The sequence below is a fragment of the Lactuca serriola genome, chromosome 8, assembly GCF_051521515.1.
Source record: "Lactuca serriola cultivar US96UC23 chromosome 8, Lser_US96UC23_V15, whole genome shotgun sequence".
Taxonomy (NCBI): domain Eukaryota; kingdom Viridiplantae; phylum Streptophyta; class Magnoliopsida; order Asterales; family Asteraceae; genus Lactuca; species Lactuca serriola.
The window spans coordinates 145,449,204-145,521,292 of record NC_136415.1 but is presented as its reverse complement, the minus strand read 5'-3'; the positions used below and the strand labels follow the sequence as shown (position 1 = coordinate 145,521,292).

General features: G+C 38.7%; 1 protein-coding gene across 1 annotated transcript; it reads left to right on the top strand.

Moving 5' to 3' along the window:
• Nucleotides 1–19,355: 19,355 nt before the first annotated feature.
• LOC145067478 (uncharacterized) lies at nt 19,356–59,563 on the top strand. Its single transcript, XM_079014614.1, has 5 exons — nt 19,356–19,480; nt 58,568–58,694; nt 58,787–59,047; nt 59,159–59,266; nt 59,369–59,563. Exons 1-5 carry the CDS (start codon nt 19,356–19,358, stop codon nt 59,561–59,563), a joined length of 816 nt encoding a protein of 271 aa, XP_078870740.1.
• The last annotated feature ends 12,526 nt before the right edge of the window (nt 59,564–72,089 follow it).

Sequence of the window (72,089 nt, the reverse complement as noted above, 5' to 3'; positions counted from 1 at the left end):
CTGTTCAACTAGTCCAGCTTCTTAGGGCAGCTGGAGATTATGCATCTGGGATGCGGGTAAGTTGACTTGACACCCTAAAACTCAAACTTTTAGTTTTTAGAATATGGGGTAACGTCTGTTGTTCTTTTTATATTGTCTTGTTAATATCTATATAAATGATTGTGCTAAATTCATTTCTTGGTATGCTCTTGTCTAAATAAATTGGGTCGTTAAACTATTAGGTTATTATATTAAAAATCTTATTGTATTATATTTCTCCTATGTTTTTTTTTACTTGGTCAACCCTTAAATACCAAATGTATATCTTTCTAGGTGTTGGTGGACCTGATTCGTCTACCAGATTGGGTATTTGAAAGTGTTGATCAGGAAATGAGAGTCATGGAACAAGATGCCACTCCACATCATCCGGGAATTTACTTATCTGATGCTTAGGTTACAAATAATCTACAATAGAAAACCTTATTTTAAATTTTAATCCCATCATCTTATTTGGACTGCGATCATGTATCAAATGAGTTTGGAGCATTAGTCTTAAAGAATTATGAAAGGCAAGATGCAACTTTACTTAGTTGGAATTTGATGTACAGAGTAGATTAGATGCAAATTTAGATATTGTAAGAAATAGAATTGTATGACATTAAATTTTATGCAATGGATTGTATTTTTTGTATATGATATTTTATTTCTATTATGAGACATTAAATGCAAATTTAATTTAAAATTTAATAAATATATAAATTATTTTTTTAGAACATTTAAAATTATGATACGCAAAAATCTATGTCATCTTCATTTATGACACGACCTTTCTTGACAGGGGCTTAAACACGCGCGTCGTAAGGTTACGACATGCAAATGCGTGTCGTCTTCCTTTATGGCAAGGCATTCCTTGATACACATTGCGTGTCATAACCGCGCCTCGTAAATGCGCGTCATAAATGCACGTCGTAAATGCACGTCGTCTCTCTTTATGACAGGGCCTTTCTTGAGGCGCATTTGCTCGTCGTCTGAGCGTTTTACGACGCGCAATGAGAGTCGTAAAAGGCTGTTTTTCTAGTAGTGTCAACACATAAACTTATCAACTTGGGGGACAAAACCCTAAAACATCCCCATACAAAACAAAAACAGAAAAGAAGGAAAGCTTGAAGCTTTATACCTCCAAATGAAACTTTTCCCACAGCTAAACTCGGATCTAAAAGCTTGAGCTCTAACTCCTTCTCTTCGAAAGCTTTCTCTTCACCTCAAATGTCCAAGAATACACCAACAAGCTCTCCAAGGCACACTCTTGCTACAAGAATGAGATTTAGGGTTTGGGAGGTTAAGTCTTTGGGAATGGTGGCCAGAAAAGAGGCCATAATGGTCTTTAAATAGGTGGCTAACAAAGGATTAGGGTTTCATTTCTGGGCTGGGTACGCCCCGCGTACCGAGCAATCCTCCAAGATCAAACACGCGCACGAGTACGCTGAGCGTACACCCCAGTACGCCCCGCGTACCCGTCTTCCATTCTTTCCTTGACAAGGACCAAAATAGACAACCGCCCAAAGATTAGGGTTCATAAAGCATATGTGATTTTTGGGATGTTACAATTATCATGCAAAATATATACATATAGTTGCCATGGGCTCCCCCATGGTCTTTATTTGGAATGTCATGGGCTCCCTCATGGTCTTTATCTGGAATGTCATGGGCTCCCTTCATGGTCTGACATCCAAGTGTCATGGGCTACCCCCGGGGCCTTCCATGCAAGTATCACAAAGACAACTAGCATACCATATAACACATAATGGGCCAGCATTGGTGCCTTCGACCCATGGATATAGTGAGAAGACTCACCTCAAACTATACGCGAATAATCCTACATTGCCACTGTTGCTGCGAACCGGGTCCCGAACTAAGTCAAACAACCGAAAACCATAATCAATAACTAAACAAGGCTAAACCCCAACACTTGGCCCAAAGATGGCCCAACTAACTAGTCCCACTAATGGACCAAACCCATTAGGCCCACCAAGGCCCAAAACCAAAAGATCCATAGACGCCCACTAAGGGCCCAATTTTCCAAATTGGGCCTAACCACCATATGGGCCTTATCCTTAAGCCCAATATTTCCTTAGTCCCAAAAAGTTGATCTCAGATGGCCCAAAAGGCCCAAAGCAACAAGGTGGCCCAAAGATATGAAGTCCAAAAACACAACAAGCCTAAGCCCAGTTGAATGCTGTACGCGGGGTGTACATTCAGCTATGCTGGGCGTACTCGGCGAAACCTGGTCACGACCAAATCAAGGTACGTTGGGTGTACGTCCAGTTACGCCGGGCGTAACCTGGCTCATTCCAAAACTCGATTCTGATTTCTGACTTAACCACTTCAGCACTTTGCACCCAAACTTCAGAGAACCTCAAAATAAAGCTCCTAATGCATAAAGTCGGCACCTTTATGCATTTGCATGACTTATTGGGACCCAACAACCTTCATAATCCATTAAGACCCATTCATACCTAACTAAAACATGCATGGACCAAAAGCAATGATCAAGATACCATTTTTACGAACCTATAAACTCAAAAAGGGCAAGATCTAGCAATCTTAGCTCCTGGAGTGACTCATACTCACAAGGAGGATTCAAAACCCATAAATAAGCACAAATCTAGCCCTAAACGCATAAAACATAACAAGAAGCCAAGGTATAAACTAGATGCCTTAAATGAGCTGGAAATGAAGCTAAGAGTCTGGATCAACGAGTTTTCCTTTTAACAACAAGCTAGCACCAAGCACCCTTTCCTTGAAAATGAGCAAAGCACACCAAAATACATACTTAGATCTCTCAAACACTCAATGAGAGGTTAGGGTTTCCGATATGAGGCTAGAAATCAATGGAGGATGAGAAATAAAAGAGCCTTGAGCTCATAAAGATGTTTAAATAGTGCCCAAACCCTAAAAATTAGGGTTTGGCACTCTGCTCATTACACTAGGCATACCCCCAGCTTACGCTAGGCGTACTCACCCAGGCACGTGCCACTTACCATGCACACATGGGATTGCTTTGCCATTCTTTTCCATTAGGGGTCATTTCTGCCAATAACTTCAAATTGCCATAACTTTCTCACCTTAGGTCCGTTTCCAACGAACCTTATATCCACGGAAAGGTGGAGAGGATCCCTACACTTCTAACAACACACCATAGCCTTAAAACTTCCCGGACAAAAACCCAAAATTCATAAAAGATCGAGTTATCAAATTAAGATTATACCCTTGGGCTCCGGAAACACCATCGGACACTTGGATCACTTAAACCATAAGACTCACATCCAAAAAGGGCTAAATCCTTCCTTCCTCAAGTCCTTAAGCCTCATGACAACTGATGATTGGGCCGCAGCCCCAAACAATGAAACAAGTCCAAAGCTGAGTGTTACAACTCAGCATCTTTATTTTTTATCTACAAAAAAAATTCCAAGAACATTTTAATAAATTACTGGAAAAATAAATTCAAATTTCAAATTTTTGTTTTTTCGATTTTACCTTTATTGGGCTCAATTCTGAAAGCTCCTGTAAATAGAATATAACTTCGTCATCCGTAACACCCACTATTTCTTTTTTAACATCCATGCAAATTCGTCTTTGGACTAACATGAGTTATTAAACATTTAAAAAAAATGATAAGTATAGTTATTCCGAATTGATATTCCGTAACAACATTCCAGAATATTTCATCGGGACCCAAAAACTGATCTGAAACACACTACAAGGTACTTATATGAGATTTATACACGTACAACAACAAAAACATAAAAGATAGGATTATATTCGATCCTACTATTTTGGAGTTGTTCCTCGCATTCTGGACCATTCCAGAATACGTAAATCATTTATAAAAAATCAAATGTAAAGTAATTTAAAGAATATAACTTACTTGGTTTGACGAATCCATGCTGAAAATTAGGTCCGAAATACGGGTAGATCGTGCTTCGGATACGCAAATTCCGGAATGCGTATTCTGGATTTTTGTGTGTGACCTATATATATATATATATATATATATATATATATATATATATATATATATATATATATGAATTATTAGGGCAACACATATTTGAACCAATAAAAACATAACAACACATCACTTTAGGGTAACTACATAAATAATTTCCACAATACATTACTTGTGAATAAAAAAATTAACACATGTTATTTGATTATTGGTTCCAACATATGTTGCCCTAGTTATTCGTTTTCCTTAGAACTCATTATATATATATATATATATATATATATATATATATATATATATATATATATATATATATATATATATGAGCTTAGGCCGGTTTTCAAGTCCAGAATGACCAAGTCTAGACCAAGTTGTTTATTATCACTGAAAAACCATTAAAAAGTGTTTAGAATACTCAATTTCCCAAAAAAAAAAAATCATTTTACAAGTATTTAACACATACCACAACGATCGGAGCTGTAATGACAAAAAAAAGGTTAGAACCAAAGTAGCCTATTATGCCAAACCATAGGACTATTATATATTTGTCATAAATAAATAAATTGTTGATATTTGCAAATCCGAACAATACTTAAACGGAAAGGGAAAATGACTTATCAAGGTAATTAACTTTTCGGTATGTTCATATCTAGGTAACTATCTTTTTTTTTTGTACACATCTAGGTAACAAACTTGTTGGAAGTGTTCTCATATGACCATTATGACCTGCTGTAGCAGGTTAAATCCTAGATGTAAACACTTTCAACAAGTTCGTTACCTAGATGTGTACAAAAAAAGTAGTTACCCAAATATGAACAAAACGAAAAGTAAGAGTAAATTACATGAATGGTCCCTGTGGTTTGGGTGAATTTGTGTTTTTGGTCCCTAACTTATGTTTTTAACTCGGATGGTCCCTAATGTTTATTTTTGTTGCACGTTTGGTCCCTGTCTTACCTAACTTATTTTTTTAAGAGTAAATTACTAAAATCGTCCCTGTGGTTTGCTTAAAATTGCACGTTTGCTCCCTAACTTTTTTTTGCACTCGGATCGTCCCTGTGGTTTGATATTATTGCGTTTTTCGTCCCTATGGTTTGGTAAAAATTGCATGTTTAGTCCCTAACTTTATGTATGTAAGGGACAAAAAATGTAACAAAATCAAACCACAGGGACGAAAAACGCAACAAAATCAAACCATAGGGACGATCCGAGTGCAAAAAAAAAGTTAGGGACCAAACGTGCAATTTTGACCAAACCACAGGGACGATTTCAGTAATTTACTCTTTTTTTAAATCGTAGGGTCTATTAATTTTTTTAAATATATAAAGAATAAATACATAAATAAGAAAATTAACTAAAAAAATTAACTAATAAGGGCACAATAGTCTTTTTAGATAAGACAGAGACAAAACACATAACAAAAATAAACAGTAGGGATCATCCGAAGAAATACAGATATGTGGGGTCTATTAATTTTTTAAAATATATAAAAAATAAATACATAAATAAGAAAACTAATTAAAAAATAAATTAATAAGGACACAATAGTCTTTTTAGGTAAGACATGGACCAAACGCGCAATAAAAATAAATAGTATGGACCATCCGAGTTAAAAAAATAAGTTAGGAACCAAAAACACAAACTCCTCCAAACCACAATGACCATTCGTGTAATTTACTCTTACTTTTTGTTTTGTTCATATTTGGGTAACTATTTTTTTTGTACATATCTAGGTAACGAATTTGTCAAAAAAGTGTTCACATCTAGGATGTAACCTGCTACAGCAGGTCATAATGGTCATATGTAAACACTTCCAAAAAGTTTGTTACCTAAATGTGTACAAAAAAAAAAAAAATAGTTACCTAGTTGTGATCATACAAAAAGTTAATTACCTTGATAAGTCATTTTCCCAAACGAAAATGTATGTATTTCAATATAGGTTAACAAAAGCTTTCATTACGACTCAAATCTTTAATAAAATACATTATGTGTTAACAAAAACTCTTATTACCACTTAATTCTTTAAGAAAATTCATTTTTATTTAGGGGTGAGCAAAATTCTCATGGGTATCGAACTGAACTAGTACCGAACTGATACCATTTATGTTAATATGAGACGATCCTCGGTATTATAAAATCATAAAATTTGGGATCCAGTACGGTGTGTGCCGGTGCTAAGTACTGAAAATTGGTACCGTACCATTAGCTTTATTTTAGTTCGGTACTCCATAACATTTTCCACCCATTTCGATACTTGGTATTCGCATATCGGTACCTGTCCGATACCATTTGCATCCCTAGTTTTATTGATCATAAAAGGCACCTTTTAAGGATGTTCATGGTGTGGTGTAAATTCCAAACCAGAAAATCGCACCATATATACAATTTGAGATTTTAAAAAACCACATATTATACAACAGTAAAAAACCAAATTATATAATGAGGTGAAGATGTTTTTTTGTGATTTAACGAAGGAAGCAGTAGCTCGAGGTCAATTCACTATCGATATACAATTATTATTTGTATTTATTGTTGTATTAGTATAGCCCAATTGTGTTTTTTTTAGTCTAGCCCATTTACTTGGCTTAGCCCAATACCTTGTATGATGTATATATTGTTTTCAGCAACGAGAATACGTTCATGGGAAAATTACCTTGTTTCATGGTATTAGACTTAAACCTACATTCTTTCTCCCCCCCTCCCCCCTCCCCCCCACATCTATCCACATCGGACAACCCTAACCCTAGCCATCGGCAGCCATACGCTACCTCCGCACTCCTTCTCTCTGTCTCTTTTTCTCTCTATCTATGGCAACAATAATTTATTTATTAGTGTGCTATTTTCTATTATTTTTTGAGTGATACAAAACATGAAAGTATGGCTATAACCTACATTTTAGTCACATATAAAGTGTGAAGAATTACTTTTAACCATGTTTAGTTTATATTTGATGTGACTATTTCTTACCATTTAGTTACATTAATTTATGTTAAAGCGTGACATATGATATCATTTTGCCATATTAATTTATGTTAAAATGTGATGTATGGTATCATTTAATCACATAAAAAGAAATTGATAAAGACAAAAATGTGACAATTGGTTGGGTATTAGTAAGACATAGTTGTTAAAATCATTGATGAATATTACTTATAGCAACATACGTTTTGTAAATGATGTGGTTAGTTGTTACTTTTTAGTGACATTCATTTACGATAAAGTGTGACATATGAAATCATTTAGTCACATGTCACACCCTCAGCCAGCGGCGGAAACGTCGAGTTGTGCGACACTAGAATGTTAGATCACATATATTGAACATACATTGAAATGTACAATATATATATATATATATATATATATATATATATATATATATATATATATATATATAAAACATAAATATCACTTCCATTATGGATAAAAATATTACATCAGAATATGTTTATGAAATACTAGAAATTCTAATGCAAAAGGTACCTTAGCAGATAGGCATAACTATACATGATAATAAGTCTTCGGCAGCTTCATTGATTAACGTTTTCTTTTGGGAGTGCAATCTTTCATCTATTGGTTTCTTAGGAATACATGTGGTTTTGAAAGGTCAACATAATGTTGGTGAGTTCACAGGTTTTTATACTTTGAAAGTACTCTTGATTCATAACTTTATTAAGTTGTAGAAGTAATTTGTTTTCTTGATTGAAAATAGTGTGCTTACTATTCATGGGTATTAGGATTTCCGTAATTCTTATTAATCCTATATATATTATTTGTGTTTGCATAACTTATGAGTATATTTAAGGAAATGAGTGCTTTTAAGAGCAGTCTATCCAAGAATGAACTCAATGTAGGTTAGTTGGATACAGTCCAATCCTCAACTATATAACCGTATACTTATAAAGTAACTAAAGTTTCGATGTTTCATTGTATAACTAACATATAATTATTTTAAATATATATCCTTAACAAAGCCAAACTGATGGAGTGGCGATATAGCCATTATTAGAGTTGAGTGACGACATAATATAATACTATTATTCGTTTGAATCGAGCGTAGTGATAGCATAATATACTACTATTATCCGCTTAGATCGAGCATAGTGACGACATAATATACCACTATTATCTATTTGAGTTGAGCGTAGTGACAACATAATATACCACTTTATCCGTTTGAATCGAGTGTCGTGACGACATAACATGCTACTATTATCTGTTTGAGTCGAGCGTAGTGACGACATAATATACCATTATTATGAGTTAAGCGTAGTGATGGCATAATATACCACTATTACCCAATTGAATCGAGCACAGTGACGACATAATATATTACTATTATCCATTTGAGTCAAGCGTAGTGTGTTACAATTGAGTCCTAGTAAGTTTCCCTTCTAACCCTTCAAACTGCAACTTTTGGCATTTTGGCCCTTACGCGGGGCGTACCTGGATGGTATGCTGAGCGTAATGGGCTTGAGGTGGAACACGACGTTTTGGGAGTACCATCGGCGGATTCTAAGTACGATGGGTGTACTTCGTATGGACATAAACCCTAATCCTTACAGTTTGGACCCTATATATTGAACTTTAAGTCCCGTTTCCCCATCCCATCTTTAGCCTTTATCACTAGAAACATTCCCCTTGCAAACCCTTTCCCCATTGTTGCATCTTGAAGCTTGAGATTGTGTTGTTGTGCATTTTGAAGGAAGAAGGAGGTGGTGGTGAAGCTTGGAAGCTAGAAGTAAGTTTGGATCTGGGAGTTTTGCTTCATCCTCAATCTTCAGAAGGTATAAAGTTCATACCTTGGTAATTAACTTGATAGATCTTATTGGTATGATAATATTATGAGTTTTGTCCCCAAAATATGACCTTCTTGTGTATGGCATGCTATAGAACATATAGGTTTTCCTTTTGGATGTTTTCTAGGTCTAGAGTAATAAAAATAGGATCTTGACTCTTGGCTCTTCCCCATGCATGAGTATGATTGTCTTAATGGCTTAAAATGTTGGGGTTTTTAGTGTTAAGAACTTAATGGCCATGCAATACCATAAAGTTGGATACTATATGGTCAAGAATGACAATTGGGACTTGGATCTGTAATTTAGACATAAAGGTTTGTGTATTAAGCACTTAATGAGTTGGGAAGCATCCAACTGCGTACGTTGGGAGTACTAGGTGGTACGTTGCGCGTATGCGTTCAAGTCCCGTATCCTAGTCAACGAGCAAGTACGCCCCGCGTACATCTGTGTATGCCCCATAAATGAGGCTGGGTTGACTCGGTTGGTTTGTTGAGTTTGACCAATTTTGACCCAAGGTTATTTTAGGTGATTTCAGTGATATTTGAGATTGGTAATTATTTGGTGCTTAGGTGACCAGTCGATCTGTCATTTGGAGCAATGTTTTGCCAGAGATCTTTTCAGACTGAGAAGTTAGTTTTCCTCACTGTACTTGTAGGTCGAAGGCACCAAGGTGGGCCCATTGGTTGATAACCTGTTCCATACTATTGTTGATATGTTGTGCATGCGGTAGACCTATAAAAATTATATGATACTGATGGGTTTTAGCCATAAGAACTTTCCTATGTGCGCATGCAAAACCCTAATGCTTGGATCTAGGCTTTCTAATAAACATGCTTTGAATCCAAGACTTCTAATTACTAATTAGGTTAAATAAGAACATTGAAACAGATCTAGAATCATACCTTTGAGTTCCTTGTTGATCTTGAGGTCTTGGAGCTTCTAGAGTCACAAATGTCACTCCTCTAATGGCTTACAAACACCAAAGCAAAGAGGATGATTTGGGAGAGAGGAGAGGGGAGGAATTTCGACCAGAGGTTCCTTACTTTAGTCAAGTGTCGAATTCCATCAGCCATAGGATCTATTTATACTTGTAGACTCCTTAAGGGTTACAACCTAAACCCTAATTGGATAATCTTCTCTCAAGGCTATCCAAATCCATTCCTAGATAAGCATATGGACGATCTTAGCTCTCCTAAAGCTCTTAGAATCCGTCCAAACCATATCCTAATGGATTTACAGTCTAAAGCTTAACTATCAAACAATTGACAGTTTATACCCCTTTATTTAATTAATCTCTTTAAGTCACCAAATTAATTCTAATTAATTCTATGACTTATATTAATCAAATAACAAATATATTATTCATTATATTATTCTCATAATATATTAATAATATTTATTCTCTCTTAATAAATCATCCTATCAAGTTGCTATGGCAACCAAAAAGGACCATGCACAACCGGATATAGTTACAGCCTTAGACACTATTCCAACAGTCTCCCACTTGGATAAGTCTAGTAACTATACAAGTACAATTCGGTTTGCAATCGTAGCTCTCAAAGACGCTGTCAACTCTGATCTAATCAATCTTGTCCTTTAGATAAGGGAACGTACAGTCCTCTGTTAGATATCATGCTGACAATCCTATGGAATGGTTAGTCAAGCATTTAGGTTTCTCGATCTCTGATTTATTTGACATAGAACTTAATCGAACACATCAATTTAGTTCTGACCGGGCCCGGCACATAAGTCAAATCAAATCATCGAGCGGCCGAGATATCGCTTTTACCTTCTTAGATAAAAGTTACAGATAAACTTCGACTTATATGCATTTACCTATTCTTTAACCAACTATACACAACAATACGTTTTATAACACCAAATTACTGATGCGTTTTCGTATAATCAATGTACAATCAATTAACAAATAATAAACCATATATCTAGGTTTTAAGACTATATGATATTATCGTCTTGCGATCACCTTTTATATCGTATTCCATAAGGTGATTCCAGCAAGCGCGGGTTTATTCCAATGCTCAAAACTAGTTCATAAGCACTCATGAACGCTGCAGCAATCCTTTGCTATGTCTAACACCATTTAGACAATCCACACACCAATTCATGACAATCTTCATTCATATCTACTCCCAACATATGAACGATTGTGGACCATTTGAACAATTCGATTATTCTTAATAAACTCAATTATTCTGGAAGTCAAAACATGCAAAGTGAAACAATAGCTAAACAATTAACATAAGATAGTAACATTACTCATAAATAAAACTCCTTTATTTAATCATCAAATGTCAATTACATTTATCTATTACACGTTTCTAATACTATCTAATCTATACTAATATCATCCTTCAGCCCAATACTCCTAGCATGCTGTAAGTGCTTAACCCTACTCAGTCCCTTCGTAAGCGGATCTGCTGGGTTATCTTCTGATGATATCCTCTTCACTACGAGTTGTCCTTCTTCTACACGATGTCTGATGAAGTGATATTTTCTGTCGATATGTCTTGATCTACCATGATCCCTCGGTTCCTTGGTCAAGGCAACCGCTCCTTCGTTATCACAGAAAATTTCCATGGGCTCCTTTATGGCAGGTACGACTCCAAGATCACCGATGAAGTTCTTTAGCCATATTGCCTCCTTCGACGCTTCGCTCGCTGCAATGTACTCTGATTCGCACGTTGAATCAGCTACGGTTTCCTGCTTGGAACTTTTCCATGTCACTGCTCCTCCATTTAGGGTAAAGACCCAGCCCGACTGCGAACGGTAGTTGTCCCTGTCGGTCTGAAAACTGGCGTCACTATACCCTCGCACCTTCAAGTCATCACTCCCTCCGAGGACTAAGAACCATTCCTTCGTCCTCCGAAGGTACTTAAGGATATTTTTCACCGCAATCCAATGGGCTTTGCCAGGATTCCCTTGATATCTGCTAACCATGCTTAAAGCGAAGGCTACATCAGGGCGAGTACAAGTCATATCGTACATGATTGAGCCAACTGCGGAAGCGTATGGTACTCGGCTCATTTCTGCTATCTCAGCTTCGGTACTCGGACTTTGAGTCTTACTCAATTTGGCATTACTTTGTATCGGTAGTTCTCCCTTCTTTGAGTTTTCCATACTAAAATGTTTTAGTACCTTCTCTAAGTAAGTATTCTGACTAAGTCCAATTAGTCTCTTACTTCTTTCTCTTACTATCCTTATTCCCAAAATGTAAGAAGCCTCTCCGAGGTCCTTCATAGCGAAGCACTTCCCGAGCCAGGATTTTACTTCCTGCAGAGTCGGGATGTCGTTTCCTATGAGTAATATGTCATCGACATATAGAACGAGGAAGCTTACTATACTCCCACTGGCTTTGACATATACACAAGATTCGTCTTCGCTTCGTACAAATCCAAACTCTTTGACTTTCTCATCGAAACAAAGATTCCATCTGCGAGATGCTTGCTTAAGTCCATAAATGGACTTCTCAAGCTTACACACTCTATTCGGATGCTTCGGATCCACAAACCCCTCTGGCTGAGCCATGTAAACATCCTCAGCCAACTTTCCGTTAAGGAAAGCGGTCTTGACATCCATTTGCCAAATCTCATAATCATGAAATGCGGCAATTGCTAACATCACTCTAATAGATTTAATCTTCGCAACTGGTGAGAAGGTCTCATCATAGTCAACTCCGGGAGTTTGAGTAAAGCCCTTCGCGACCAATCGCGCTTTATATGTGTGTACGTTCCCATCCACGTCGGTCTTCTTCTTGAAGATCCATTTGCACCCAACGGTCTTACGTCCGGGCACGTAATCAACCAAATTCCAAACTTGGTTATCATACATGGATTGGATCTCGCTATCCATTGCCTCTTTCCACTTTACAGACTCCGGGCCTGCCATGGCTTCCTTATAGCTATTAGGTTCATCAAGATTTACTAGTGTACCATCACTAATATACGTGTCCCCTTCGGTAGTAATATGAAAGCCATAAAACTGGGGATGAACTCTAATTCTATCGGAACGTCTAAGAGATAAGGATTCGTCAATTGGTTCAACCGGAGTTTCCTCCTCGGGTTGAGTGCCAGTGGTAGAGGTTCCTTCATCTATCGATTCTTGAATCTCTTCAAGTTCGATTTGCCTCACACTGTCTCCTTGGCTTATGAGTTCTCGCTCTCGGAAAACTCCTCTCCTCGCAACGAAGACAACATTGTCCTTCGGTCTATAGAAGAGATATCCAAAGGATGTCTGCGGGTAGCCGATGAAAATACATCGCTCACTTCGAGGTTCAAGCTTGTCGTGAGTATCTCGTCTTACGAAAGCCTCGCAACCCCAAACCTTGATATGTGCCAACGAGGGAGCTTTCCCTGTCCACATCTCGTGAGGTGTTTTGGCAACCTTCTTAGTAGGGACTCGGTTAAGGATATGGGCGGCAGTCTCTAAGGCATACCCCCAAAAAAGAGATTGGTAGTGAAGCACGACTCATCATAGAGCGAACCATATCCAATAAGGTTCGATTACGCCTTTCTGCCACACCATTCAACTGCGGTGTCCTAGGAGGCGTCAATTGCGAAACTATTCCACACTCCTTGAGATAATCGTGGAATTCAAGACTTAGGTACTCTCCTCCTTGATCGGATCGAAGCATCTTGATTTTCCTGCCCAATTGATTCTCCACTTCATTCTTGAACTCTTTGAACTTTTCAAAGGTGTCTGACTTTTGCTTGATTAAGTAGATATACCCATATCTACTATAGTCATCGGTAAAAGTCACATAGAAGCGGTTCCCATCCTTCGTGGTTGATCTAAACGGTCCACACACATCGGTATGTATTAGGTCCAACAGACCCTCGCCCCTTTCACAAGTGCTTGTGAAGGGCGACTTAGTCATCTTTCCAAGCAAACAAGACTCGCATGTGTCATCTTCCCTAAGGTCGAATGACTCCAACACTCCATCCTTTTGGAGTTGGGCTATGCGTTTCTTGTTGACATGTCCAAGACGACAATGCCACAAGGATGCTTTATCCATACTAGTGGAAGAATCAATATTCAAAACATCATTTCCTAAGTTATCAACAATCATAACGGTTTCATATATTCCATTACATGGTATAGCTTCAAAGTAAAAGACACCATTTAGATAAGCCAAAATAGAACCATTCTCATTATTAAAAGAAAATCTAAATCCTTGTCTATATAAACCATGAAATGAAATGATGTTTCTTGCCATTTCTGGCGAATAGCAACAATTGTTCAAATCTAAAACTAAACTATTCCTAAGCACTAAGGAATACACTCCAATCTTGGTCACAGGCGACGATCTTCTGTTCCCCATGATTAGATTGATCCTTCCTTGCTCCACATCCCTACTTCTTCTTAGTCCCTGCACATTAGAACAAATGTGATAACCACAACCGGTATCAAGAACCCAAGAAATAGCATGATTAGAATCGTTAGATTTGATTGTATATATACCTGCGAAAGATGGCTTGATCTTTCCTTCTTTGATTGCTTGCAGGTAATCCGGGCAGCTTCTCTTCCAATGTCCTATCTTGTGGCAGTGGTGGCACTCTGCCTCCTTCGGGTTAGAGCAGGGCTTGGCGGGATCAACTTTGGTCCCACTAGAAGAGGCACCATCTCGGGCTTTCACCTTGCGATAGTTCTTTGATGAAGCTTTCCTCTTCTTTCCCTTCCCTTGTCCAATAGCCAAGACAGGATCAGCGGGCGGATTGGGAGTAGGTGCAACAGACTTGTCTTTGAAGTTGCTCTCAGCAACCCTCAAGAGACCTTGGAGCTTGCTTAGGGTGACCTCCTCTTTGTTCATGTGGTAGGTCATCCTAAATTGATTGTACATCGGAGGCAAAGAGTGAAGTACCATGTCGATCGCCAAATCCTCACCGAAGTCAACATTTAACTTGCGAAGGCGGTCGACATACCTTTGCATCTTTTGCAAGTGCACGGTAAGAGATTCTCCATGACCCATCTTCGCGGAAATCATGTTAGTGAAAATCTCGTACCTCTCTTGTCTCGCGTTTTGGTGGTACCTCTCCAATAAGTCTTGATGCATTTCGTACGGGTACATGTCCTCGTAGGACTTTTGGAATTCGGAGTTCATGGTGGCGATCATGATGCAATGTACCTTCGTTGCATCTCGCTCATGAGTTTCAAAGGCGGTGATTTCGGCTGGAGTAGCGATTTCGGTGTTGATTTTCTCGAGCTTCTCATCAAGGACATACTCTTTGTCCTCATAGCGAGCAATGGTGCGAATGTATCTTATCCATTCGCTAAAGTTCGTTCCATCGAAGGTGACCTTTTGGCAAAGGCTCATCAATGTGAAAGAACTAGCAGCAACGTTGTTTGCGTTCGACATCTACAATTAGAAAAGGACAAAGATAGATTAGAATAAGAATCCCTAATTATCACCCAATAAGAAAATTAGGGCTAGGATCCAACAATGACATTTACATACTAGAAAAGGGATGCCGTAATCTAACATGCAAATAAATTGAAGGTAAGTGAATGACGATTCACTAATTCTCCATCACGAAACTTAAACTATTAGTCCTAAGTGTTTTTGAGAATTCCTAGGTTCGGATGAGATTCATTGAAACTATTAAATGGCATGTTTAAATCTCGATATGCCCCTCTTGTTTGTGACTGGGATGCCGAGGATCACAAAGCGGGTGTGAATTACCATGCAAATTCACATGGCGCCTTCATTGAAACAATCACCTATTCGATGTGCCGGTAAACCACACACGCTCCATCGAACTATGATAAACAACGAATCACCCTTTGCCACCTTTGCTTAGAACCAATTAGCGTGCCGGTAAACCACACGCGCTCCACTAACATCTTAGCAAGGTGCAAAGTGTAATTTCATGGGATTGCATCAATTCACTTTTCCTAAAGTAACTAGGATTGGGAAATTTTAAAAAAAATGTGTAGTTACTTTATATTTCTTATTATACTTTTAATGAGAGGATGAGGTTTCCCTATCCTACCCGTTCGGCTAACGACCCTCCACCAATCAAGCAAGCGGTAGGTGTGAGTGTACACCCATTAAGCGCCATTTTATAGGCTGCAACCTTATACCCACCTTATAGATCGGCTTCGTGAATGAGGCCTACTAACGGTAAGACTAGCATTTAGTTATACATATATATATATATATATTATTCTAGTAATATCATATTAGTATAGGGTTGTATTTTAAAACTTTTAAAATCTAGGGTTTGAAATTTAAGTTGTCTAAATTAAAACTTTTAATCACAAAAGTAAATTTCAAAACAAGAGGGTAGGTTTTAAACATTTAAAACATGGAGGATCAAATAACAAATAATTCCAATTAACAATTAATATCCTAATTATCTATATTTGATTTATTCAAGATTTCTTTTTAAGATAACTACCAAAATAATCAAAATAATTAATTAATTATCATATAAGGAAATTAAATATTTAATTAGTTGATAATTACCTTTAACTAGATCAAGATAATAGTTATATTTATCAGAAAAACGAATTAATATTGATCTAATTAGTTTATGGTAAGTTAAGATAAGATAAACACAAAGAAATCCCGAATCTGGCCATTCCTGACGCCTGGACTCGCCGAGTGCACAAAGGGACTCGCCGAGTCAGGCCTACTCGCCGAGTCCACTTTGAGACTCGCCGAGTCCATGACTCAGAAACCAAAAATCGAATTTTGCAGGTTTGTTTCAGTTAATCAAGCAACAATTTATAGAAAACCAAGCTAGGCTCTGATACCACTGATGGGTTTTAGCCATAAGAACTTTCCTATGTGCGCATGCAAAACCCTAATGCTTGGATCTAGGCTTTCTAATAAACATGCTTTGAATCCAAGACTTCTAATTACTAATTAGGTTAAATAAGAACATTGAAACAGATCTAGAATCATACCTTTGAGTTCCTTGTTGATCTTGAGGTCTTGGAGCTTCTAGAGTCACAAATGTCACTCCTCTAATGGCTTACAAACACCAAAGCAAAGAGGATGATTTGGGAGAGAGGAGAGGGGAGGAATTTCGACCAGAGGTTCCTTACTTTAGTCAAGTGTCGAATTCCATCAGCCATAGGATCTATTTATACTTGTAGACTCCTTAAGGGTTACAACCTAAACCCTAATTGGATAATCTTCTCTCAAGGCTATCCAAATCCATTCCTAGATAAGCATATGGACGATCTTAGCTCTCCTAAAGCTCTTAGAATCCGTCCAAACCATATCCTAATGGATTTACAGTCTAAAGCTTAACTATCAAACAATTGACAGTTTATACCCCTTTATTTAATTAATCTCTTTAAGTCACCAAATTAATTCTAATTAATTCTATGACTTATATTAATCAAATAACAAATATATTATTCATTATATTATTCTCATAATATATTAATAATATTTATTCTCTCTTAATAAATCATCCTATCAAGTTGCTATGGTGAAGGCAACCAAAAAGGACCATGCACAACCGGATATAGTTACAGCCTTAGACACTATTCCAACAGATACCTGTTAATAGGTGTTAAACTAGTAGTCCTGTAGGACTACCTATGATTATTGGTAGTATGATTATTTGTTTGCTGAGTATACTTATTGTTTATTATATGTCAACATGTTATGTGGGTTGAGACTGTTGCTTTGTGTTGTCAGTTAAAAGACGGGGGCATTCCAACCGGGAGGTTGTGGGCAAGGGTAATATAACTGGGAGGTTGTGGACCCATTATGTGGTATGTAGAGCATTCCAACCGGTAGGTTTTGGGCCAGGGGAGTCTAGTCGGGAGGTTGTGGACCCAGCATGCGAATCTATGTAATTTTATGTTATGTGATGGTACTTTTGGGGAACTCACTAAGCTTTGGCTTATAGTTTCAATTTATTGTTTCAGCTACTTCTGATGATCGCAGAAAAGCGAAGGCGTGATCGTGCACATCTTCCTGTTTTTGTGTTGTTGGGTCTTGGAAATCTCTGATTTTGAATAATACTTCTGAATCAATGGTTCTTTTGTAAACAACAATGGTTTATGGTTGTTTTTAAAAATTTCAAATTTTTATGATTTTTGGGTTGTTACAAGTTGGTATCAGAGCCTTCAATTGAGAAAATTAGATGAATATTCTTGTGAATCCAGACTTAAACTAGGGAACTGTAAAAGTTTTTAAAATGGATTTTCAAAATAGTTTTCAAAAGTAACCAAGGAAGGATGCGACATGTACTATCAGTCAGAGCAAGAAAATATACCCCAAGTTACCCACACTATCATTTAATATTATGTTTATGGTAGAAAAACATGCTAGTGTTAGGCTAGGGATCTTTTGGAATTTCATGATATATTTGCCTGATACGTGATGCCTAATAGCCTAGGATTATTTCTTGTATAGAATTGACATCATTACTGTAGTTGTTTAGTGTATGCACCATAGTTGTACATAACTAAGATTCTATAGCCCGAGAATGTTTGGTTTGACCTTATTTCCAGTTCTTGTTTAATGAATGACTTATAGTAGAATCAATTATTTGACTGTCTATAGGATCCGATGTGTGATTAGCATCTGTGAGTGATGCAGGGTTGGTGGAAGTTTCATGGATGAGTATATGTGTGAGTAGTTGGTCAGATGAGGAATATGTAGCCATTTACGAAGGAGTGAGGATAGGGTGTCGGTGTATCCTGGTAGTTTTAATTATGTTTGGCGTGTGTGATGATCCTTGAAACAAATACGGGTAAATGTGGAAGGTAGTATGGGCCCATACTAGTAAAAGCACAGGACCCGTACGCATAACAAGGAAGTCACAAACCCCAAGGGTTTAGATTTGTATCATGATTATATCTATGTGTATTGTGGCATTTCTGATATATTCTGGTTTATTTTCAGTATGGTGTTTACAAGAGGATTGGGTTCCAGGTCTGGAGCGAGTGGCCAGGACGGGTTTGATAATTGATTAGATTTGGGAGATCATCGCTACTGAGGTGGCTTCTACATTCGGAGGTCTATGGCGGAGACGTTTGGGTCTATCAACACCGCTATGATTGAGTTGTTTGATGACCACTACGTTGCTTTTTCCAAGGATACGACTGTTGTAGCCACTGCTACCATTGCTACTACGGGGATCTGAAGGGAGAGAGATTTCTAGTATCGGGACTTCGATCGATATATGAAGCCCCTGGTGTTCGATGGAGTTTGGGACCCAGTCATTGTGATGAGGTGGTTTTCCGACGTTGAGGGGTGTTTCTTTACATGCTCCTGCTTTGCTGACCAGAAGGTCAAGTGCACCCCGAACCTTCTCTGGTCAGAGGTGAAGGATTGGTGGAGATTGGTGACTAGCTCATACATTGCTAAGCAGAGGGCTGTTGTGAATTGGGAGCAGATCTTTGAGATGTCTTGCATGAGGAATGTTTCGTTGGTTGAGAGGGAGAGAATGGATTAGGAGTATCTACATCTGAGGTAGGGGACTGAGACGGTGACTGAGATCACCAAGATGTCTATCGATTGGGCTCTTTTTTGTCCTGAGTTTGCTGCTTTTGAGCAAGCTTAGATGACCCGGTACTTGAGCATGGTCAAGATGGATAACCGCCAGTTTGTGTCCACCCAAAGATATGGTACTCTCGTTGAGCTACAGGAGGTCGCAAGGAGGCAGGAGATTGAGATGGAGCTCCAGGTGAAAGAGATGAGGCAGGCTCCTGTGCAGTAACAGCTTGCGGCAAAGCGGTTCAAGCCTAGTTATTCGAGATCTGGGGGACATAGGGTCCGCACTTGTGGCAAGTGCAGTAAGGTTCATGAGAATGTTTGTCGGCCTTCTTCTTCTTTTGCATGCCACAATTGCGCCTGGGAGGGACATTTTGCGAAGGACTATCGTCAGCAGGCTTCTTCGCTGAGCAGTAGGATCTATTACCATTGTGAGCAGTAGGGCCACATGAAGGCCTAATGCCCCTTGCTTGCCACAAGACCAATTTAGGTGCCACCTACTGCTACCTTGAGGATTACAGATGGATGCCAGGGTAGGGCAGAGCCCCCGAGGTCTCGAGGTTGTGCTTTCCAGCTCACTACAGATGAGGCCAGGGTGGCGTCGGGCGTCGTTACTGGTATGTTTCTATTTATTATTCTGGCACTTATGTCGAGGTATACTTATGTTTATGTTTCTGCTAGGTACCTTCTCAATGAATTCCTTGTCTGCTCTTGTGCTTTACGACTCTGGTGCAAGTCGATCCTTTATATCTCAGACTTTTAGTAGGGATTTTGATATGACTCCTAGGGAGTTCGGGTGTCCGTTGTGGGTTTCTATCGCTAACGAACATTGGATATTTACATCGAGCGTTTATCAGGGTTGTGTTTTGGATATTTTTAGGGTGCCTTATCAGATTGATCCGATTCCTATCCCCATGGAGGATATGTGTGTGATAGTAGGGATGGATTCTTTGAGAAGATTCAGGGCTATGATCGACTGTGAGGGTTAGCGAGTGATAGTTCGAACCCTAAATGGGGGAGAACTGGTTATCTATTGAGAGGGTACCAAGATTAGATCGACTTTTTGTTCTATCTCCAAGGCCCGACAGTATTTGTAGCATGGATGTATGGATTACCTTGCTTATATGTTTGACACCCGGTTCCGGACCGAGGTTTTGATTTCGGATGTACCAGTTGTTAGAGAGCTTGCTGATGTTTTCCTGTAGGAGTTACTCGGCGTGACTCTCGAGAGGCAGGTTGAGTTCAGGATTGATTTGATTCCCGGTGTGGCTCCTATTGCCAAGGCGCTGTACCGGTTGGCACCTCCTGAGATGTAGGAGTTTTCCTCTTAGCTTCATGAGTTATTGGGCAAGCAGTTCATTAGACTAAATAGTTCACTATAGGGAGTACCGATTTTGTTCATCAAAAAGAAGGATGGTTCAGACCGGATGTGCATTGATCACAAGGAGTGGAACAAGTTGACGATGAAGAACCGTTATCCCCTTCCACAGATTGATGACCTCTTCGATCAGCTGCATGGTGCATTTTGGTTCTCCAAGATCAAATTAAGGTCAGGGTATCATCAGATGAGGGTTAGAGTGAAGGACGTGGAGAAGACCGTGTTTTGGCCGATAATGCCAATTGGGCTCATCTATGCACCTGCAAAATTTATGGATTTGATGAATTGGGTTTGCCGACTGATGCTCGATCGACTAGTTATTGTGTTCATCAATGATATCTTGATATATTCCAAGACTAGGGAGCGGCGTGAGGAGCACCTTCGAGAGCTTATGGGATTTTTGACGCGGGAACGACTGTATGCCATGGTCTCAAAGTGTGAGTTTTGGTTACGAGAGGTTCAGTTCTTAGGACATCTCATTAACCAAGATGGGATTTTGGTTGACCAGGCCAAAATTGAGGCCGTGATGCAGTGGGAGGTTCCAAAGTTTCCTTCAAAGATCAGTAGTTTCTTGTGTTTGGCAGGGTATTATCGAAGATTCATTAAGGACTTCTCCAAGATTGTGTTACCCCCTCACTCGTTAGGAAGGGTGTGGATTTCCGCTGGGGGCCGGATTAGCAGACTGCGTTTGAGATACCAAGGTGAAAGTTGTGTGAGGCCCCAGTGTTGACCCTTCTTGAGGGTGTTGAGGATCTTGAGGTATTTTGTGATGCATCCATCACTGGTTTGGCTGCAGTGCTTATGCAACATGGGAGAGTTATTGCTGATGCTTCTTGACAGCTGAAGCCACATGAGGTTTGGTATCCGACTCATGACTTGGAGCTAGGAGAAGTAGTGTTTACCCTCAAGATTTGGCTGAATTATTTATATGGGGTCAGTTGTACCACCTACATGGATCATAAGAGTTTGAGTTACCTTATGGATCAGCCGAATCTAAACATGAGGTAGTGTAGGTGGCTTGACATGGTCAAGGATTATGGCTGTGAGATTCTGTATCATCCTGGGAAAGCCAATGTGGTGGCTGATGCTTTGAGTCGCAAGACGGCTCTATGATTGTAGGTCTGTGTATGAGGATTTCTATTGATTTTCCATTTTTAGATTTGATTAGGGAGGCTCAGGCCAAGGGAGTCAAAAATGAAAATTGGAAGAAAGAGAGGCTCAGGGGTGAGGCTGATAGGTTTGCTACTGACAATCATTGATTATTGACTCGGTATGGATGGGTTTGGGTGTCAGATTTTGGTGGGATTAGACAGACTGTATTGGAGGAGGCTCACAAGTCTAGGTTTTCGATTCACCCTAGAGTCACCAAGATGTACCAGGATTTGAGGCTAAGCTACTGGTGGTTGTGTAGGAAGAGGGAGATATCATGGTATGCTGAGAGGTGCTTGACCTGTTGGATGATTAATGTCGAACACCAGAGGCCGCATGGCAAGTTACAACCACTTGAGGTTTCTACGTGGAAATGGGAACATATTACTATGGATTTCATCACCAAGCTACCTCAGGAGGCTAATGGACATGATGCAATTTGGGTGATAATAGAGCGATTGACTAAGAGTGCCCATTTCTAGCTATTCGTGAGAGACCGTCGGCCGAGAAATTATCCAACTTGTATGTGCGTGAGATCGTTGCTCGACATGGTATTCCACTATCCATTGTATTTGATAGAGATGTTAGGTTCAGATCTCGTTTTTGGTAGAAGTTCCACAAGGAACTGGGTACGAGGTTGCATCTTAGCACTGCTTATCATCCGCAGATGGATGGTCAAAGTGAGTGAACCATTCATACACGTTAGGACATGTTGAGATGGTCAAAGTGGTGGGAGTTAGCACTCCTACCTTTCTCTAGCTGAATTTTTGTACAACAACTACCACTCCAGTATTGGTGCGCCGACTTTCGAGCTCCTCTATTGGAGGAAGTGTCGCACCCCAGTGTATTAGGGAGAGGTTGACCATAGGGTCATGGGAAGGACAGAGGTAGTCCCTCAGACGATAGAACTCATCCGACAGATGAGACAGAGACTTCAGACAACCCAGAGTTGGCAGAAGCGTTATGCCGACAAACGTTGATCAGAGTTAGAGTTCCAGGTCAGGGACATGGTCTTACTAAAGGTATCGCCCTGGAAGGGTCTCATACGCTTCAGGAAGAGGGGCAAGTTGGGGCCCCGATATATTGGGCCATTTCAGGAGATATCTAGGATTGGAAAGGTAGCGTACAAATGGGATTTTCCTAAGCACCTTAGCCAGATCCACAATACCTTCCATGTGTCTCAGCTTAGGAAGTGTGTGACTGACGATTTAGCGGTGGTTCCTTTGGATGATGTTCAAGTTGACGATCGTCTAAATTGCATTAAGAGGCTAGTGGAGATATTGGATTGGAAGACGAAGGTCCTACACATCAAGGTGGTGACTTTAGTCAAGGTGTAGTGGCGACATCGGAAGGGTCCTGAATGGACATGTGAACCCGAGTTTGAGATGCGGGAGCATTACCCGTAGTTGTTCACTTCGGCGAACTTCGAGGACAAAGTATGATCCAAGTAGGGAATAATTGTTACACTTGAGTCCTAATAAGTTTCCCTTCCAACTCTTCAAATTGTAACTTTTGGCATTTTAGCCCTTACGCAGAGCGTACCTGGATGGTACGATGGGCGTAATGGGCTTAAGGTGGAACGATGACGTTTTGAGAGCACGCTGGGTGTACTTTAAGTACATTGTGAGTACTTTGTTTGGATATAAACCCTAATCTTTAGGGTTTGGACCCTATATATTGAACCATAATTTCCATTTCCCCATCCCATCTCCAACCTCCATTGCTAGAAACATTCCCCCTTGCAAATCCTAGCCACATTGTTGCATCTTGAAGCTTGAGAATGTGTTTTTGTGCATTTCAAAGGAAGAAGAAGGTGGCATTGAAGCTTAGAAGCTAGAAGCAAGTTTGGATATGGGAGTTTTGCATCATTTTTAATATCCAGAATGTATAAAGTTCATACCTTTGTGATTAACTTGATAGATCTTGTTGGTTTGATGATATTATGAGTTTTGTCCCCAATATATGACCGTCTTGTGCATGGCATACTATAGAACATATGCACTGCCCTTTTGGATGTTTTTCTTGGTCTAAAGTGATAAAAATATGATCTTGACTCTTGGCTCTTCCCCATGCATGAGTATGATTGTCTTAATGGATTAAGATGTTGGGATTTTTAGTGTTAAGCACTTAATGGCCATGCAAGACCATAAAGTTGGAAACTTTATGGTCAACGATGGCATTTGGGACTTGGATCTATAATTTGGACGTAAAGGTTTTTGTATTAAGCACTTCATGAGTTGGGAACAATCCAACTGCATACGCCGACGTATTAGGTGATACGCCACATATACATAGTCAAGTCCCGTATCCTAGTTAATGTCACACCCCCAAACCGACAACGGCGGAATATGTTATGGGATGGAGGACGTCATGTTCAGTATCATAACAATGCATAATAGAACAAACAAGCAACCACATCCATTGCATTAATATAATAATTGTAATACAAGCGTGTTCTGTACATTTATGTAGACACCAAAAGTATAAACAAAATAAAAGATGAGTCTTATATGTGCTCCATCTTCCAAAAGCTGCACCAGTACCTGTTTATTGTTGACCTGAGAATACAAGTTATTTTGAAAACGAGTATCAGCATAAAGCTGGTGAGTTCATAAGTATATAGTGTCATTGTTTGTATAAAAGTGTTTGCAAATCGCATAGTATGACATTTATTAACAAAGTTTGAAGATGGTTTGATCCCTAGAAAATCCCATATTTTCCAGCAAAAGTAGTCTTTTACCAAGACTTAGTTATTTGTAAATTTGTTTCTTTGAAAATGTAATAGTTTTCTTATGAAAGTATCAGAAATGAAAATACAATTTTAAACTTGTTCATTATAGAGAAATAACAGAGTTTCACCCCAGCAGCATCACTGCCGGTTAAGTGTATTAGTGAATGCAAACTCCGGATAGTATTAATTGTGCGCACACCTCGGGATGTGTGTTTAATTGAATGTGAGCTCGTATGTAACCATATTGAGTGATAGTAGTGTAGTGGATGACCCTCCAGGTCACCAATGGTGTAGTAGTGTTTCGTCATCCCTGGGCCTAAAAGGCTCGGACTGTAGCTAGCAGTCGGGATGGGGGATCCCGTATAGATCTATACACGTAGTGGTCGCTCTCCCTCCAGGAGACGATGGTTATCCGACGATCACATAGTGATAGGTCGTATAGAGAGATAGTGCATCACATTCAGTTGTAGTATTTTCTTTCGTATGGTATATAATGTTCTCTTAGTATACTATGTACTGTTCTCTTGATGTAGTTTGTAGCATTTCTTCTTATAGTGGGTAGTGTTTCCTTAGTATAGTGTATAGTGTTCTCTTTGCATCGTGTATTGTACATATAGTCTTGTAATTGTACTGACCATAATGTGTATCATAGTAATATCAGAAATGAGTGGTAATCCTTAACTATACCTATTATAGTTAAATTGAGTACTTGATTGAGTGTCTTCGATATGTAGTAGTATCGAACTAGAGTGAAAACTTTTATGTCTAACACAAATATACAAGATATATAACTAAGTATTCAACGACAGTCGGACAGATAACCTAACACCCTAAGTCCACAATTAAACAAGAACAGGAAATAAGGTCAGTTATGAGTTCTAAATCCTTCAATACTTACTTATATAAATATATTGGTGTAGACATGATTTGAAAATAATTTAAGGTTTGAAAATATTGCAAAATTGTTTTAAGACAATTGAATTGTGAAAATAAGGTTGATAAACATTTGAAATAACTTTACTGACCAGGTAATTTGAAAATGTAGAAAATCCTTTTGTTAGCAAGTTTTAAATCACGTGTGATTGATACTGTAATGTATTGAATTCAACTTGTATCCCCCCATAAAAGCATTTAAAACATTAGAAAGGTTAATTAAGGGGTATGAACTCACCGTTTAACGTAGGGTTCGAGTGTGCGATTCGTATGAGTGTCGAGTGTCAACGGATGCTCTGAACGCAAGTAGCCCCTATTAATCATATGGTGACACATATATAAGTTAGAGCTAAGGTTTTTCACGACTAAAAATGATGGGAAATCCCTCCTAAGGGATTGGAATCACTAAGACTAAGTGTCCCATGTTCTATACCCAATGATCTATGCAAGTTTAAGGCCAAATATGGGTATTAGGGTGTGTGTATGGCCATAAAGGTGAGTGTGCGGCTGGGGAATACGACCAGACTGATGTGTGAGGCTGCACACTAGAGTGTGCGGCCGTACAGGGTGTGTGTGCGGCCGTACACAAGGGTGTGTGGCCATACACTCCTTGTTTGAGTCCTATGTGTCGATTGTGTGGCTTTACTCTCACTTTGGAGGGTGTTTTGAGTGTGTGCGGCCACCTGATGAAGGTGTGCGGCCGCACTTCTTCATGGGATGAAGAACACAAAGAACATTATGAGTTTGAGGCTTGGATTCAAGCGTTTTACCTCTATGACAAGCTGAATGATGATGTTCTCCATGTTTTGGAGGCCTTATAAGTGTTTTTGGGTGGTTTTCTAGAGAGAGAAAGTATAGAGAGAGATAGGATGCAGCCAAAAGTGAATGGAAGGGGCCCCTCCACTTTATATAGGGTTGAGTGTGAGGCTGGAGGGGTTTGTTGCTGGGTGTGCGGCTGGCTGGCCGCACACACTAGTGTGCGGCCGCACACACCTCTCTTGGTGTGTTTGGTTGGATTTTGTGATGCAACACCCTTCCTAACCCTTCCTAAGGTCCATATCTATGATATATTAAGCCTAAAGCACTCGTGCGGACCCAACATTCTATTAAAAGATGCTAAATTCAAGTGAATTATAGATACATGGATCGATTGCATATTGTAAAAGTGTCAGGTTGTCACAGTTAACGAGTGAGTACGCCCTGCGTACATCTATGTATGCCCTAAATATGAGGCTGGTTTGACTCGGCTGGTTTGTTGAGTTTGACCAATTTTGACCCAAAGGTATTTTAGGTAATTTGAGTGGTATTTGAGATTGGTCATTATTTGGTGTTTAGTTGACCAGTCGAGCTGTCATTCAAAGCTGTGTGTTGGTAGAGATATTTTTAGACTAAGAGGTGTGTTTCCTCACTATATTTGCGGTCGAAGGCCCCAAGACCATGTTGGATTAGGTGCCTAAGCCCATAACTATAATTGGTATAAACTTGAATTGATAACATAATAGTCCTCTTGGGTTGCCCTCAAAGCTAGCAATTGGACAAGATTATTTTGGAGAGAGAGAATGATTTATTATTTGAATAATTAATTGGAATATATAATTTGTTAATATATTATGAGAATAATATATTAATTAGAAATTATGATATTTGGTTAATAATTAATTAGAAATTATTTAGATTTAATTTTGGGATTAATTGGATTAATCTATTGAGCAGAGACTATTTGGCAATTTATTGATAGTTGAGAAAAAGGATCTAAAACCTCCTTGTAAGAGGTTGGACGAAAACTTCTAGGAAGTGCATATAGTTTTCGTCCAAGGGATTTTGGATGGAGGCTCATGGGCTGCTTGGTCACCAAGCAAAGGGATTTGGGTTTCCTCCTTAAACCCTAGCTTTGGCTCTAAGCTACCCCACCTATATAAAGAGATTTAGCCTTCTAAAGTTCTGCACTCCTAACCCTAGAAGAGTTCTGGCCTAAATTCTCCACCCCCTCTCCATAATCCTTAGTTGCTAGTCTTGGGTTTGATTCTATAAGAGGAACGGAAATAGTGGTGCTTGCTTCCAAAGGATTAAGAAGAAGGTGTTCATTGTTATTTACAACAATAACAGTAAGGTAAAGATTCCTAACCTTAATTTGGTAATTTTAGAAAATAACCTAGTGATCTTATAGTTCTTGATTGTTGTTCATTGTTATATATTCAATAGAGAAAACATAGATCTTTATTAGGGTTGCACGCATACTTAAGGGTTTAAGTTTATTGTTTTGCATAAAACCCATTAGTGGTATCAGAGCGTAGGGTTTGTTTTCTATGCACAAGGGTGGCAGAACATGCCAAGAAGGAGCTACTCCAAAAGAATTCCTTCGAAGTCACAATCGCGCAATGGTGACTGGAATGCAAAGAAGGGCAAGAATTCAACTCCCAAGGCCAAGAATCAAAATCCTAAGGACAAGAAGGGAATGCCATCCTTGAAGCAAAGCTCAAGAGATGCTCCAGTGAAGCCAAGACCAGTTAGGTCAAAGCCATCTCGACGGCCGACTTCAAGTTCAAAAGCAAGTACTTAGCCACCCATCCGATCGAACAAGAAATGGGTTAAACCCAACTACAGATGGGTTCCAAAGGTTCAATCTCCCAAATCGTCTAACGATTCTAACATTTCTTCATCTTCTGTTTGTGATAAGCAGGATATGTCATGGGAGAGAGTACCTTGAAAAGATGACAAAGGTCGACCCAGTTTCAAAATGGATTGGGTTCCAAAGACCAACTAATCCCGCTCTGTGCTGGAGCAGCTATGGAGGCTTATCATCAGACATCGGTTTGTTGGTAGTGGCTGTTCCAGGCACATGATAGGGGACATCTCTCAACTGTACAACATTCAGAACTTTGATTAAAAGTATGTGTCCTTTACGGGAAGGGAAGAAAGGAAAGGATCACACATGGGGTTTGTGCTTAACGATGTGAAGAATTTTCAGATCTATTCTAAGATTGAAATATGTGTGCTGCTCTCACTCCATCTAGATGAAAATTCAATTGGTGACTTACGGTTTTGAGTTTTCTTTTCAGTACTCCTGAGTTTATCTTAAACTAATTCATTTTGAAGACAAATCTTTTATTTTCTTATAGTTTTTGGTTTGTAGGTATTGTTTGGGAAGTGATATGAAGCTTAGTGCTAAAGGGCATTTTGAAAATCATATAATGCACTAAAGCCGTATTGTTTAGACTCTGTGTTCAATGTGCTGGTAGGCATGAAGGGTTCAAAAAGGACTAGGCATTGATTAACAAATGAAAGGACTAGACAATATGAACTTAAATAGTCTCATTTAGACTGACCATACGACGCTCGGGTAGATTGAGCTATGAGATAAACATTGTAACCTGTAGGATACACTAAAAATAATATGTATCTAGAATTTTGGCTTAACATTTCCTCGATGTATGGACTCATGTCCTTAATTCAGGTACTGATAGGGCGACTGGGGGTTCTGATAAAGTAGGTCTGTAGGAAATTAGTTTCTTGCTTTCTATCTGTCAGTCATATGTTGTATCTTCTGTGTGATTGGAACATATCTGACCTAGAATGCAACATATACAAATCTATCTCTATGCTTCCCCTTATCCATGCAATTCTTTCTATCTGTTAGCCACATGCTGTCCTTTTTGCGTGATCGGAAGATCCGACCTGGGACACAACATATGCATCCTGCTATCTCTCTAACCCTCTAGCTATGTTAGTTATATGTTGTTCCCTCTATGTGATTAGAAAACATCAGACCTGGGATACAACATATGCACTTCTATATATCTGACTTCTTTCTTAATGATTGAATACTCACCTAAAGTAAGGAGTTCTTTGGAAGTTCTTGATTACCGGGGTATTTCGGGAAGCGAGGAACATGTTCTAGTACATCTAAAATTGAACCATATAATAGGTTGTCTGTAGATCTCACTGCTGAATTTAAGTGGACAACAATATCTTTGGTCGTCGTCAGCTAAATGGTCCATTTAGGAATATGATCACAATGACCTGTCACTTATAATCTGTCCAATTTGTCAATATCATTTGTGTTTAAGTGGACCACAATACCAGTGATTGACCAGATCTAGACATGCAGGCGTGTGCTGATAAACGATATTGGATTTTTTGACAACTTTGATCCCAAATATTTTTGTTTTTGTTAAATTTTTTTAGAGTTTTCCTCTATGCGCAAATTTAGGGGGAGAATTGAAACTTTTAAAAATCAAACAAAAATCAGAAAATTAAAAATCCAAAAATATTGTTAATTCTGTTTTATTTCGTTTTTTAGAAAAAAATCAAAAATCCAAAAAATATTTATGTTTCTGTTTTAATTTTTTTCAGAACAAACGAAAAATCCAAAAATATTGTGTGCAAAGTTTTCTTTTAGTTTTGTTTTTATGTCAATTTTTTCTATGTCTTGAAACATGAATTCAGATGTAGATGAGACTCATGGAGACTGTATCGAGATTTCCTGAGCCAAAGCTTCTTCCGTGATTGTTGAAGAATTGTCATTCAAAAGAACAAGAAATAAATATTATTCTTTCAACATTCAATCTTTCAACCATAGAAGCAAGTTGAAGCTGTACTTGAAGATTATATGACAGATTGCATTGAAGCCTTCTCAATCAACTTGTTGCTATCTTATGTACCTGCTAAAGTGATCCAGAAGATTCGTTATCTTTGATATTTTCTCTGAAGATTCTCAAGCTGAAAGCACCAATTTTCAAGAATCTCTACATGAAGCCTCCACACCCAACGTGCGTTCAATGTCAAATTTTGAAGAGAAGCCCAACTGTTCAAGATGAAGTTACTCACATGGATGATTCATTTGCTCATCTTGAAGTTGTGAAAAAATCGAAGATAAACGCTGAAGCCAAGCACGAAGAGAAGATCTAGAAGAAATGCAAACTACAAACCTAGGGGGAGTTTGTTGGGTCAAAAGAAAAGAAAGCTATAAACCAAGGGGGAGATTGTTGGGTCTAAAATATTGATTTATACTTTGCTTTTTTAAGAATTTATTCTTTTTAGTCTTGGGCGAAAATAGTTTTCGGTTTATTTGTAGCTTGGACCGAAAACCCATGTGTTTTCGCTCTAGCATTGGTTTTGGGACTTGATTTTGCGGTCCGTATATGTATAGATTTAGGGGTGAGGAGTGGAGGAGAGTTAAGTGGAGGAGCATTAATTCATAATCATATTGTAGAGAGAGAAAGTAAAGAGAAGAAGAGTGCGTATGTGTGTGTGAATCTTGTGTTGGAGCATCAATCTTATCATCAATACATCATAGATTCATATTATTATTATTGTTATTATTATTATTATTATTATTATTATTTATATTATTATTATTATTATTATTATTATTATTATTATTATTATTATTATTATTATTATTATCCATTTGATCTTCCCTCATCCACTTGATTGAGATTCCGCACCATCAAGTGGATCTGATTGATACATCAAGCTAGTTTTTGGGACTTACATTTGCATGCAAGTAACGCAAAGACAAGTATCATACCACATAACACATAATCAATTAGCATACCACATAACATATAATGGGTCGGCCTGGGTGCATTCGAACCATTTGTATGGTTAGGAGACTCACCTCAAATGCGAACTGTAGCTGAGTAGGTCCAAACTCTGAGTATCAGCTCTGCCACCTCCCTAATCATAAACAATTCCTTAGATACAACTCAACCCTTCAAACCCTTTAAAAGTCAACCCTGGTCAAGGTCAAAGTCAACGCTCCGAGTTGACCTAACTCGTCGAGTTATCCTGGTAACTCGTTGAGTCCATCCCAAAGCCAGAATCGCGATGTTGCAACCCAATTCTTCGAGTCCTCCTACAACTCGTCGATTTGCTCCGTTTTCCAACAGAATCGAGGTAACTCCAACCCAACTCACTGAGTTGCCTTGTGAACTCGTCAAGTTGTTCAGTCTATCAACTCAATTAATGTATTAAGCCTTTTTTCTCAAATCCAAAGGTTCCAAACGTCAGATCCCCTTTCATAGAGATTTCTAGAAGGGTAAAGTTTCCAACTTTACCCCCAAGATTCACCCAAATTGCTCTAAACCCAAACCCTAGTTCCTTTAAAGAAGTTCTTGACTCATTAAGCCCCAAAACCCTTGCTACAACGTTCCAAATTACAAATCTGATGTCCAAAGGAGGACAAAGCACGTAAAGTTTCCAACTTTACATCCATGCATGCTTGAACACTCTCCAAGGTCCATTTTAGGCTTCATAATGGACATACTGCATGAATGGGACATGGAGTCTATTAAGGTTTGCAACTTTAAGCCTCAAGATATCATGGAGGGGTTAGATCTAACTTGGCAACCCTTGGAATCCATTTCTTTTGGAAAACTCCACCCAAGATCCCAAATTATGCTTAAAATTCAAATAAGGAGATCTAGATATTTAGATGACAAGGTGTCGACTTTATACCTCTAAGTTGTTGCCCTTGAAGACGATTTCTTGGATCTAAAGTCCTTCCTTCAAGCTTGATGCTTCCTACTCCAAGTTCCATTCAAGAATCACTAAAAACCACTCTTTAAGCCCATCACACTTAAGATAGAATCTAGGGTTTCTCTGGACAAGGAGGCTGGTAAGGAGGCCAGCCAAGGGGGTTAATGTTCTTTATATAGGGTGCAATGCTTGAAAATTAGGGTTTTCATCCCCAGCATCAACTCATCGAGTTGAGGCTCTCCAACTCGTCGAGTTGGGCGCTTAATCTGCGCATCCAAATTGATCCCTACACGACGAGTTGGAGCTCCCCAACTCGTGGAGTTCCAACCCAGAACCCTAAAATTTTGAGAAATAAATAATACCTGGACAAAGTGATACACTGTAGATGAAAAGTTGTACTGAAATGGAGACGAGTTCCCATCTCATCATGAAATCGCTTCCAAAACCTGGAAGTAAAATGAACATCCAGGTCGGAGACCACCGAAACCGGCACCGCATGACGTGCCACCACCTCACGAACATAAAACTCAGCTAGCATCTATGTAGAAATACACTCCTGGATCGGGATAAAGTCCGTGCTCTTGGTCAATCGATCCACAATGACCCAAATAGAATCCACTCAGCGCACTATCCTGGGTAGCTTCGTGATAAAATCCATTGTGATGTCTTCCCATTTCCATACGGGAATCTCCAACGGATGCATCTTGTCGTGAAGTCGCTGATGCTCGGCCTTGAATTTTCTGCAAGTCTAGCACTGCTCCACAAACCATGCTATATCCCGCTTCATGTAGGGCCACCAGTAATTAGGGCGAAGATCCCTATACATCTTCGTTGCCCCGGGATGAATGGAGAATCTCGACTTGTGGGCCTCCTCCATCAGAACCTTCATACCCCACTCCAATACGGAACCCGAAACCTCCGATGCAAAGTTAACAGTTCCTGTCTATCATAATCGAAGGAAGCCACCTGACCCAATATCCACTCACACTTCCGGCGTTCTTCCTTCATAGCCTCAACATGCGCTTCCCGAATTCGTCCCAGCAAGGTAGTATTTGTTGTCGTCCTCAAGCATATATCTCGAATAGGAGCCGCGGCCGCCTTGCGGCTGAGAGCATCGGCCACTGTATTGGCCTTTCCCAGGTGGTACAGGATCTCACAATCATAATCCTTCACCACATCCAATCAACGATGATGATTCACATTCAAGTTCGGCCAATCCATCGAATACCTTAGGCTTTTGTGGTTCGTGTAAACAGTACAACGAACCCCATAGAGGTAATTCCACCAAATATTGAGGGCGAAAAGCACAACTCCCAGCTCTAAATCATGCATTAGATACTTCGCCTCATGAGGCTTCAGCTGACTCGAAGCGTATGCGGTCACGCGACCCTGCTGCATCAAAACTGCACCCAAAACCATGATCGATGCATCATAATAGACCACAAAATCATCGACACCCTATGGCAAGGTCAGAATCAACGCCTTACATATCCGCTATCTAAGAGTCTCGAAGGCTGCCTGCTGCTCAGATCCCCAGCGAAATGTCACCGACTTCTTGGTCAGTCGGGTCAATGGAACATCAATCTTGGAGAAATACTGGATGAATCTCCGATAATAACCATCCAAACCAAGAAAACTCCAAATCTCAGATGGAGACCTCGGAACCTCCCAGCATCATGACCGCGACCTTGGCCGGATCGACCAGAATACCCTTCTGATCGACAAGGTACCCCAGGAACTGTACCTCGCGCAACCAGAACTCGCACTACAAGAAAAACACGATTTTGCTAGGGAAGGTTACTATGGAACATATTTTCGTTGTTAATCTGTAATGGATCGTGTTATGGAATGTCGTTCCATAGCAATGTTGCTACCACATTGTCTACAAATTTTATTTCTGGTAGCGAGAATGGGACTTGCTAGGGAAAATGCTACCGACTCCATATCCATTGGTATTATGCTACCGATAGTTGTATGGAACAAAAATTTGTAGCAATTTTCCAACGACATTTGTTACGAAGTCACTTTCCATTGTACTGCTGCTATGGAATTCACTATCGTGGTTACTATGCAACGGAGTTTGTGACGGAAACCAATTCCATAGTAGAATTGCTATGGAAGTACCATTCGTAGGTATTTGCTAGGGAATTATGCTATGGAATATGATTCCGTTTGCTTGTTTTGCTATGGAACAAAAAGCGTAGCTGATATGTGACGGTATTTGTTGGGATGTTGTATGCTTTAGTAACCTTCTTATACTATGATTGAATTATTGTTATGATCAATGGAATTTGTATGATATCGTTTGAATGAAATGTTTTTGAATTGGTAAGATGTGTCATAAACTAATGGCTAAAAAAATGTAAAAATGAATTGAAGTAGACATTGCTGGCAAGCAGACTCGAACTTAAGCTTAGGATAGAAAAGGGCGCGGTTAAGACAGCCGTGCTAATCAAGTTGTGTATAGTTTCTTGAAAACATAGTATATAATGAATAATTAACACCGAATTCATTACAAACTTATTTTTAATTAAATTAACTATACTTCATCACAAAAATAACATGGGTTTTACGTATACCTTATCCTACTAAAACAACATATCAAGCAAAAATGACTAAAATGCCCTTATTACAGAATGATGTAAACACAAAAGCAAAATAAAATTAGAGTAGTACTATACAACTTCATATACAATACAATAAGAACACTAATATTCAATGTCCAATCTATTATCAACCATTAATATATTTAAGAAATATACAAAACCTACCATACTCTGCATACCAACGACAAACCGTGTAATATCTTTGTCGATCCTCATCCTCTTCATGGCCTATTGCAAATGCACCTTTAGCAGAATGACGTGAGTCTGCACATTGGAATGTGATGTTGTTTTTTGTAAGTATATGAACAACATCAACATCCCGCAACAACTGTTTGGCACTATCAAACAACACCCGTGTACTCCCCATCATCCAGAACTACCCAGCCAAAACAGGCATCAAGTAATTGTAAACGTACACATTAAAATATCCATCAATTAATCCAATCTATCCTTTTCAATACAATAGTAAATATTATACAACACAACACAACTAAATACTAACCCCAAACTACAAACATGCCTTAATTAACTATATACATAATTTAATTTACATATATACCATATATACATACCTTCATCACATTGATGAGGCCCTCTTGAAATGTTGATCATTCCAAGCAAATAAATTGCTGTTGGATTAATGTCTAAGTCCATAACTATAATTGGTAAGACTTGACCCGACCCGGCATGGTCCATTTGGGTTGCATGACATCATGCATTTGGATAGACTATAATGAGAGAAATAACACTTAAGGTTGGTTAATATATTATAAGTTCTAATATATTAATAAGATTATTTAATTAGTATTGATCAAGAATTAATCTAGGATTAATTAAGTGATCAAAAGAAGACTAATTAAATATATGGGTTGATTGTGTAAATCATCCATACTTATATAGTGGGCTAATGCTCCATGGATTATCTAGTTGGGCTAAAACCCATATGATGCTTCATGGATGATCCATGGTGTTTTTGTACCCATGGATCATGGAAATGAAAGGCCATGTCAATTAGGGTTTACATGGTGTAACCCTAACTATATATGCATCTTATTCTTAACCAAAATTGGCACTAGTGTGTGTAATAGAAGGGCTAGCCGATTTCATGAAGTGTAGATTTCTCTCAAGTCATTCCATGTGTATTTGGTGTTGTGTGAACCATTTGAGGTGTCACACTTTAGGCACTTGGCACTCAAGCTTCATGAAGACTTTCTACATCAAAGAGGTATGTGTTCTATCTTGTTATATTCATTGTTTTGTATGCTAGATTAGGATAATACCTTTGATGTTCATATTTGCATGTATAATAGAGAAAACATAGATCCAAGGTATTTAGGGTTGCATGTGCACTTAGGAGTGTTAGAATGCTCAAAACCCAACAGTGGTATCAGAGCCTAGGCTTGTTTTCAATTATACTTGATGCAAATTGCTGAAAAATGCTGAAAAAATCGATTTTATGGCTTTCTGGGCACTGAACTCGCCGAGTCCACTGATGAACTCGCTGAGTCCATGAGTAAAATCATCCTACTCGTCGAGTAGGTTCATGCACTCGATGAGTAGGAGCCCCAGACAACATATATTCGACTTTTTTTTGGCTAGAAGTGGATTAGGAACATTACCCTAAGCTGTTTTGGACTTATAAACTTATTTGTGATGTGGTAATGTTCATACTAATCCAATTTCAAAGATAATTGTGAATAGATTCATGTTTTGTATTAGTTTATGTGTTATGCTAATTACATGAAAAATTTTGATTCCAATTATCATGTTCATATGAGTTACTTAGATTAATAGAAAAGGTTGATTGATTATGTGTCTTTGATCCATTTTAATCAAAGAATTGATTCTAAATTGTGTTTGTGTAACTTGTCCTCAAGTTACATGAAAAGTCACATTAAAGTTTCTTAAAACTCATAAAAGTTGGCAATGGTTACAAATATGAAGAGTCTTGTTTTCATTAAATGGTTTTATGACTCCATAACTTGTCCTCAAGTTATGGAGAGTCAAGAGTCACTTCATTAAGTAATAAAATATGTAACTTTAATTAATTCCATAAGTCATAAAATAAAGATAAGTTAATTCTTTTATTAGTTTAAAGTCTTCCATACCTTGTCCTCAAGTTACTTGAAGAGTTTTTGGATTAAAACTACTTTAAACATATAAGTTATGGAATTAATTAGTTTTGAATAGTTTCAAAACTTGCCCTCAAGTTTTAGAATTTGAAAGTTTTCACTTATGAATACTTTAATTCCAAGTTAGCCCTTAGAATTTTAAAAGTTAAAATTCAACCCTTATACTTTATAATATTATAAGTTAATAATATTTATATAAGAGTAAAGTCAGTCTTACCGTTAGTAGGCCTCATTCGCGAAGCCGGTCTATAAGGGGGGTATAAGGTTACTGCCTATAAAATGGCATTTTAATGGGTGTCCACTCTCACCCACCGCTTCCTTGATGGGTGGAGGGTCGTTAGCCGAACGGGTAGGACAAGGACTAGAATTCTCCCTTCATTAAAAGTATTAATGATAACTACTAAGTAACTAAACCATTTATAAATACCCAATCTTAGTTACTTAGGAAAATGTGAATAAGGTGCTAATCAATGAAATTACACTTTGCACTTTGTTTAAGTCTGTTAGGGGAGCGTGTGTGGTTAACCGGCACACTAACTCATATTTAACAAGGTAGGCAAAGGGTAACTTAATGTTTATCATAGTATCGATGGAGCGTGTGTGGTTAACCGGCACATCGATTGAGGGGTAAACACTTAAGGGTACCAAGTAATTTGCATGGTTACTTCACACCTTGTTTTGTGATCCTCGACATCCCAATCACAAAACCTGAAGGGCACACTCGAGATTGAAACATTCCATTGAACAGTTCAATGAATCTCAAAAGATCTAGGAGTTTCAAATCCAATTAAAACCTAATAGTACATTTCGTTTATCTTGGTGGAAATTGGTGAATCGTCATTCACTTACCTTCAAATATTTTATAGCTTGGATTACGACATCCCTCTTCTAAGTTATAAAATAGTTTGTTGGGTCCTAGCCTTAATATTTCATATTGGGTGTCATATTAAGGACTTTAGATCAACTATCTTGAACATTTCCCAAAAGATGTCTGGTTTAAACATCTATGATCTTCTCAAATCTCTTGAAACAAGCTTTCCTAAATGAAAATGATGTCCCATGGATATCATACTTCTTCCACCTCCTCCAATTATTCTCTCTAACCCACAAGTTCTTGAAAAGTTTAAGGTCACTCAAGCCCTATTGGCAAGCAAAGGTCTATGTGTGATCACATCTTGGAGATGTAGTCACATATTGACAAGCTGGGAGAGTTGGGTGTCAAAGTCTTGAGAAAGTTGGTGGCTCAACTACTTTCTAAGTCTCATAGTGAGTTCCTTTGGGAGTCCTATGAAATAGACTATGACAAGACCCTTAATGATCTTATCTATTTACTAAGATCAACTTCCTAAAACTTTATGGAGATTGACAATGATGACAATTGTCACACCCCAAAACCGGAACGGCGGAAACGTTCTGGGGTGGATGACGTCATGTTAAGTATCACAACACATGCATTATAGTAATCAAAGTACAACAAAACATTCCATTAATAGTAATAATTTTTCATGGTTACATTACAATACATCAAAGTAATACAAGTAAATATAAGTAAATACGGCCTGGCACTAAGCTATCTTCATCAACAGCTCTGGGGATGTACCTGTCTGATTGCTGACCTGAGATTACAAGTTATTTGAAAAGCGAGTATCATCATTTTTACAAATGCTGGTGAGTTCATAAGTATTAGGTGGCATTTCAATCAAATAACTTTCATAAGTAGTAGTTTAAGTGTTTTCTGTGTATTAGAGTTCTTTCCAGAAAATCCTATATTTTCTTTAATAAAAGCAGCCTTCTACCAAGGCTGGTTAGTGCTATGTGGTAAAAAGTAGTTTTCCCTAGATTGCAATCATTATCAAAAATACCGAATCTGATTATTGAGGAAAGCAAATGGCATCAGGGAATAACATATGCCTCAGCAGTGAAGACTGCTGACTAAGGAAAGGAATCATAGACTACAGGAGAACATCGAACTAACGACACGCCTGGTTCAGTCTAACGAGTAGAGACTCAGACCCCAGAAGGTACCAAATGAAAGATACAGATGGTAAGGTCTAAAACAGTGAAAGACAGACCCCAGACAGTATCAAATGAAAGTTACGTCTTGTAAGGTCAAAACAAAGATAACAGACCCCAGACAATATCAAATGAAAGATACGTCTTGTAAGGTCAAAACAGTGTGACTCTGAAAAGGAGTTACCAGCATACAATGTAAATTGCCGGTGAAATACCGTTACCTTAAAGCCATGAATTATAAGGTAACCCGGGATACTCGTAACCATACTATCCGACACTAGAGTACCAGACGCCCTACAAGCATCTATATAATGTGACATTTGTCACCCCTTGGCTTGGTGAGCCGTGGACTGTAGCTAGCAGTCAGGGTGCGGGGGTGTCAATTCCGTATAGATCTATACACACAATGTCCGCTCTCCCTACAGGAGACTCTGGTTACCAACTAGACTACGGAGAAGGCCGTGTCCTGAAGATGCATCCCAAATAGTGGGTTTCTAATGAAAGTGCTGAACTAGAGGTAGAGACTTCCCAATAGTGGATTTCTAATGTAAGTGTAGACTCGTGGCAGAGACTCTTAACTGAACTGACTAGAGAATTCCTATATGTCCATACTCATATACATAATATATAACTAATAATCAAACGACCTTCGGATGGCCATCCAATCCCACCAGACCACATCTCAACGAAGAAAAGGAAATAGGGCGGACAAGCCTTCCTAAGTCCCTCAATCATTACTTATATGTATCTATATACGCATAGACATACATCTAACTATGGCTGGGTGTGTATTAAGTGGAGACATATCATTATGGTGTGAATTCATACAGTGTAGATAGATTGAGTCGCGAAGTATAAGCGTACCCGGTATAAGTGATATAGAGATGATAACAGGTATAAGCGATATAGAGACGATAACAGGTATAAACGATATAGAGGCGATAACAGGTATAAGCGATATAGAGACAATAACGTGCATAAACGCATCACGAAGTGTTAGCGTCATCGAGTAGGAGTTTAAAATATATGAAAGTGAAGCTGCAGTACCTAAAAAGCAAAAGTATAAGTCGTAAAAGGATATTTTGATGAAAAACCTTCATACTTGGGAAAAATCACAGTTGGTATTATTTTGTAAAATATGTTTAAAACCCTTGGAAATCCTTCATAAACCAGTTTAGAATGAGTTTGAATAAATCAGTATAAGTAAAAGTTTTGAAACAAGTAAAAATCATTATAGTGTCCTACTCGATAAAACAGTGTAAAGTGTGGTAAAATCTTGTGCATGCGGGTTATCAATCACATGTGATTGATATGATAACGGGCATGTTTAACTTGTAATCCCCCCTATAAAAACATTTAAAAGCATTTAAAAGGTTCATTCAGGGGTATGAACTCACCTGGTGTAAGTAGGTCCGACGAAGGTGTCGTTTGGGCGTTCGGGGTCACGCAAGGACTTGAACACACACAATGACCTATTTTAACATATGATAACATATGTTCACATACAATTAGCATATAATATACTAATTAAACAACTATACACGCTCAAAGGAGCGAAAAACACTTTGGCTAAGTGTTTGGGTGTCCCGGGTAGCGTTTAAGGGTGTGTATGGCTAAGGAATGGAGTTTACTCTCCAAGATTAAATCCCCAAAGTTGAGTTTACGGCCCAGGGACATCTCACCATGAGTTTACGGCCGTAAACTCATGGTGATGGGTTCTTGGGTGTTTAATGCTTCTAGCTTGCTCATGGAATTATTCTAAGTACTTTTCACAAAAGGCATGAATGGATTTGAGGCTTCTAAGGGCACTAACTTGGAGTTTACAGCCTAGGGACACTCCTAAGGGAGTTTACAGCCGTAAACTCTCACCCTTAGTGTTTTGTGAAGTTTCAAACCTCTATTACCTTTCTAGCAATTTCTAATGAAGTGTGATGCTATTTTGGGGGATTAAATCTAACATTTGGATGTGTTTTGGGGAGTTTACGGCCTAGACACTAGCTTGGGCCGTAAACTCCTTTTTACCCCTCCAATTCATGTGTTTAAGCCCTTAAATCCTTCCTAGTATTTTATGGTAAATGTCTAAGGTCATTTGGGGGACAAAAACCAACATTTTGGCTTGGGTTGGGGAGTTTACGGCCTTGGTATAGACCTGGGCCATAAACTCCTTTTTCTCCTTTAATTTGATGTGTTTAAGTGATCAAAACCCCCATTATTCAGTCCCTAAATTAAGTGTTAAGCCCTAGTGTGGTTTGGGAGTGTTTTGGAGGCATTTTAACAAGTTTTTAGGGGTTTACGGCCTAAGCTTGTGCTTGGGCCGTAAACTCTCTTTTACCCCCTAATTCCATGAGTTTTTATGTTTAAACACTCCTAGGCTAATACCTTAATTTATTTCCTAGCCATTAGGGACAAGTTTGGGTCATTTTGGCCTCATTTTAGGTGTTTACGGCCTAAGGAGGAGCTTAGGCTGTAAACTCCTTTTCCATTGCTTCTAAGTCCGATTTTTGGGCTATAAACACCAATCATAATGTTTAGGATAAGCTAGGGTAAGCGGACTTACAATTTGGAAGCGTTTGGTTGCGGATTCGGGGCGAAAACGGGTCTAGAGAGAGAGAGTATAGAGAGGGAGTGTAAAAATTCTCCAATGGACTCCACTCACCCTTATATAGGTTTCACAGTCGGGGCTCAGTGGAATTTTACCCAATACTGCCGTTAAACGGGGCTTTTGGTCGCACCCGATTTAGCGGTCGTAATAATAAAACTTGACATTTTCCAAATAAATGGAAATGTGTGATCCTGTGTTTTTATTTCCTTTTTCACGACTTAACGGCATGTTAAAGGTAATCAAATGGAATGTTTATTAAATTGACGCCCTCTAATTAACGGAACTTTTATATAGTGGAATATTCCGTTAACGGAAACGGGGAAATGTAACGGGACAACTTGGGTTGTCACAACAATGGATATCCAGTACAGCTTTCTCTTCCCAATGGAAAAGAGATCGGCCATAGTCAACTCGGTTGACCAAATGGTAAAGAGAAAAACTAAGTCTGTGATAGTCTCATGTACCATTACCAAAGGATCCATATGTTTATATTGCCAAAGTAAGGGGCATTAGTTACGAAGCTGCCAAATTTACCTAAGGGTGTTAAAGTTAATAAGTTTGACTCTACTTCAGGTAAAGTCCACTGTCTAACTCTGCTAAGTTTCTATTCTAAGATTCTTGATACATGATGTGACTGGGTCACATGTTGATGTTTTAAGAATCAAAGAAAAGTAAAGAAACTTAAAGAAAGAATATGCTGAATCTGATCATGTAGATGGATTTTTATCGCATAGTTTGAAGATCAGATTCTTGAGCTACTTCTTAGGAGTTATGATATATTGCTTAGGAATAAATAACAACAAAAGTTTTCATGTGCTTTTGCACTGTAAGGATATTTTTCCTCAAAGTTTTAAAACAAAAGCAAAATTTCTGATTTTATTTATTTTAAAATATCCTTACAATGGCATTTGAGGAAAAATTGTTGCTTATATGATTCCATTAATAGCAAGAGTGGAAATATGAAATTGATTCTTTCATTTGTGGTAATGTCTAAATTTACCAAATAAGGAAAGATTCTCATCACACAAGTTTCAATTGGACCGGAACTTGGAATCATGCAAGTTGTATAGCATGATGAATGAGAACTTTCAAGTATTGGAAAATTAAGACTAATTACTTGTTCACATGGATGTGTGAGTCATGTAATGGACTAAGGGATCGAGTACATAGTCTTGTGCACTGATTAAGTCCACCACAAAAGATCGATAAGACTATTCGTCATAGTTTACTAAAGCTTGCTAAATATGATTATACTTACAAGCTTAAGTGTAATTCTGAGAAATTGGAAAAGGTTCCAATGTAAGGCAGAGCGAATAAGAAGAATCAACTTAGGCAGAAAGATAAAAGTTTCTCAAATCTGAAAAGACGGGAGAGTACTTTAGTATCAGTTTTGTGATCATCTTAATGATTAAGAAACCATAGCACAATTAGTTCTCTAAGGAAATCTTAGTGCATTCTTATGAATAAGAAGAGGAACTTGAATTGTTGAAATGGTTAAATCAAGAAGATGAGTCATACTTCGTTCCAATACAAGTCTTAGAGTAATAATCCAAGATTGTAATTTGAGTGACATGTCTTAAAGAAGGTTTAAAACACTTGTCAAATGTAAGAGTAAAAGTTTTCTACTCTTGTACATTTGAAATTGGTAAGTTGTGATGTTTTGGATAAAACAAAGACCAACTTAGGCCAATTGTGTGAAGTGTTTGTCTTGATGAGAATCCACACTATCTCTTGAATATCTGACAAGAAAGTCTTATATGTCAAGCGGACAGTGGGAGTCTTAAAAGTCTTGAAAGTCTCAAGAACTAATCAAGAATAAAATCTGAAGTTCTTCACTACCACACGACTTGAGGTTTATAACCTATCGTGTTGACATATTCTGTGCCCATTCCAGTTAAAGTTGGCTTTGCATATAAGTTCTTAGAGTTCTCAATTTGTTGCACAACAACTTGGAAGCAATGGCAGGCCCTTAAGCTGCCAGGTGGCAAGAAATTAAGATTGAGTTCAGTCCATATGAGTTTAGATTTGTCATTATCCTTGTCTTGTGACTATGGTTTTGACAATTCACATGGATAAGAACACATACACCAGTAAATCTAAGTGTCATAAGGTTTTTCTCTGATTCATGAAAATGATGGTGATGAAACACTTTCACTAAGTAGATTTTAGCTAGATAGCAATTGTAATATTTGCATTCTCAAAGTCGTTAGTGGAGCGTGTGTGGTTTACCGGCACACTAACCTGGACTTGTGAGAAGTGGCAAAAAGGTCTAACCATTATGATTATGGAATCCCTCTTCATAATTGTTTAGACACATAAATGTGCTATCTAAGGGAAGGTGTATGATTTTGATAAAGTTTTATCAAAACAATCTAGTATCAAAAATCTGAACTTTGGTAAGAAAGTCAGTTGATTTCTGAGTACATGTCAAAGCTAGTGGGAGCATAAGTGTTATGCTAATAATAATCATGTTAGTGGGAGCATGATAATTATGATAAGTATTGCAAGTTATCAATGTTAAATATAGAAAACAAAAGGTTTCAATTGGGAAAAAGTTGTTTTGCTATAATTAAGGGAGAGGAAATTATACTTCATCTCAAATCTAAAAGCTTAGATTGAGGTTTTAATCGTATTTATTCAAGGATATATATATGAATGTTATGTTGGAATGGATCAACATAAGAAAATTCTATATATGGGTCCATTATTTGCGTTCTAAAATTCGATTATGATTACGTCATCCATTTTCATAATCTGAATTATGAGAACTTGGCAAATTGAAATGGAAATAGTATAGCAAAAGACTGGTTTAGTCTTTATGTGAGACATCATGAATCGTGTCCCATATGCTTCGGATATAGGATCGATTACATGTGCTATATTCATCCGTTCTAAAATTTTCCAAATGCCTGGGGCATTAAGAAGGGAAAAGGTCTAGAATTGGATATGACTAAAAGGATTAAACAATTGTCGAGGACAATCTAAGGTTTACCAAAGATTGGTTGCTCAAGGACAGTTGGAAGTATAGTGATAATTCTAGAAGGAACATATTGACATAATCTATAAGGAGGCAACTCTTGTTCAGAAGTGATAGTCAAAATGGAATTTGGAAATGTTTCAAAGTTAGAAATTTCAATCTGTGTAAGATTAGGAAACTTAATGCAAGAAGGATGTTTCCAAGGAGCTGATCTCCTTTGGAATACGTTGTAATGTTTGTTGTCAAGTTCTTGTGACTTTTTGCATAATCATTACAAGAGGATCAATGCATATAAGTTTAGAATCTAACAGATTTCAGTAAATGGCATGAATTTGGAATTCTTGCATAAGCAGTAAGATTTGGGACTGTGAAATGAGAATCATTGGAGTTATGTTCAATTGATCTATTTCACAAAGTAAAGATCATAGACAAACATAGTATGCATACTTGGTGTGTGGCATGACTAGTGTTTAGAAAAACATAGTGTACATGCTTGGAGCATGGGACACCTATTGTTTTAATTGAAGAATAAAGTTGATAGATGAAACAGTATACAATGAATAATGTGTAATCATATGGTGATAAATAAAAGGTGTTTTATTTATATTCATAAGTTCTGAGACCATATTGGATTCGATTATTATTGTGTTTCACTTTGCATGTTTTGACTTCCAGAATAACTAGGTCATTGTTCTGATTGACTAAGTTATTCAAACCATCCACAGTCAGTCATATGTTGGAAGTAGATATGAATTAAGACTGTCATGGGTTGGGTTTCTAGAGGTCTAAGATGTTGGACAAGGTGGTGCTACAACACTCATGAGTGCTCATAAGTTCTGAGTATTGGATTCAACCCGCGCTCATTGGAATCACTTCATGGATTTTATCACAAGTGATCATGAGACGATAATATCTTATATTCTTCAAACCTAGAGATATGAGTAGTTAGTATGAGTTGATAGTACATTGATTGCATGAAAATGCATTGGTAACTCGATGTTATAAAACGTGCCTTTGTGTAAGATTCAACGAGTAGTTGAACAAGCCATATGAGTCGAAGTTTATCCATTCGTTTTACCTTTGGGATAAAAGCGATATCTGTGGGCCCCTCGATGATTTGATGATGACAAATGGAAGTGCTCGGCCGGGCCAGGACTGATTTGATTTGTTCAATTAGTCAGTCGTCATAAATCGGAAATCGGGAAACAGCAAATGGACAGAGATAATGATTATAATCCATGTCTTAGTCCATATGATATCTAGAATGGAGGAATATATGATCCCTTATCTAATGGACAAGTCATTGACAAAGGTCAGAGTTCATCTACAAGGTCAGAGTTCGATAGAAGCTTTTGAGAGCTACGATTGCTAGTCGGTTCTTGAAGTAATACGCAATAATAGTTTTAGACTTATCCAAGTGGGAGACTATTGGATTAATGTCTAAGTCCATAACTATAATTGGTAAGACTTGACCCGACCCGTCATGGTCCATTTGGGTTGCATGGCATCATGCATTTGGATAGACTATAATGAGAGAAATAACACTTAAGGTTGGTTAATATATTATAGGTTCTAATATATTAATAAGATTATTTAATTAGTATTGATCAAGAATTAATCTAGGATTAATTAAGTGATCAAAAGAAGACTAATTAAATATATGGGTTGATTGTGTAAATCATCCATACTTATATAGTGGGCTAATGCTCCATGGATTATCTAGTTGGGCTAAAACCCATATGATGCTTCATGGATGCTCCATGGTGTTTTTGTACCCATGGATCATGGAAATGAAAGGCCATGTCAATTAGGGTTTACATGGTGTAACCCTAACTATATATGCATCTTATTCTTGACCAAAATTGGCACTAGTGTGTGTAATAGAAGGGCTAGCCGATTTCATGAAGTGTAGATTTCTCTCAAGTCATTCCATGTGTATTTGGTGTTGTGTGAACCATTTGAGGTGTCACACTTTAGGCACTTGGCACTCAAGCTTCATGAAGACTTTCTACACCAAAGAGGTATGTGTTCTATCTTGTTATATTCATTGTTTTGTATGCTAGATTAGGATAATACCTTGGATGTTTATATTTGCATGTATAATAGAGAAAACATAGATACAAGGTATTTAGGGTTGCATGTACACTTAGGAGTGTTAGAATGCTCAAAACCCAACAATTGCCTCAAGAGGACCTTCATTTGCTGCTTGTCTCAACAAAGACAATCCTAAATCAAAATTGCCATAATAAAAGCACTCATCCTGTTGGCAAAATAACAATATGAATATATAACATCAATGACACAAAACATTAATAAATGGTATAAATTACATATAATTAATGAAAATACACATACAATTCCTTATCTGAACATGGCTTCAATGTTATTATGCAATGCACATGTGCGTATAAATGAATCAGCATTCTTATTTTTGGGACCCATTCTTTCTATCATGTCAATGCATGCTGTTCTGAACACTTGAGGATCACCCCCGCTACATACATCTTTTTTGAACTTCAAAAATTTAAATACATAGTAAACAAAAAATAAATAAAGTTGTATTTCATCAAATATACATTCATTAGTTGACCAATGGCCCATATGTCATCCATGGACACAATAAGCCATTACCATGTCGACCAATCAACCATATGTCATCCTATTGACGCAATAAGCCACTACCATTTCGACCAATTGCCCATATGTCATCCATGGACACCATAAGCCAATACCATGTCGACCAATGGCCTATATGTCATCCATGGACACCATAAGCCACTACCATGTCGACCAATGGCCCATATGTCACCCATGGACACAATAAGCCACTACCATGTCGACCACTGGCCCATATGTCATCCATGGACACAATAAGCCACTACCATGTCGACCAATGACCCATATGTCATCCATGGACACCATAAGCCACTACCATTTTGACCAATGGCCCATATGTCATCCATGGACACAATAAGCCACTACCACACACACACACATATATATATATATATATATATATATATATATATATATATATATATATATTGACATGACCCGTATGTCCTTTGTATATAAATTTCGGTTTAAATAGAAAAGCATAAAGATGTATAGTTTATTAATGTTTAGTCAACGTATTTAATTTTAAATTAAAATTATACGATGAACACATCGTTAGTCTATGTTCTTTCTTGACGTTATTTATATGTATATACCATATCCATCAATCTGTAATTACTTTAATAAATTTGAATTTCTAAATATTTAGTGGTAATTAGCACAGTTCAAATTTTTTATTAGCAGAGATTCAAAGTATTTCACAATTCGTTTCCCCCCAACCTACACACGTTTATGCTGCATATTAGGGTAAGTTTACCGATTAGAAATAGGGTTTACATTTTCTGTAATCATCATCTCTGACGGCTAATTGATCAAAATCTTTGTTCATTGTACGTTTGTGGACTGACTTTGGCAATATAGGTTGTCACGCATCTAAAATTTATTATTATTTTTTAATTTTCTATTGTCGTGATGATCGATCGTTTTTTGTTCTCTGATCATCTTCATGTAAATTGGTTTTGATTTTATTAAATAGTTTGCATGCAAAGTAATGCCTTCATATATAATTTATTTTTATTGTTTTTGTCAGAAAGATGTCGACCTCGAAAGCAAAAGGAGTATTCGGTGTAAAGCCGACTAAATTCATTGCACCACAAGTTATGAAACACAACAAGATTTTTGTTGCAAAATTCGTAAACAGACAGTTACAAGATGAAGAAATCGACTTCCCAATACCAACAACCACATCCAAAGCACCTATAACATCTACCAACAAAACCCCTAAACCTATATCATTAACATCACCTACGACTACCACTTCCTCGACATCACTTACAACATCCACACCCTCCTTAGAAAAAAACATTTAAAACTTCAGAAATTGGAACAATACAATCGTCAACACTAACATCAATAACCAAAACTTCAACACTTACATCATCTAAACCATCCTCAACACCAACACCCACTACCACATCTTCACCTATATCTACTACCACAACCTCCAAACCTACATCAAAACTACCATCCTCCACAACTACAATAACTATCACACCCTCCTTAATTAAAGGAACTACCACATCCTTAACATATACATCTATCCCAACACCTACCCCAAAATATACCCCATCAACAACACCTATCCAAGAATCTACTGTAATGCCCGGGTTTTAGGGCTAAGCATTTTGACAATGTAATAGTCTAGGTCAACTCTTGTAACTCTTTTTGAAGTAATAAAGATGAAATATTTGAGTATTATGTGAATTATGTGTATTTATGTGCTTATTATTTAATTATAAATGTATAATTAATAAAGAATAAAAATAAGCGTCAAAATTAAAGTGTGAGATAAGTCCGATATCTTTATATAAAGTTGTAGTGGTCGAAACAAGGATTCCGAGGATATAAAGAATGCCAAAATCCGAGTTATAACGAAGAAGTTATGACTTGTCGAAGTTTCACGACAGAACCGACACGATACCGAAAAGCATAAATAGTGAATTTACGATAGAGCGAGATTTAGCCTTAGCGATCTCAACGAAAGTTGTAGAATACGTTAAACCGAGAGCGTCCATAAAAAGAACGCCCAAATCTGACTTCGTATGAGGAAGTTATGATTTTTCGAAGTTTCGGATTAGCAGTGTCCAGCCCGAAATTCGAATATTAGATCGAGCGGTTTTTAGCCGACACGACCTGAATGAGAATCGAATATCTCGTTAAGAGTAGCGTAACGAGAAAAAGATGGGCGAAAATGGACGTCGGATGAGGAAGTTATGAATTTTTAACGGGCCAATCATGTCCCGGCCTGTTAATAATATAACTTTTAAAATAAATTCAAAATTAGCCAACGAACTCTAAACGAAAGTTGTAGAGTATGTTCTCACCTTCTCGTGCATATAAAGAACGTTAAAAACGGAGCTCGTACACGAAAGTTACGAATTTTTAAAGTTTATGATCGAATTTGCGAATGCTGATAAGGACTGGATGACGTGGCGCGTTGTGGGCCATCCATCGCTGATCAGTGAACGCTCTAGATTCGGACATGCCTTGCTTCGCTACGCCCAGCGTCCGAGTTCAAGTACGCGCGGCGTACCTTCGGCCTTATCTCTTCCGATGAATGCGAGACAGTTGGGTCCAGGTGGCGGCCTTATCCGAGGAACGCCCAGCGTAGCCAAGGAATACGCCCAGCGTAATCCGAGGCCTCGTTGGGTATAAAAGAGGGGAGAGGGTCTCCAACTTTTCACACCTTTCTTCACTCTCTCTCTAACTTCTTTCTCTCTCTAAGTGTCCTAAACACTCCTAAACCCTAGGGAACCTCCCTAGCACCCGAAGGAAGCCCCGAGGCTCCCGGAGTCCCGAGAAAAAGGGTCTTTCGGTTTCGAAATCCTGCTCCAAATAAAGCCCGGTTTTCTTTAAAATCCGCTGTAAGTGAGCTACGCTTACGCAATTTTTAATATAGCTTTCAAATAATTATAGGAATGTTATTAGGTCCTTAAAATAATTATTTGGGCTATTATTATGAGTTATATCGAGTGTTATTTAACGCTTATATAATAATAATAATAGTCAGACTATTAATTTGTCAAGGTTATCGTTAGACTAAACCCTAGTGCTATTGGTACTAGGTTTTATCGAAGGAAAATTGTTTTGAGAGTATCGAAGCGTTGTCCGAGTGCTGAATCACCACCTTTCAAGTGAGTGCATAGTTACTTTCAGCTTACACATAGATATCAAGTATTTTATATAAATTACGTGCTATGTGTTCATATTATCTGAATACTTGCTATCTATGCTGGACGAATGTTTTTATACATGTTTTCAATGATTTAAACTGTATATGTATTTTATATCTATGAAAATGTTAGGGTAAAACATGGGTAGATGTAATAGGTGATGTGTGATAAAATGATGAGAAGCCTCGATGTTGATGTTATTGATTTTGTCATCTAGCGGAGTATGGATGACGACCACAGACTCTTCTAGACAGTCTAGTGGAACACTAGCAGGCTCGCAACCTGTAGGTGTTGTGAATGATGTGTTCACCGGTGTACTCCATCCCCCACATGGTTGCCTTTAGGACATTTATTGCTAAGGAATACCCTTAGTAGTAGTGTCCATCTCGATGATGATCCTTAGGCTAGGTCCCTTATGATAGGTGTTTATGGACGTAAAGTGAGGATAACGGGAATGGGTAATCGGATTATTGTTGATTGATGAAATTAACAAAATTAATAAAATTACTTATTGTGGGTTGAAAACCCTATGTGCTCACCAGGCTCCCAAGCCTGACCCACTCAGTTTTATGTATTACTGGTAGTGGCGCTCGAGCATAGTTGTGATGTGTTGGGATGAGGGATTACGGATATAGGCCTGTAGATATGAAATAATGTAGTAAGGCTTATATTGTATTGTTTATACTTATGTGCTGTATCGAACATGATATCCCGAGTCTTTTAATGAAATACATTTCTAAGGAAATGCTTTTGATAACTCTTTATCATATTATTGTTTTGGGACAAATTCCGCAACTATTTTATTAAAAGGTTACTCTAATTTTGAAATAAGGTATAAACAAAAAAACCGGTCTTTTCTGGCCTTGATTTTGGGGATGTCACTGTTGGTATCAGAGCATTAGTTTAAGCGAACTAGGAATTTGTAGGATTTCTAGATTTAAACTTAGAATGCTATGCGATGATTGTGAGGTGTGAGCACTAGCTTATTTTAGGAACTATGACTAAAATGCTTTTAAGTGCTAAATGCTTTGTGCCTGACATGCTATTATTTGTTCGGATCTATGGTCTGTTGCCGACTGGATCTGGAAACCTTATGTGTTTAGGATTCTAAATGTATGACTACAATATTAGAACTAGCATGTAAACGTTTCGGAGTGATAAGGATGATTTAAACATCAGTCCTAAATAAAGATCTAAATCCACCTTATTCGGTGTATAGATCAAGATGGCAAGGACCCGTAGCGGAAACGTAAACGCAAATGGAGATAGGAACCAACCCAAAGTGATTGAGCAAATACTGGTTTTGGAACCCGCCGCTGAGCCAATAACGCTAGCCGGAGTGCAATCAATGATCCAGACGATGTTGGATCGTCAAATGGAGGAAACCAGACGTTTGCTCTATGAAAATCGAGAGGAAGCGACTATTCAGATCGAACAACCTGAGTTGAACGAAGGGCAGATTGAGGAAGGAAACTACAGTGGGACTGTTGGTCAAGCCAACCCACCGATAGTTAGGCAAAACCACCAGGATGGAGGAAATGACGGAAGTGGATGTAAATACAAGGATTTCATGGCATCCAAGGCACCGAGTCTATCTGGAAGCCCGATGCTGGTGGAAGTAATGAACTGGATCTCTGAGATGGAGATGATGTTTGAGAGTTGTGAGTGTAGCAACAGGCAGAAGACCACTCTCGCGGTTCCTCTGTTGAAATCTGGAGTACTAAGCTGGTGGAAGCTACTAGCTGATTCAATACCCAAAGTTGAAGCAGGCAAGATGTATTGGGAGGATTTTCTGGTACAATTGAAGATGCAATACTGCTCTGAGCAGGATCTTCTGGAGATCAACAACGAATTCCAAAATCTGAAGAAGGGAAGAATGAGCATTACTGAATACATTGCAAGCTTTACTGAGAAAATGAAGCTTGTTCCTCACCTCGTCCCAACTGAACTCTCCAAGGTTAAAAAATTTACCCTCGGATTACCAGTGGACTTTGGTCCAATGGCCAAGCAAACTACCACTCTGAAAGCCGCCATCTGGGCTGTTAAGAATGTGGAGACCCAGATACAAGAGAAGGGACTAGAGAGAGCGGAGGTGGGAGAGAAAAGGAAATTTGACGGATCCTCGAGGTCCGATAAGAAGGGTAAATTCTTGAAGTCTAGTTCGAAAGGAGGAGGAACCAAAGCAAAATGGTGCGACAAATGCAAGAAGAAGCACCAGGGGAAATGTGATGGAGGAGTCACTTGTTTCAAGTGTGGAAAGCCTGGGCACTATGCCAAAAAATGCACGTTCACTAAGAAGGTTTGTTATGAGTGCAACGAGGAGGGGCACAATTCGAGGGATTCCCCGAAGAAGAAGGAGGCAGGAAGACCCAACATACCATTGAAGTCAAAGGCAAGAGCCTTCCAGATGATGCTCGAGGCTGCGAAGGTGGCAGCAGACGTCGCTTCAGGTACCTTTCTTGCAAATGGTTTGCCTACAAATATACTATTTGATTCCAGAGCCAACTACTCCTTTGTGTCGCATAAATTTGGTGGGAAATTAGCATTGCCTGTAGAAAAACTTGATAATGCCCTGATTGTAGAAGTTTCCAGTGGCAAATTCGTACCTGTTAGTGATCGTATTAGGAACATCGTCATCGACCTAAATGGAAATGAATTCCATGAGGAGCTATTACCCATAGAGTTAAACAGTTTCGACATCGTTTTGGGTATGGATTGGCTTAGCGCCAACAATGCTGAGATTCAATGCCGAAAGAAGATAGTAAGGGTAAACCCAACTGGAAAGAGATCATTTATGGTGTACGGGGACAAACACAAAGTGAATTCTGGAATCATCTCCCTGATGAAAGCCAGAAAATGTTTGTCCAAAGGATGTGCATCATAATTGGCATTCGTAATCGATGCTAAGAAAGAAAAGAAAGAGGTGCAGAATATACCAGTTGTATGTGATTATCCGGAAGTCTTTCCCAAAGATCTACCCGGATTACCACCTGATAGGCAAGTGGAGTTTCGTATAGACTTGTTACCAGGAACGACACCGATAGCAAAAGCAACTTACCGATTAGCACTGGCAGAGAAGAAGGAGCTTATGACGCAACTTCAAGAGCTGTTGGACAACAGTTTCATCCGACCTAGTTCATCACCCTGGGGAGCTCCGGTGTTATTCGTGAAGAAAAAGGATGGAAGTATGAGAATGTGTATAGACTACCGAGAGATGAATAAGGCAACGGTGCAAAACAAGTATCCCTTGCCGAGGATTGATGACCTATTCGATCAGCTGGAAGGTTCGAGCTACTTCTCAAAGATCGATCTTAGGTCAGGATATCATCAGCTGAAGGTAAGAGAGCAGGACATTGAGAATACTGCATTTAGAACTAGATATGGACACTACGAGTTCTTGGTTATGTCATTTGGACTAACCAATGCTCCAGCAGCGTTCATGGATTTGATGAACAGGGTTTGTAAACCATTCCTCGATAAATCTGTGATAGTGTTCATCGAAGACATTATGATCTACTCGAAAAGCCAAGAGGAGCATGGCAAGCATCTACGGGAAGTGTTGGAAGTGTTAAAGAAGAAGAAGCTTTAGCTAAGTTCTCCAAATGTGACTTTTGGATATGAGAAGTCCAGTTCTTGGGTCACGTGGTTAACCAAGAAGGGATAATGGTTGACCCCACAAAGATCGAGGCTGTGATAAAGCGGGAACGTCCGAAAAGTCCCACAGAGATCCAAAGCTTTCTAGGACTAGCTGGATACTACCGACGATTTATCCAAGGCTTTTCTTCGATAGCATCTCCATTGACAGCTTTGACCCATAAAGGAGCTACATATAGGTGGAATGAGAAGCATGAAGAAGCGTTCGAGAAGCTGAAGAAGAAGCTATGTGAAGCACCGATACTTTCTCTAGCCGATGGAGTTGAAGACTTCGTGATCTATAATGACGCATCTAGAGTCGGGTTGGATTGTGTTCTGACCCAAAGAGAAAAGGTGATAGCATACGCATCTCGACAATTGAAAGAGAACGAAAAGAACTACCCCACTCACGATTTGGAGTTGGCAGCGGTAGTTTTCGCTCTAATGATATGGAGGCATTATCTCTACGGCACGAAGTGCAAGTTGTTCACTGATCATAAGAGTCTCTAGTATCTCTTTAATCAGAAGGAATTGAACATGAGGCAACGACGCTGGCTAGAGTTACTCAACAACTATGACTGTGAGATACTTTACCACCCTGGGTAGCAAATGTTGTTGCTGATGCTCTCAGTCGGAAAGTCAACCTCGAAAGGAAAAGGCCAAGAGCACTGAGAATTGAAGTCGTCTTGACGATTGTGGAAAGTATCAGGAATGCTCAAGAAGAAGCTTCAGAGAAGAATGACCGAAAGGAAGAACGTTTGGGCAAAACGTTAGTGTTCGGTATAAAGAGTCAAGGATTGAAGGTATTCCAAGATCGAATTTGGGTACCTAAGATGGGAGGAATAAGAGACCTTCTGATGGAAGAAGCGCACAAGACCATGTACTTGATTCATCCCGGTAGATCTAAAATGTATAGGGACCTAAAACCCTACTACTGGTGGCCGACGATGAAACTCGATGTTGCGAAGTTCGTGACCGAGTGTGTGACATGTGCGAGAGTTAAGGCTCAACATCAGAAACCGTATGGGAGTTTAGAACCTTTACCTGTACCCATGGGTAAATGGGAAGACATTACCATGGATTTTGTGACTAAACTGCCCAAAGCTAAGAGTGGTCACGACATGATTTTGGTGGTCGTGGATCATTTCACTAAGAGTGCACACTTCATAGCAGCCAATGAGAAGTGGTCTATGGATAAGCTCGCAAATGCTTACGTGAAGGAAATTGTAAGACTTCACGGTGTTCCTCTAACAATTGTATCAGATCGTGATAGTCGTTTCACGTCAAGATTTTGGAGAAGCCTACAAGAGGAATTGGGTACAAAATTGTGTTTGAGTACAACTTACCTCCGCAGACCGATGGCCAGAGCGAAAGAACGATTCAAACATTGGAAGATATGCTGAGAGTATGTACCCTCGAGTTCCAAGGGAACTGGGACGAGCATTTACCTTTGGTAGAATTTTCCTACAACAACAGTTTCCACTCGAGCATCAAGATGGCACCCTATCAAGAGTTGTACGGACAAAAGTGTCGTACGCCGTCTTGTTGGTTTGAGGCCGGAGAGAAGTAGTTTATGGGCCCCAAGATAGTCCATGAGACTGCTGAGAAGTTGAAAGTGATTAGGGAAAGGATGTTAGCAGCTCAAGATCGTCAAAAGAGCTATGCTGACAAGAAAAGACGACCGATGACCTTCGAAGTTGGGGATTCAGTTTTGCTTAAAGTCTCACTGTAGAAGGGACTTATAAGATTCCGGAAACGTGGAAAGTTGAGTCCAAGGTTTATTGGACCGTTCAAAGTTCTTTAGAAGATTGGGAACCAAGCTTACAAGCTTGAATTACCCGAAGAACTAGATGGTATTCATAACACCTTCCATGTGTGTTATTTGAGGAAATTCACAGGAGAAGTTCCCGACATAATTCCCATCTCAGAGTTAAGGATGGATGAGAATAAGAGGTTGATCGAAGAGCCTGTGGCAATTGTTGATCGTAAGACTAAGAAGTTACGGCGCAAGATGGTCGACTTAGTGCTAGTCCGATGGAAACATTCGAATGGGCCGAATCTCACTTGGGAAACAGAGGATGATATGATGAGTCGCTATCCACATCTGTTTGCTGATGCATGATTCCGGGACGGAATCATCCTAAGGGGGGAGAGAATTGTAACACCTGGGTTTCAAGGCTAAGCATTTTTGACAATGTAATAGTTTAGGTCAACTCTTGTAACTCTTTTTGAAGTAATAAAGATGAAATATTTGAGTATTATGTGAATTATGTGTATTTATGTGCTTATTATTTAATTATAAATGTATAATTAATAAAGAATAAAAATAAGCGTCAAAATTAAAGTGTGAGATAAGTCCTATATCTTTATATAAAGTTTTAGTGGTCGAAACAAGGATTCTGGGGATATAAAGAACGCCGAAATCCGAGTTATAACGAAGAAGTTATGACCTGTCGAAGTTTCGCGACAAAACCGACACGATACCGGAAAGCGTAAATAGTAAATTTACGATAGAGCGAGATTTATCCTTAGCGATCTAAACAAAAGTCATAGAATACGTTAAACTGAGAGCATCCATAAAAAGAACACCCAAATCTGATTTCGTATGAGGAAGTTATGATTTTTCGAAGTTTCGGATTAGCAGTGTACAACTCGAAATTCAAATATTAGATCGAACGGTTTTTAGCCGACATGACCTGAACAAGAATCGAAGATCTCGTTAAGAGTAGCGTAACAAGAAAAATATGGGCGAAAAAGGACGTCGAATGAAGAAGTTATGAATTTTTAATGGACCAATCTTGTCCCGGCTTGTTAATAATATAACTTTTAAAATAAAGTCAAAATTAGCCAACGGAGTCTAAAAGAAAGTTGTAGAGTATGTTCCCACCTTCGCGTGGATATAAAGAGTGTTAAAAACGGAGCTCGTACACGAAAGTTACGAATTTTTAAAGTTTATGATCGAATTTGCGAAGGCTGATAAGGACTTGATGACGTGGTGCGTTGTGGGCCGTCCATCGCTGATCAGTGAACGCTTTAGACTCGGACACGCCTTGCTTTGCTACGCCCAGCGTCCGAGGTCAAGTACGCGCGGCGTACCTTCGGCCTTATCTCTTCCGATGAATGCGAGACAGCTGGGTCCAGGTGGCGCCCTTATCCGAGGAACGCCCTGCGTAGCCAAGGAATACGCCCAGCGTAATCTGAGGCCTCGTTGGGTATAAAAGGGGGGAGAGGGTCTCCAACTTTTCACACCTTTCTTCACTCTCTCTTTAACTTCTTTCTCTCTCTAAGTGTCCTAAACACTCCTAAACCCTAGGGAACCTCCCTAGCACCCGAAGGAAGCCCCGAGGCTCCCGGAGTCCCGAGAAAAAGGGTCTTTCGGTTTCGAAATGCTGCTCCAAATAAAGCCCAGTTTTCTTTAAAATCCGCTGTAAGTGAGCTATGCTTACACAATTTTTAATATAGCTTTCAAATAATTATAGGAATGTTATTAGGTCCTTAAAATAATTATTTGGGCTATTATTATGAGTTATATCGAGTGTTATTTAACGCTTATATAATAATAATAATAGTCAGACTATTAATTTGTCACGGTTATCGTTAGACTAAACCCTAGTGGTATTGGTACTAGGTTTTGTCGAAGGAAAATTGTTTTGAGAGTATCGAAGTGCTGTCCGAGTGATGAGTCACCACCTTTCAAGTGAGCGAATAGTTACATTCATCTTACACATATATATGAAGTATTTTATATAAATTACGTGCTATGTGTGCATATTATCTGAATACTTGCTATCTATGCTGGATGAATGTTTTTATACATGTTTTCAATGATTTAAACTGTATATGTATTTTATATCTACGAAAATGTTGGGGGTAAAACATGGGTAGATGTAATAGGTGATGTGTGATAAAATGATGAGAGGCCTCGATGTTGATGTTGCTGATTCTGTCATCTAGCAGAGTATGGATGACGACCACAGACTCTTCTAGACAGCCGCGATCCAGTGGAACACTAGCAGGCTCGCAACCTGTAGGTGTTGTGAATGATGTGTTCACCGGTGTACTCCATCCCCCACATGGTTGCCTTTAGGACATTTATTGCTAAGGAATACCCTTAGTAGTAGTGTCCATCTCGATGATGATCCTTAGGCTAGGTCCCTTATGATAGGTGTTTATGGACGTAAAGTGAGGATAACGGGAATGGGTAATCGGATTATTGTTGATTGATGAAATTAACAAAATTAATAAAATTACTTATTGTGGGTTGAAAACCCTATGTGCTCACCAGGCTCCCAAGCCTGACCCACTCAGTTTTATGTATTACTGGTAGTGGCGCTCGAGCATAGTTGTGATGTGTTGGGATGAGGGATTACGGATATAGGCCTATAGATATGAAATAATGTAGTAAGGCTGATATTGTATTGTTTATACTTATGTACTGTATCGAACATGACATCCCGAGTCTTTTAATGAAATAAATTTCTAAGGAAATGCTTTTGATAACTCTTTGTCATATTATTGTTTTGGGACAAATTCCGAAACTCTTTTCTTAAAAGTTTACTCTGATTTTGAAATAAAGTATAGACAAAAAAAACACCGGTCTTTTCTGGCCGTGATTTTGGGGATGTCACATCTACCCCATCAACAACACCTATCCCAGAATCTACCCCATCACAACAACCAACCATGAATGGATGTGTAGTGGAAAGGGTAGAAGGTGAAAACAATTCCTCTGAAGATTGTGGAACAGATGGACGTTTAAATGTTCATGTTTGGAAAAATACATGAGTTACCATTCAAATCTTAATTACAACTTTTTATATGTATTAAATTTTGGTTTACACCTACATATCAATTCATAACTTAACACATCACATGATTACTTGCAGGCTAATGCCACCAGGCCCTTGTGTACACTTTATTAGTCAGTCCTTTAAACAAAGAGTAGATCCAGAAGGGTACGCTTGGGCACAAGTAAGTAAAGAAATACGTGAATTATATTGGGAGGAGTTTCAGGTAATTAACTATAAGTGATAAATTGTTGTTTGGTAAATATTTACACTTCAAATTATGTTTATATTGCTAATGTGTAGAAAAAATGTTGTTAGGATGAAACAATAGACTCGTTGGTGAGGCAAGCTTGGGCAAGGAAAGCGGCACAAAGTTATGGTCAATATCTCTTCAACATGAGGAGCCCAAAAAGAAACAAACATGGCTTTAAACCAGATCATATTCCACTGGAAGTCTGGAACTCCTGGCAATTAAAATGGAATACAGAAGAATACAAGCTAAAATCTGAGCAGAACAAGAAAAATAGGCGTAACGGTGTGGCTGATGGAGTAGCAAAACCTACACATAACGCTGGATCCGCATGTCATTTGAAGATAGCTTCTGATTTGTTAATTTTTTAAATGGTACATCGTATCAATGTTTGCATATGTTTATCTGTATATTAGACTTTTTATATGGTATTTATGCAGAAGTGGAAATTAGGACATGAGCCACTCCATAGTGAATTGTTCCTGTATACATACACTAAGAATCATGATGGAGTCACTTTCACAAATGAAAAAGATAGACAAATTCAGGTAATATTCATTTCATTTTAAATTAACTTTTACATTGTAGCTACTCCATAATATCATTCCTAAATTTGATATATTTTAACTTATAATATTTTAATTTTGTAGACGACCTATGCAGAAAAATCGGAAGAGTTGGAAGTTGAAGGTGTTGAGTTTAAGGAGGACAAGCTATTTTATGCTATAGTTGGTGGTCATGATAAAAAAAGAAGACTTTATGGATTAGGCTCTTTTGCAAAGGCGGTTCCAAATAGGAATGGTAAAACGGATGTATCTTACAATCCGGAAAAAATGATGAAATAGAAGAAATGAGGGATCTTGTTGCTAAACAAAAACAAAAAAAATGAAGAGCGTAAAGAAATGATCAACGCCCAACAAGAGGAAAACAAAGCAAGGGTCGGGCATCTTGAAAAACAAATTCAAATGACATTGGATCTTATTAATGTCTTTACAAAACAACAAGAGTAGTAGGTTGATATATGTTTATTGAAGATTATGTATTTTAGAGTAGCAACTTTCTTTTTTCCATGTAATAAATAATTATTTTGTTATTTTATGACATAATGGTTATGATTTTTTTTTATTTTTCTTTGTTTTTCATATATTACTACAAAATTATTTGGATATAATTTATAAATCAATTATCCATCGGTCCATATTGAATATGGTATATAATATATACACCACTAAAATTGCTAGGGATTCATGACCACGTAATTTGCTAGGAAGTGATCAAACGGAATTTGCTAGGGATTCATGACCACAAAATTTGCTAGGAGATCATCAAACGAAATTTGCTAGGGATTCAGCACGACGAAATTTGCTACGGAATCACCACTACAGAATTTACTAGGGAATGACCACCATGGAATTTACTAGGGAATGACCACCATGGAATTTACTAGGGAATCACCACCACAAAATTTGCTATGGATTCATCACAACGGAATTTGCTAGGGAATGACCACCACAGAATTTGCTACGGAATCACCACCATGGAATTTGTTAGGGAATCACGACCACGAAATTTGTGATGGAATGACTACCACAGATTGTGCGATGGAATCCTACTATGAAATACACGATGAAATACCACTTACCATGGATTTCATTCCATTGTCACATTTCTGACGGAATTATCTTTTCCGTTGCAAACCCTCGCTACGACGTTTTTAGGGATGAAAATAGGTCATTGCAAATTCCGTCGCTAATCGTCATTTGCAACGGAATTTCAGCTTTTAGCAACGGATTCCTCCGTAGCAAAATCTCATTTTTCTTGTAGTGTCGCACTTGGAGAAATTTGTAAAAAGTCTCTCCCTCCTCAAGGTCTTAAGCACCTCTTTCAAGTGCTCCTCGTGCAGCTTCTGCGTGTTGGAATAGAAGAACATATCATCAATAAAGACTATCACAGACTGATCCAACATCATTCTGCACACGCGGTTTATGAGATCCATTAATGTGGTAGGAGCATTGGTGAGCCCAAATGGCATCACCACGAACTCATAATGGCTATAGCGAGTCCGGAAAGATTTCTTCTGTACATGCGTGTCCCTGACTCGCATATGATGATAACCCGATCGCAGATAAATCTTGGAGAACCAAGATGTACCTTGAAGCTGGTCGAAAAGGTCATCAATCCTCGGGAGGGGATAACGGTTCTTCACCGTTACCTTATTCAGCTCTCGATAGCCGATACACATCCAATGGGATCCGTCCTTCATCTTCACAAATAGAATCGGGTATCACCAAGTCGAACTGCTCGGTCTAATGCATCTTTTGTCTAATAGCTCATGCAGATGTGAATACAACTCCTGCATCATGAGATGAGCCAACCGATACAGTGCTCTGGCTATCGGAGCCGCAACTGGAATCAAATCAATCCTGAAATCCACCTGCCTCTCCGGAGGTACCCTAGGAAAATCCTCCAGGGACACATCCGGATACTCACGCATAATCGACATATTGTCCAAGGTCTCCATACCCAAAATCCAGGTTTCCATGACATAAGCGACAAAACCCGAACAACCTTGATGAAGATAGTGTCAGGCTTTTGCTGCTGAACACATAATCGACCAACGCTGCGGTTTCTCACCCTGAATCACCAACTCTGCTCCAATTGAGGTTCGATCCCGCACTAACTGCTGCTCACAGTCCATCACTACCCTATTAGGGCTCAACCAATCCATGCCCACGATGACCTTGTTCCCACGTAAAGGAATGGGAACCAGATCAACCAGATACCGCTCACTAAACAATTGAAGGGTACAATCCTGATGAACCCTCGTGACCCTGACCGTCCTATCATCAACAATATGTACATCAAGAGGACGATCTAGCTCCCTTGGAGCTCCATCAAACCTCTTTCTAAGAGCTAGAGACACAAAAGATCGGGTAGCCCCCGAATGAAATAATACCAAGGCAGAGATACTGTTCACGAGGAACAATATGAAAATCAAACACATAAACATAAGCGACAATCTATTAAGGATAAAGAGATAAGGAGAAGATACATACCTTTCACAACATCAGGAGGTGCTCGCACCTCCTCTGCCGTCAGATGGAATGCCCTACTCTTTGCTGCTGGTGTATTTGCCCGGCCCTGACGGTCGTTAGTAATTCTCAATGTCGCAGGAGCGAGTGCTGATACTAGTCCTCCCGCAGCCAAAATTGGACAATGGGCCTTCTTGTTGCCCCTTTGATTGCACTGAAAGCAAATTAGATCAAATACCAGAGTGATGGGGTTGGTAGCAGTACAATCTCTACTGATGTGACAAGTCCAACCGCACTTGAAGAAGCCAGTACCCACCTCTCTCCACGTCCCCTCGTGCGTCTTGCCGCACTTGCCAAAACTGCTACGACAATGATGGCCTCTCTGTCTAGAATCAGATACATTGGGTTTCTTTCTCGAACCCTCAACACTGGCAGTAGAATCTGGCTTCCTCTTTCTCTCCATCTCTAAGTCAATTTCCGTCTCCCTCGCCCTCGCTATCATGTCTTCCAGCGTCTTGCAGCTGGATCGGCTAACAAACTGCCGGATATCACTCTTCAGCACCTCGTGGTACCAGGCCTTCTTCATCTCCTAGTCCACCGCATACTACGGAACCAGAAGTTCCCTATCCCTGAACGTAGTGGTGATCTCAGTCACCGTGTCAATAGTGTAATAGAGATCCTTAAACTCCCGCACCAGTTGCTGCACCTCAATCATTGATGCAAACTCGGCTCGAAACCTGGTCGAAAAATCACTCTAGGTCATCAAATCAATAGCATTATCTCCTACAACATGCTCTACCACCTCCCATCAATCACGAGCCCTTTTCTTCAGGAGGCAGGAAGCTAGTTTGAACCCACCCCGACACCGGGAGTGCTCACGTACGGATCCTATGCTTCCAATAGTACTACCTTCCACATCTATCTGTACTTTCCTCAATGAGTGCTTTAACTCATCCAAATTTCTCTATAACTAACAAATCCCTCACAGCTAAGGCTCCTAACACTAAATCTTATCCTAGGTTCTCCTAGGGGAACTCCATACCACTATCCGCCATCAACTATAGAAGGAACTCATGCTAACTAGCTCTAAATATCTTATGAATACAATTACATATTATAAAATCTAGATAATTCTTCAAATGAAAGGTCTCTCACTACAACGGTTGGACTCAAACAAGAGCAACCCAATAGAGTCAAACCTAACCTTCTAAAATTATTTAGTTTTCATAATATATAACTTAGCATGTTCACTTACTAACTAGATGAAATTAGCAAGATCTCCTAAAAGCACAAAGCAAGCTACATTCGAGTATTAAGTAGTCAGAAGAGATCTCCTATATCCTTAGCTCTAATCTAGCATGCGATTCATAGGTTCACAATTCAAAACATATAACATGTATGGGTATTTTGGGATAACTTACTTGAGCTTGGCTGATTGCACGCACCATACCCTTTTCTCCTTTAGAAGTCCTTTTTATAAAAATGTTTTTCTTTGAAAGTTTTCTACCAAGTCCTTAGTTTGAGTTTAGACACACCCGAGAGTGTGCGCAAATCCCTCAAACCAAGGCTCTAATACCAACTTGTAACATCCAACAATATGGTCCTAAAAAGTTCAATTCAATAATAAATAAAATAGTATTTTTCCCATAACATGCAAACATTTGAATAAAACCAATGTATCAACTTGTCATAAATCAGAGTAAAACATCACAACAGAATCTCAGTGGTGTGTGCGATGGATTCATCCTCAGCTCTTCCCTTTACAATTGGAAGTACCTGAAACATAATCTAAAAATGTAAGCACAAAGCTTAGTGAGTTCCCCCAAAATACCACATACCATACATACAATAAACATATAGTGGGCCCCGCCCAACACTGGGTCCTGTTCGGCATAGGGCCCTGCCCGACATCGAGAAGAGCTCAGTAAAACGGGCCCCACCCAACATACAATAACAAATATCAAATAAACACATACACATGCAATAATCACAGAGATACATAGCATACAAATATTCATCAGGCCCCGCCCAACATTGGGCCTTAGCTTAGAAAACATATAAACACAAACACATGAAAGAGTCACAAAGACAACTAGCATACTAACAACATAATATAAACATGGGCCGGTATTGGTACCTTCGACCCGCTAAACCCGGTAAGGAAACTCACCTCGAATACAAAAAGGTAGCCGAATGGATCTTGAATCCGAATATCGAGTCTACTCAACCCCTAAACATAAATGATTTCCTTAAGTAAAACACAAAATGCCCAAAATCCCCTTATAGGTCAAACTTGGTCAAAGACTAAAGTCAAAGTCAAAGTCAACAATCCGAGTTGACCCAACTCGCCGAGTTGTCCTTCAAGTCGCCGAGTTTATCTGTTAGTCTACAAAGACGGGAAGAAACTGATCCAACTCGCTGAGCTCACCCATAAACTCGTCGAGTTCGCCAATAATCCAACATCTTAATTCATTAAGATGGCCTTAACGAAACTAAGAGTTTCATGACTCAGATCTTAACTTAAATGGACTCAAGAAGGGTAAAGTTTCCAAATTTACCCCTAAGAACCACCAAAATAGGTTCAAAACCCAAACCCTAGGCTTAAAAGGGTAAGGACTTAATCATTAAGCAATAAATCAGCAAAGGCATAACCCGAAATTACAGATCTGGCCCTAAAAGTTGAATGACTACGTAAAGTTTCCAACTTCACACTCATGCATGACTAGAAGAAGTTCAAATGCTCAAAAGAATCCATAAGAAGGACTTAATGAATGCATGACGCCCTTAATACCATATAAAAGAATATTACTTGGGACGTCCTACAACCCCATCAACCACCAAAACATAGCTAAAAGCATATAAACTAACTGAAAAAGAGATCAAAGCAAATATTAAGCAAGGTTAGAACTTTATACCTGAAATGTGCTGGAATTAGTGCAAAGAATTAATATCGGAAGGCTCCTACTTAAACCACCACCTTGCACCAAGCTTCTCTTCCTTCAATGAGCTTCAAACACACAAAAACACTCCCACAATAAGCTCACAATACTCAAGGAGGCTCTAGGGTTTTGAGATTAGGGTTAGCGGCTCTAGAGGCTAGAAATGAGGCCAACACCTGGGACTTAAGGTTTTTAAATAGGGTGCAAAACCCCAAAATTAAGGTTTCCTTCCAGCTGCCAACTCGCCGGTTTGAGGCACCTCAACTCGTCGAGTTGACTCATAAAACTTTGCGGTTAAAATAACTTCGACACAACGAGTTGAGGCTTCTAACTCAATGATTCTTCCAATAAAAATGCAATTAATTTAGAAATCAATTCATACCAGAAACCAAGCACTACAAATCCATTTATAGAGGTTAGAATGAAATAAAAAACAACCAAAAGGTTTTTAGAATGACACCTTTGAAGCCTTTGAATCCACTTGGTTATGGAGTGTTGATGAAGATAGCAATAATCAAAGAAAATGACTTCTCTATGTGTACACACCATTAAGAGTAAGGCACTTGGAATGATAGTTCCTTCTTGTAATACTTTGTTCTTTAAGCCTTAAGTGCTTAAACAATTAAGCACTAAAGGAACACACAAAGTAAGGTTTTAAACACCAACACCTAGATTCAAAAGGGAAAGTGTTCTTGAGCCTTATGTTGAGAGAAAAACTTGAACAAACATTAGTCACACGATAATATAATGCAAAATAATAATTTAATCTTGAAGGATCTTGTTAGCTCAACAATAATAAGTTAGAAGAGTTATATTGCGGAAATATAAAGGAAATAAATAGTAACAAGTTATATCAAGTAGACACCAAGTTGATTCATAACAAGGTTTGCATGCAAACACAAGTTAGTAAGTGCGATAAATTAAAGTGAAGAGGGACTCGGTTTATCAGAAGATAATAGAGATAGAGATGAACGATCTGGTATTTCAATAAGCGTTCAGGAAGTGGTAATTATACATGAAGAGGGATGCTCTATTTATAGAGTCCCGAAAGTTACATTGATGAGTAAAATAATATAAAAACTACTAACTACGGTGACCATGAATGGTTCACTGGATAATACAATGTAAACAAGCAATGCCTGTAGAGCAACATAAAAAGTCTTCATGTATCGTCCATCTCTGCAGTTGGTCTTCAAGTCTGCAGTTAACAAACGACAAAATCAATCTCCGATCATATCTTCTCTACGGTATCATCAAGACAACAGGTCTTCGGTTCCTTAGTTGTAGAGGGTCACTTTTTGTTTCAACAATTTCCCCCAATGTGACCTCTCAACTATTTTCTTCTTTTTTGCATTTTAAGGAACTTGATGACAATCCACCAAAACTTTCTCACTTCAAACAACCACATGATTCTTCTTGAAATCTCGAACTTGACTTCATCAGTTGTGTGCTTTGATCTTTGCACTGAAGCCAGAGTGACATCCAGTTGCTTCTTTGTTAGTTGATGGATTGCGGATATAGAAAGAAGTACTTGGGACCATATTGAGTTTTCTTATAGACGACCCTGAGCTCCGAGTAGCTTGTTGCACCAAGGGACAAATCTTGGAATCCTTTAGTGTACTTTGGTATTGGCTCTAAGGGAGAAAAATCGAGCTTGTTGGCAAGGACTAGGTGTATTTCAGCATCAATCTTTCCGAAGTCACAAACCAAACCCTTTAAGAATTCACAATCCCTTTCAAAGGCTACCTTCATCTTTGGATATTTTCAGCCTTAAGCTAAAACACCTGGGCTATCAAAATATCTCTTCGGGGTTCATACACACGAAATCCGCTTGGCTTATGATGTACTCACTTCCTCTTCTGTTTAGGATGTATTAAAAAAAATTCACTTTTCATGAATTTCATAACTTTTAAATTCTTTACCCCATCTGGTTTGTCATTGGACCATTCTCAAACTCGGACCCATGCTTAGTGTGAAAGACGTTTAATCGTTCGAACTCCATTGGGAGTCTTCTATCATCCACAAGGTTGAGATCAAGAGATTGAAAGATTAGGAAATATTATGGGAATTAGGAGAAATGGGAATGTCCCAATAGCCATCTGATGGAGGTTCAACACAGGTGAGATGAGGAGTGTAATCAACATCAAAAAGTCTATGGGTTGGGTTCATTCATGAATTGATCAGGGTTTCATCGAATGTAGTATCAAACCCTTGTTCCTTCTAATTTTCATCTGCAAACTTGGATGCTCTCCAGTCACGTTTCTTTTGGGTTGTGGCCGGAGAGTCATTGGAATGATCTGAGGACATTCCTTCTTCCATATTCTTGGAGTTGAGAGAAGTTGATTGTTGAGGAGAAGATTGAGAATTTGTGTTTTGTGGAGAATTTTAAGGAGTCTTTTGTGATGAAGACCAAGGAGTTGGTTCTTTGTTGAGCTCTGCGGTAGGTGGTTGATCTCATGGAGGAATTTGAGAATGAAAAACTGATGGATTTTTAGACTTTGAAGGTTCTTGTTCTCTGTTTCGAGCACTTCACTTTCTCCTTTTGAGGAAGCAGGCTCCAGCTGCTCCTCAAACCATTGCTTCAACCCGTCAATTTTCTGAAACGTCTCTTTGAACTGGGTTTTCATTTGATCACAAACTTCTTGATTGTTGGGGATCTTTGAATTGAAGAGAAGTTTATAAATCTCCTTTGTAAGGCGGAGAATTCCATCAACACTCTCATTGGCCGTGTGTTATCATCTTAATCCTTTGATGATATCTTGGAGAACCGCAAACCCTAATTCATATGCGGTGTTTGTTTCCTCAACAAGCTGTTTAGAATTGCTTGCTTGAGTTTGAAGGGTCTGTTGGCACTCGGTTCTTAATTCTTTTACTTCCTTGATGAAGTTTTCAACCTTTGACATGAATTCCTTATGGTCTGTAGTCCGTTGATTGTCGAGGTTCCTGATGCCCATTTCGATCCGCAGAAGAATCCTCTCTGCAGTCATTCTCTCTCTTTTCTCCAAAATCTCAACACGTTCAACAAGTGACTACGGTGTTGGAACGTCAGTGCTCTGCGGTGCTCTGGTGGCGACTACGGCTAAGATTTGGTTGACTTTGGCTTGAAAGTTGAGAAATTCTTTTCTTGAAACTTCTATCTTTTTTTTCTTCTTTTGCTTGGGTTTTGAAGTGGAATGTTGAGATCCACATGATTATTCATCATCAACAACCATGATGAAATCATTAGAAGGAGGAGGCTGTTGAATATCATCGAGATTGTCCTCATCAAGACCAAAAATTGGGGCTGAGCTGATCTCGATCGCGGTACCATCGTCATTTGAATCATGAACTTCATCATTTACAGGGGGATTTGAATGACCAACTACATCCTCCATGTCTTGAACTTGTTGAACAATATGTTCCATTGTGGACATCGATTGCTGAATTGCCAAAATCTTGTGAATTGTTTTGGCATTATTGATTATTGTGGCCCACTATGTCACCATAAGTTAGAGAGATTCTTCCTTTGGTTGTTGTTGTACTTGTTGAGCCTTTCTCGCTTTCAAATCTCTTTTTAAAAGCTTCAAACTTACATAACCCAGAATCTGTTGTAGGACAGTATTGAGTCCAAGAGTCATCAGATGCATATGCATCAAGTCCTTGGTGCACTGAGGTGTCCCTCGGGTTCATGGATCCTTGCAAGTTGTTGCTCCCCATGCCTAAACCGCTTGAATGTAATGAAGGCGGTATAGGGTTTCCAGAGCTGCCTTGGTCTCCTTGATCAAAAATCAAGTTTGGCCTCGGCTCTTTTCTGGTAAGGGTTGAGATAGAAGTTCCCTGCGGTGCAACATGTGTATCAAGTGTATGTGTGACTCGAAGAAAAATGGAGTGCAATTCGTCGGGTTCAAAGATGTGAAACCGTAGAGCCTTGGATACCACAGGGTGAGTAGTAACAACTGGATCCACTTGGGGTTCTAAATGGGGGGTCTGTCTCCATCATGAGATGAAACATATACACTTGCTGTATCTGAGTGGTTAGTTGGGGCTCTTTCGGTTGACTCTGCGGTGACTCAAATGGCTGCAAAGTCTTTTTGAGAAACTCCTACATGCGCCTTGGATCACATTTGGCTAGGACTAGGGATGATCTTCAATTTCTTTATCCTAAAAACATCTTGGTATTCTGAAGGCTCATCTTGATGTTCATCAATGACATTAATGGGTATGTCATGAGCTTGCGAAGTAAAAAATCGGATTGTGGGAGTAGGCTCTGTAGTCTTATCCTTTCTCTCCTTTGGAGAACCAGCTCTCTTGACAACAATATTCACGGGGGTTTTTCTTGCAAGGGATTTGACTCTTTTTGATTTTTGTTGCGAGACCTGGTCTTCGGTGAGCTGAATGGGTCTAGGCACGGAAGATTGATATGGGGAAATATCACTCATAACCATGATATGATCAGCCACCTCTACGGTAGTGAGTCCAATGGACTCTAGAATATACATTTACGAATAGGACCAAAAATGAATTGATCCTTGGAAGGATTGTACCTCTTAAGATCGCAAGCTAAGAACAAGTTGGTTTCGTTGCCCATGCTAAGTTTAACATCCTTGTGTAGATCAACAAGGCATAATGACCAGAACCTTGAAAATGTGAGCTCTGTCACGCCTTCTTTTGGTGCATCCTTGGAGATGTATTGCAGAAAGTCATCCCATATGATTTACCCGTAGTTGACAGCATTCCCCGTGAAGAAACTCCATATTATGTCCAAAAGTTATTTTCCCATGTTATCTGTCCCTCTTATTCTACCTGAGAGACACTTGATCACAAAATGACAAACAAAATACCAAACAACAGGCAATTTGCTTTTCTTGAATTCTCCTACGCATTTGAGTTTTGTTTGACACCCCATTTAATAAAGTGCGGAAAAAAAGTCTGTTGAGCTTGGAGAGTACAACTTTTTTGAAGGATCCTTAGATTGATTGAAGAAATTAAAGGAACTTTTCTTTGAACAGAACCACCAAAGAGTCATCGATGAGATTCAGATGAACTTCTTGAAGAATGTGGTTAGGTCTAAAAGCAGAGAATGCACATTTGTAGAGAACTGCCAATGGAACCGCTTTAGTGAATGAATCGACCGCGCCAAACAAAGAGCGAGTTAGAAGAAACTCGATCATCAGTTTGATGGCTTCATTGTACAATTGATAATCTTCAAAGATGCATCTGTAATTGCCGGGAGTAATCAATGGAGTGAGGTCTTTGATCGTGAACTCATACCCCATTGGACATGATGAGCTAGAGGCTTTGGATTGTTTCTTAATGCCAGATTTCACCATGATTACAGAAAAGCGTTTGAGAACTTTCTTGGAAAAAGGTTTTTTTAGCAAGAAGGTGAAGACACATGAAAGAGTTCGTCGAAGAGAGTTCAGATAGCGTAAAAGCTATCCTGGGAAGAAATAGGGGTTTTTATACCTCTAGATTTCGAAAAGTTATTGAGATTGATTTAATTACAGCTGTTAAAGTTAAAAACCCTTGAGTTTTTACCATTATCATATTAAATTAAATAAATAAAAATGAAATGTTTAATCCGGAAAAAGTGGAGCATTTAATGCGTTGCAGGTCCATGATGAAACGTCGGTTAAACTGGGGTGTGACATGTTTTATCCGTTGTAAAAATGGGGAAATGGAACGGATTAGACCCCAAAGGTTGTGTGACATGACCGGATGAGAAAAAGGATTTTTTTTCAAAAATATTTCATTTATAGAAAATCGATTTATTTGATTATTATCCAAATGTGGACCTTACTGAGGAAAGTTTTTATGGATGACTGAAAACGTTATGTACGAAAAAATGAATTTTTGAAGAATTTTTATTTTATTTTATTTATTTTAAAATTCATTAAGTAGCACACATCTTCATTTATAGCACCTGTGAGGTGATGATTGCGAGTTCATTTAATGCGTCTGCGGTAGGGAAAGTTGAAAACAAAATGAAGGTTAGAAATAAAAGAAGTAAAGAGACCCGAGGAGTATATGGATCATAAGCGATTTTAGTGTACAAAGTATACTGAAAAGCAGATATGAAGAATATACTAATAAGTTATTCGAGAAAGAAACCACAGTGAGTAAAATGCTTCAAGGGTTTTGTTTTGAAAGTAAATGAAGTAGTTTATTCACCCCCAAAGACCTGATATGGTCTGCGGTACTTATCCTTTCAGAAAAAACTGCAAGTCTGGGTTCATCATTCCTAGCATTTCCAAAAATACATTTAGCTTTGTGGAGTCGAGTGTCTTGGTGAAAACGGCAGCTATTTCCTCATAAGTTGGCACAAAATGAGTTTAATGTTATATTTGAGGATGTGGTCTTTGATGAAGTGATAACGAAGTTCTATGTGTTTCATCTTCGAGTGATGAATAGGATTTTGAGAAATCGCTATTGCACTCTCTAAATCACAAAAGATGGGTACCCGCAACATCTTGTAGCCGTAGTCCATAAGTTGAGTCTTCATCCAAAGGACTTGGGAACAACAGCTGGTTGCGGCCACATATTCTACCTCTGCGGTGGACAAAGAAACACAGTTTTGTATCCTTGAAGACTAGTTAACTAATCTTCTTCCTAAGAATTGATATCCATGCAAAGTGATCTTACGATCGAGTCTGCACCTGGCATGATCTGCATTTGTGAAAGATTGAAGATTGTAATTGGTACCCGCAGGGTACCAGAGACCCATGACCTTACTCTTCTTTAGATACCTTGAGATCTGCTTAACTACGGTCAAGTGAGATACTTTGGGGTCAGCCTGGTATCGAGCACATAGACCTGTAGCAAACACAATATCCACTCAGCTAGCAATGAGGTACATCAATGATCCAATCATTCCTTGGTATGTTTTGTGATCAACTAACACTCAAGTAGGGTTAGTTGAGATTTTATACCCAAAGGCCATAGGGACCTTCGCCGAGGAGCAATTGTCCATCGAAAACTTCTTCAACAATTCAGTGGTGTACTTCTTCTGATGGATGAATATCCCTTGAGGGACCTATTTAACCTGAAGAGATAGAAATAAATTAATCTCTCTATTCATGCTCATTTGAAACTTGTTTGTCATGAGCCTTGAAAATTCATCCACCATTCCCTGATCCATTGAAACAAAAATGATACCATCCACATATATTTGAACAAGCATCAAGTGATTGTCATTTGATTGTCTAAGTAATGTGGGATCAATCACGCCTCTTTTGTATCCTGAGGTGACATGAAACTTAGAGAGAGTCTCATACCATGCTCTAGGTGTCTGCTTTAGACCATAGACCGCTTTCTCCAGCTTGTAATAGTGATTTGGAAATTCTAATCTTTCAAAGCCTGGAGGTTGTTCATATACACTTCCTCTTTTAGTTCGCCATTCAGGAAAGCACTTTTCACAACCA

What these genes read in the sequence shown, in the direction of transcription:
- LOC145067478 (XM_079014614.1), top strand. Translation starts at nt 19,356, where the DNA reads ATGGATAACCGCCAGTTTGTGTCCACCCAAAGATATGGTACTCTCGTT. An exon ending in TATATTGGGAGGAGTTTCAG is followed by an intron (nt 58,695 to 58,786) that starts GTAATTAACTAT and finishes AAATGTTGTTAG; the next exon opens with GATGAAACAATAGACTCGTT. An exon ending in CTACACATAACGCTGGATCC is followed by an intron (nt 59,048 to 59,158) that starts GCATGTCATTTG and finishes GTATTTATGCAG; the next exon opens with AAGTGGAAATTAGGACATGA.